Source organism: Parambassis ranga, chromosome 16, assembly GCF_900634625.1.
Source record: "Parambassis ranga chromosome 16, fParRan2.1, whole genome shotgun sequence".
NCBI lineage: Eukaryota > Metazoa > Chordata > Actinopteri > Ambassidae > Parambassis > Parambassis ranga.
The window spans coordinates 7,500,798-7,572,886 of record NC_041036.1 but is presented as its reverse complement, the minus strand read 5'-3'; the positions used below and the strand labels follow the sequence as shown (position 1 = coordinate 7,572,886).

General features: G+C 40.3%; 2 protein-coding genes across 3 annotated transcripts; both read right to left on the bottom strand.

Moving 5' to 3' along the window:
- Positions 1 to 13,373: 13,373 nt before the first annotated feature.
- On the bottom strand, positions 13,374 to 36,991 carry LOC114448645 (uncharacterized). The gene is given in 69 exon segments (XM_028425737.1): positions 13,374 to 13,774; positions 13,882 to 14,164; positions 14,255 to 14,415; positions 14,523 to 14,805; positions 14,897 to 15,016; positions 15,019 to 15,056; positions 15,165 to 15,447; positions 15,538 to 15,698; positions 15,806 to 16,088; positions 16,179 to 16,339; positions 16,447 to 16,729; positions 16,820 to 16,980; positions 17,088 to 17,370; positions 17,461 to 17,621; positions 17,729 to 18,011; positions 18,102 to 18,262; positions 18,370 to 18,903; positions 19,011 to 19,293; positions 19,384 to 19,544; positions 19,652 to 19,934; positions 20,025 to 20,185; positions 20,293 to 20,575; positions 20,666 to 20,826; positions 20,934 to 21,467; positions 21,575 to 21,857; positions 21,948 to 22,108; positions 22,216 to 22,498; positions 22,589 to 22,749; positions 22,857 to 23,139; positions 23,230 to 23,390; positions 23,498 to 24,031; positions 24,139 to 24,421; positions 24,512 to 24,672; positions 24,780 to 25,062; positions 25,153 to 25,313; positions 25,421 to 25,703; positions 25,794 to 25,954; positions 26,062 to 26,595; positions 26,703 to 26,985; positions 27,076 to 27,236; positions 27,344 to 27,626; positions 27,717 to 27,877; positions 27,985 to 28,267; positions 28,358 to 28,518; positions 28,626 to 28,867; positions 28,869 to 29,160; positions 29,268 to 29,550; positions 29,641 to 29,801; positions 29,909 to 30,191; positions 30,282 to 30,442; positions 30,553 to 30,835; positions 30,926 to 31,086; positions 31,194 to 31,727; positions 31,835 to 32,117; positions 32,208 to 32,368; positions 32,479 to 32,761; positions 32,852 to 33,012; positions 33,123 to 33,405; positions 33,496 to 33,656; positions 33,764 to 34,297; positions 34,405 to 34,687; positions 34,778 to 34,938; positions 35,046 to 35,328; positions 35,419 to 35,579; positions 35,687 to 35,969; positions 36,060 to 36,220; positions 36,328 to 36,610; positions 36,701 to 36,861; positions 36,969 to 36,991. Coding segments are annotated over 68 exon segments (16,752 nt in total). The 5' UTR covers positions 36,831 to 36,861; positions 36,969 to 36,991; the 3' UTR covers positions 13,374 to 13,602.
- Positions 36,992 to 37,024: 33 nt separating this feature from the next.
- On the bottom strand, positions 37,025 to 42,471 carry LOC114448643 (fucolectin-like). Of its 2 annotated transcripts, none has more exons than XM_028425733.1 (4): positions 42,457 to 42,471; positions 39,132 to 39,196; positions 38,157 to 38,439; positions 37,025 to 37,495 (listed from the first exon to the last, which is right to left on the bottom strand). In XM_028425733.1, the coding sequence occupies exons 2-4, from the start codon at positions 39,193 to 39,195 to the stop codon at positions 37,222 to 37,224; spliced, it is 621 nt and encodes a 206-aa protein (XP_028281534.1). In that variant the 5' UTR covers position 39,196; positions 42,457 to 42,471; the 3' UTR covers positions 37,025 to 37,221. The 2 variants fall into 2 exon arrangements, with proteins under 2 accessions (XP_028281534.1, XP_028281532.1); XM_028425731.1 differs by lacking the exon at positions 42,457 to 42,471 and adding an exon at positions 39,881 to 39,902.
- Between the last annotated feature and the right edge of the window lie 29,618 nt (positions 42,472 to 72,089).

Sequence of the window (72,089 nt, the reverse complement as noted above, 5' to 3'; positions counted from 1 at the left end):
GGATATACCTTATGAATACCACATAAATGAATTTGTTGATACTTAACAGTAACTGGACAGATCCACACTACATTATCTCATACTTAGACAATGTATGGCCTGATATATTGCTCAGCACAAGGTAGGATCCATTTTGCCTGACAGACAATGGAGCCAGTGAAAGACATAAAATCCTATCAGACTCCACCATTCACCTTTAATTAGAAATATAATGAAAAATGTGCATGTGCATAATATTGAAGGCAGGAAGTATGAATGGGATTGCAATTGATGTTGGATAACGTGGTGTGAGCAGTGCATAACGCATCTCAATAAAATCAAGGCATGGCATTTTTTATGTACAGTATGTTAATGGTTTGTGTGTGTGTTACATATAAATAGAAGATGAATCTGATTGTTTATGGATGGAGAAGTCTTATTTGTGAATTATGTACAAAAATGTATGAGTAGCTGGTGTTGATTAATTGAATCACAGTTCAATATGTGACAGATGTATTCCAAGGATGCAATGTGACTCCACTATTGTTGCATACTCAAAGTAAGGTTAAATAATGGAGATTATGTACATTTTCAGTATTTGTAACACACTTCTTAACATCCAGCTGCAGTTTGATGTGGTACTAATCAATATAAACATCATAAAATGTTCCAACTCTTAAATGCTTGTGCATTTTACATACAAGGAATAAGTGATCATACACAAAATTGATCATGATTCTAGGGTCACCCCTTTATGAGAAAGTCTTTCCTGCAGTAAAACATGGATAATCTGACCAAGCCACATTTTTATTCAGATTATATGCAACATATAGACTTTTTTATAACTAAATTATGGCAAGTAAGGTGAAATGCAAACGTCCTGCAAAAGAAATGTTACCACACTTCCTCTCATGAACCCATAATCTCACAGTGGTGTTTATACATGCCAGCGGGTCAGTAGATTGATTCTGTCCTTCTCTGTGAAAACATAATTTTCCTGTCTATGAGATGAAAAGGTCAAGCTCAACAAAGTGAACATCAGCTGAAGGGGATTTTTCAATCTTATGGCAAAATGTCTCAATTTTCAAAAGCCAGACCTTGAACTTGCATGGTGACAAACAGTTCCAGGCTTCAACCCATCACCTTAATTCAACCCCTGCTTTTGAAAATCGCCAATTTATCAGATGTCTGTCTTATCAGATATAACTTCCTCTTGGCAGTTGTGGAAAATTGAAGACTTATTCTGGATTGGACGTTCAGTAGATTGCTGGAGGTGAATAACAGCTTAATGAAACTTTTCTCTGTGATATCGGAAATATCAGATTTTCAGACAAAGTGAATGGACAGAAACACTTCTTATCTGCTGCCTTTTAATCTGAGGGCAGTTGACTATGAACAAACATTTCAAAACACACTAATTAAATGCAACCATTCTGACAGCTGTTTTGATACAAACAAAACAGATAATGATAAAGATATCTATAAGCACTACTCTACTGTGTTCAAGCTGTAAAAAGTTGTAACTAACAAAGTCACTGTGATGCCCAAGTGATGAGTGTGATACATGAAATTTCTGAGGCTAAATCTAGAAGAAGGATGTAAAATAATCATGTCATAATATTTCATCCAAAATACCTGAGATATCAACACCCATTCTGACCTCCAGCACAATCTCCTATGGTCCATACGACACATAAAACTATTTTTTTCACTTTGCAGTTTGAGGACAAGTCAAAGTCAAACCTATAGCTCATTCCATGTGTGGGTGTCTCGATTCATTTTCTCTTGACTTCCAATTTAGAGAGGTAAAAAAAAGTAAACCCCATGGCAGTGACCTCTGCTGTAGGGCCATGAATAATGGGGACTATTAGTTGCAAGGTAGTGCACTCTGAGAAAAGTAGTCATTTCAGCCGCAGGGCTGTTTAATTTAGACATGGGATAGAATGAGACATTTTGCAAAATGTTTTGCATATACAATCTAAAATATATATCTACTTGTATGTGGAGCATGCTTCAGGTCACAAACATGCTATATCCCACTTGCTCTCCGTCCCACTGGTGCATGATGGATTTCATTGGCTCCTTTTTTTCATTAAAATGCTCTCCTGCCAAAGATGTACACAAAAATAACATGAAATAGTAGTGGCACAGTTTGTACAGGTTTCTGTGTCAACGATTGTGTTTGCTTTCTCACCTTACACTTTCTTTTAGAACAAAAAGCAAAAAAAAAAAGATGTTAATTTAAGGTCACTGTGGAGTTAAAAATAGTTAAAATATGTAGCAATCATTTTCAGATTGTCAAAGAAATGCTAACACTTGGGGGTAAGGTTTGAAGAACAACATGCATTAAGTTAGAGATCAAAATGAAGAAAACAAAAGAAAAGGAATCTGTGAAGCTTCAAAGACGCTTTCAGTCGAATTGGTCCTTGGATAATGATCCATTTAGCTAGTCTGGGAGATTGGTTGCCAAAGGCATGAGGGGGAAATTACTCACCCGTCTCCAGCAGAGAAATGTTTGTTTCCAAGCCCTTCCCTCAAATTATTTAAATCAAAACACAAATTAAGTGCAATTAGCAGAGAGCTAAAATGCTCCAAACCAACAAATACGGAATCATTAGGAGTCACCTCAACCAAATCTCCTTCTTTATTTCAGCCTTTCTGTCACTGTCTCTCTTCATCAATGGGCCCTCACTCAGGGTAAACTTCACACTTCATTAATTAATTCATCACCTAAAAGCTATGTATTGATTTTCAGTAATGGCTTTACAAAACTGTTGGACACCTAGCTGCAGGGATAATTAAAAAGAATGAGTATTGGCAATAAATCATCTTTAAAAGGGTTAAAAGTCTCACAGGTCATCCACAAGGCAACTTTACAATACCAACAAACAGGCTATAATACCTCCCAGTCATTAAGGACACCAAAGGACAGCTTTTACGATTGTTTTTTAACCATAGTAACATCAACCATAGTGAGCTTAATGGGTGTGATGAAACACAGAGAAGCTGAATTATCAGAGTTCAGACTCAGAAGTGATATATTGTTAAAGGCTAATCATTAAGTCACAGTAAAATCCAAGCAGATAAAGGGCATTAAGGACACATCATTTCCAAGAATGGAATTTACACATGCATTTATATTATGTGGCTATTCTGTGGTAAACCCCTATTAAAATGTATTGTTGTTTCAGTACTGCCATGTTACAAAACCAGTTTTTCACTGGCTAGGATTGGATCAGAGGTACAGTACAGTACAGAAAACAATCAAAACTGTTATAAGACATATGAATCAGGATAATTGACATTGTGCTGGAGGGCTGCTGCTCATTCCCTAAAGTCTTGTCCTCATGCATGCTGGGAGAACATGAGCTAATGCCAGCTTTGAGGCCACACACCTCGAGCTAACTGAGCTTGTTAGCTGTTGCTCAGCAGAGACCTAAAACTCCTACCCTCAATGTTTGGGTGGAATGCGTGTGAAGATACACCTTCACAGGTCACGGAATTAGACACACACTGGCATTTGGGTCATCTACATTATCCAAACAACATTTTGGGCACTGCAGATATATCAGGATCACTTTGCATAAACCCTAAAGGGGGAGTTGAGGTTTTTTTATGCATTCATTAGTCTGCTTATTTATGATCTTTTTCAGTATTTCATAATTGAAAATCATGTTGGCTTGAACTACAACAAGGTGAATTTGTCATTGAGAAGATGTAAATGTATTCAGCCAGCACCTTATATCATAGTAATCACAGCCTACCTCCACTGGGGCAAAGCCTGTGATTTAAGACACGAGACTCTGTTTTATAACACTCTTTAAATTTCTTGTTCTTGCTCACTCAGCTTCCCACCCCTTTCTCCTGCTCCCTGTTAGCTCTTCCTTCTCTGTTCTCTGTCTTGCTTTATCTCTTCTCTCTCTCTCTCTTTTATACACACACACATACACACACACACACACACACACTTTCATAGCAAAGGAGAACATAAATCTGGCTAGTGTGCCAGACTGGGCCATGGACACCATAATTACAGAACATCAAATGAAAGAATTAGTGTCCCCTTTCTCATTACCATGCAGGACCTGCAAGTCCTCTGCAATTTCTTAGCTTACCTATGATTTATACCTACTCATACATACTCTCTTTTTCTACACCCATTTATATGTGTTGATATTGTATACTGACATTGGTTGAGACATACGAATGTGCGCCTGCATGTGCAATCTAAAAACTATCTAGTCTTAAGAAAAGCACATACATAATAAAAAAGTGAAATAAGTAAAAAAAAGTGAAATTACATGTGTTGCTCATAAAATTACTCTTGGATACCTATTTTCAGAAGCCAGAATAAGAATACTGTTGGTTAATCTTCCCTCTGTCCTTGGTACCAAAATATGACACACACACAACTGCTACTTGATGAATTGTCCTTGTCACACCATTGTAAATCCTTTGTGCTACTTGAAATACTCCAAGCAGAGATTCAGAGTGTACAGTAGAGATGCCATGACAGACACGTGATCCATCCAAATGCCCCCAGATCTCAAAGTCCCTATGCTGAATTGCCCCAATCACAGACTCACTATGCGGACTCAGCGACTAGTGTGCTATCCTACACCTGTGACAGTAATAAAACGGCTTTCTTCTTTCTACTTTTCCTCTCTCCTACCTTTTCCTGTCAATTACTGTTCCACAGATAGATGGAAAACTGCACATCTCAGCAGTCCTAGAGCCATCTCTGCTTGAGCGCATCCCAAGGTTTTGATTGTGAAATTATATGAAAAGCTTCAGGTAGTAGCGATTGAGGATAGTTCCCTGTGGGATGTGAGGGCATACAAATGGCTGCCTTTAAGTCCTAAGTGAACATAACAAGGCCCTAGAGATAGAGAGACTGGAGTTGGAAAACAGACAGAAAAGTGTCTGCTTATGACAGTGTCTGCGTTGAGGAGAAAAACAAGACTGAAAATGGATTTTTGCCAGCACTGTTTTTTTTGTTGTTTTTTATTTCAAATGATGAAAAGAAACATTTATTTTACAGAAGAAGAATTGATCTCATTCAAATGAAGCTTTAAGGGGGTAAGACATTAAGACATAAAAGGATAGAGTCAGGTTTGGTGAATAACTCTTAACATCCAAAACAGCACATTAATATTCTTCTAAGTTTCTTCTAAGTTGTGTCTCCATGTTATCCGTCAGAATGGCGGAAATGTATTGCACTCACAAAATACTCTTCCATTTCAACATGCCTGTGCAGAGGACTAACCTTAACTAGAAATTCATTAACATGAAAAAGCAGTTCTTTTTCTCTCTTTACATTTCACTTGATTTGTTTATTTAAACCCAATTGATATTGACTCCAAATCAAGCAGTTGGAGCTCTGCCTATAACACAGTTTCCTTTTTACCTGTCAGTCATTTACAGCTTTATGAATCAGACCTGTATAGTTATTGTCTATCTGCACCGAAGTTCACTTATAATTGAAAATCCATGAGGAACATGTCATGACGCATAGCATTCCCTTTAATAGCAATAACATTTTCAGTAGAAGGCTTCTTATTTATGTTAATGGTTTGAAATGAAATGTTAGTGATGTGCCCTACAAGGTCAATTATTGCTTCAAACTAATTTAGCAATTAGAACAATTGCTAAATTTAGCCATTAGACCACCTTGTGTACAGCTCTCACCTGGCAGCTGGGGATAGGTTATGTACCGTAAGACTTCTTGGATAAGAGCTGTGGACTATCAGTAAAGGCTCCAGGAACTTTACTGGTGCTGACAACGTGTTTAGGTTTTTGTTGTTCCATATGATCAAACTAATTGCATGTGACAAGTTACATAGTGAGTTTTACCCCTGAATTAGAGCTGGGAAATAAATCGATTTCATTGATTATTTCGAATTTGCTCTTTAGGAAGATTTGTTTTTCATGAAAACTGATTTAAACTTCCACCGCTGACGCACCCCCCTGTGCTCCTGTAGTTCAAAGCCCTCAGCCCTCCCCCACATGTACCCGACAGAGACGACTTCAACAACATGTTGGCTGTAAGAGTAGAGCTTGTTTGGAAGTGGTTCGGTTTTGCGACATCACAGCCAGAAGTAAGTGTGCTCTTCAAAAATGTGCCTATCATCTATCCTCATGGTGCTCTAAAGATCTTTTATTAAGCAGGTGTCGCACTCTCTCCTGATACCCTGCATCACTGCCTGTTTGTGTGTGTGTAGTAGCCTGAATAATTAAAGGAGTGTGTATCAACAAATGTCAACAACCGGACAGACAGCTGAATGCTGCAGGCTAAGAGACGGAGGACTGTAGCCTAATGCTGGACTGAGAGACTGGCTGTGTTTTTACAATGTCCCTCAGTCATTAGCTATGTCGTTAGCTACTGTCTGCAAACATAAGTCCATCCATCAACGATGGGCTGATTAACATTACAGTAGGAAAACTTTGCTTGCTGTCAAGCAAGTGCTTTCAGCACCTCAAACAGAGACTTAAAACAGCCTACATTGAGAGAATCATATACAAAATGTGTTTTTTGTGAAAACATTGGAGATTTTATTTTTAAGCCATATTGCCCAGCCCTACCCTGAATCCCATGTTGCATGTTTACAGCTGCACCACAACAGCTGCAGTTGATCGCTGCCACTCTAGTCAGTGTGTATGGACCAAGCGGCCACCTTCGGGGGTCAAACTTGAAGCCCATGCGGAAGTGTCAAAACTTGTAATTCACGCTGCAACCGCTGGGGGCTGGCTCCAAAAGCAAGTCATTTCCCATAGACTCCCATGTTAAAATGGCCAACTTCACAGCAGAAATGAACATGTTTACAGCCTGGTACAATTAATCCCTCTTGCCACTCAACAAGTTAGTGATTTCCACTGCTCTGCAGCTGATGCAGACCGGCCTCCTGAGAGGAGGTATTGCAGGTATGGCCATATTTTATGCTGATGATAGCAAGAAGCTGTTAGGAGGACTTACATTTTGTACCACAGAATGTAGTTGATTTATACCGATAAAATCTATTTGAAAGTTTGCTCTGACATTGTGATGTGTGATCATGCTAGTGGTACAGCTGTCATGCCTCACTGGCTATAAGACCATGCAGTCAGCATTCCAGCTGTCTGCCTGCTAGAAGGACTAGCACACTCCAGTCTAGTCCATTTGAAGCGAGAAACTCATTTAACCATTAAGCAAGATACACATAAAACACTTAGTGTATAGGCAGTGGTTAGTCAGTGATTAAAAGTGTAAATCTATTAATTCACAAAAATGCAGTGCAGCCAAAATGCAGCACAAATGCATCTCGTGGGACCCTGGCTTTAGAAATGACTAATGAAGTTTTTGTTAGCATTAGTCAGAGCCAAAATAGTTAATTTTCTATATATCCAGTGTTTGCATGAAGCTAAGGCAGCTGGTGCTGGTCGCATATGCCATGTTACTCTGAAAAATTGTATTTTTTGACAAAAGTTATTTTTTATTCAGGGAACTAATCTAAAATGCTCCTCTGCATTTTTTTTATAAATGTAGTTTTATTTTGAATAGCCTTTTTTTCCTTGATGCAGAAATGTCAAAACCTTACTGTTACACTGTAGCTGTAGGCATTGAAGATGACTGCAACTTTCACCTTCTACATCACAAACCTCATCCATCAAATACAATGGGACAACCCATTAACCCATTGATTATTCAAATACAGAATCCCACCTGGTGGATCCCTCGCCTTTAATGGCATAAGGGGTCAATGAACAAGAGCTGCACAGAAATTAACTAAAATGTGTGAGTATCACTTCAGCTTTTTCTCACAAAGAGGGTGACGGATGACTGTTTTTCTGCCTGACTGCCATCGTGGGTTAAGACAAGGGGCTTTATGATGCATGGACATCCTTCGTTACTAATTAACCTTCATACCACACTAATTAATTAGATTCCAGCAAGGTCAAGCTTTCTAAATGGGACAATTAAGTGCCTTCCTACTACAGTAATGCACAATAAAGAGCTAACAAAGAAACTGGATAAATGTCTGTGCATTGTATAATGCTTTGAGCATTTTACTTATCAAATAAGACAAAGTTGGCATGATCTTAACAACGTTAAGCAGCATGCAATGAAGAGATGCTCATACAAATTATAAACAAAAATGAGTTTGTTATAACAGTAAAATTCCATTGACAAACAATGAATGAGGCCTAGAAGAGGAAGAAATTAAAAAATACAAAAACAGTGTGAAAAAAGGCTGTGTAAAGCAACAAAATATTCAAATGAAGCAGAGTAATAAGATGCTGATGTGAGCATACTGTGGGTCCAACAACACATTAGAGATTTCACTAATGATACTGGTAGCTGCAAAGCAATAAACAGAACACATTTTTATTTTCTTCGAAAGGACAAACAGATCCCCATTACAAAAAGATGTTGCAAATGAGAAAAAAGGCACAATCAGGAAATTAAGTCTGCATGAACACATACACACACACACTTTCACTAGCAGGTGTAATGGACCAGTTGGCCAGGACAGCTTGCTTATGTTTAGGCAAAAACTTGTCAAATAATGACAAATTTAACTACATACAGTCACTTCCACAATCCTTTACATACATGTAGGCATAGGCTTAAGCATGTGCACACAGTGCATACACACACATGTGAACACCCAGAAACAGACAGTGAGGTAGGTATCATTTAAAAGATTACTCCCCCTGTACGCTCGAGACCGTATCTGACTAACAGTGTGGAACCAGCCAAATGTGGCAGCCAACTGGTGCCCATCCTCAGGCTATCCCTGGACTTGGACCGAGTACAACAAATTTGATCATTGCAGTGTGTGTGTGTGTGTGTGTGTACTTCTCTATGTGTGTATATTGGGGAAGGGCGGCAAAAACAGGCTGAAAGCATTGGTTTGTGAGGTATAAAAATCATATATAACAAAACTGCATGTGCATGTAGGCAGATGACATGGCACCTGCTTTCCTTGTGTGTTTAAAATGCTGGTGCAGCAATTCTATCTTAGGGTTAGTGCTGATTCGGCATAATAGTTGACTGACTAAACAAGTTGTACACACAATAAAAAACAGGTACTGATAGGAACAATAGAAATGTAAAAATATTTAGTGCATATATGTTGTATGTATGTTGATAGTTTACTTAAAAACTTTAAATAAAAGTGTGTGTGCGTGTGTGTGTATTACAGGCATCTAACTGTGTGTTTGACAGAGATTAATCAGCGGTAAACCCACCTTGGGACCACCATGGGGCTGTAGACCCTATATTTTCTTAAACCCCACATAAATAAAACCACAGGGTGTCATTTGTTTGTAAAGACTGCTGGCATTATAGAATGTAAGCCCTGGCACATTGACAGAAACAAAAATGAGAATATCTGAATTTTAAACGAAGAAAGGCGGACACAAAGGTCACTTTAAGAAGCAGATGGTCTTTTATTTATTTCTAGGGAGTCGGACGACAAAGCTGATGAGGATTTTTTTGTGTGGTGCCCTGGGACAAATGAACCACTCTAATGGGTACAAGGTTAAAATTCCTGCTTAGATCACACTGCATGTTTCAATATGATGCCCTTCTCAATGTCATCTCATTTTGGGGATTAGACTTTCTGCCTTTCTGATTAAACTAGTATCTATTCTCTATTTGTTTAGTTGAGAGACTGAAAGACAAGACCATCAAAGTCATCTTTCAGCAATTCCATAGTTGTTGTGCATGAGTCTGTATAGTTTACTGAGTATTGTATTTTGGCAAATATGTGAATCATATTATTTTGCTGCAACTTGTGCAGCAATATGTGTTGTCCACTGGAATACAGTGATACTTTTTATGAAACAAATTAAACACATTGCATCATATTGTATGAAGCCTGTCTTGTTCAACATTGTTTAAGCCCACATTTTTTCTATAATATATAGGTCACTTTATCAGTTTGTCATATACTGTATAACCTGATGAAGACCTGGGGAGAGGGAGTATGTGTGGGTGTTAGGAGGAGAGCTGAAGGGGTAATTAGAGAACACACTTATATTATATTCATTCATCCACCAGGGAAGTCCAGCTTCACAATGCTAAGGCACACAGAGACAAAATGCCACATCTCCAGGTGTAATTTATTAAGGGGTGATAGTAGATAATATGGATGCCCCAGCTCACATAGGAAACAATGTGTTATCCAGTTACTATTACAGAGGTAGTGCTGCAAAGGGCTTAGATTAATGATGTACCTGTTTGGTCTATATGGAGTACAATGGCTTGCATGTATTAGAACTTATTAAGATGCCAGAGATGAAGAAATGGACAGGATGTTTTATAGAGATAGAAATTAGGAGAGGACTAAGGAGAAAAAAAATGTGAAAGAAATAACTAAAAAAAAGAAGAACATTTAATGGGAAGGGTGGTGACAGAGATAGAAAGTGAGATAACTAATAACCTAATCTGAAATGTACATACAGTATGTATAGCACTGGGTGTATGGTATGTATAGTATTGGGAGCATTGTGTGGGTTTTGAGAAGTGTTGGCCATAAAGAAGCAAATTGGCAGTGGACACATTTATCTCCACTTATGAAAATAATCATTACAACATCGTTATTAAACCCAATATTTCCTTGTTATAATGGGCTAACTAGCTGTCTATCATAGAAATTTGCATCATATTCATCTTAGTTAGGATACAGTGACAAATGTATTTTAGTGACAACTCTTTAAAATATATCCACAAACATGATTTTTTTAGCCACAATTTTTCCAAAATAATTCCCCAAAACCAATAAACCGATATGAAAAATATTCAAAATCAAGTGCAAATAGATTGAAGTTGTGTTTACTCCACCATAAAGGAAAGGACTGTTTTTCACACTATTAAAACATGACTGATGTGGAAGAGTGACAATGATCCAGCCCCTATGACAGCCTGCTATCATTACAGTATCAAATGACCCCTTGGGCTATATTACTACCACCCAGTGTCACCAATTACTAAACAAAGATAAGTTGTAATATCACAAACGTGCATTTATACTGTCTGTTGTCAAATGTTAATGTTGCATGGAGGTCATTTGGGTGCACTTTAAGTCTGTGTTGGGGCATTTGATGGACGGACAGACAGCAAATTGCACACTGAATGAATGGTGGAGAGGTGCTGAAGCAAGACTAGAAGGTCCATTATTATAAGTCATAAAACAGGAATAAGCGAATGTGGTTCCTTTTGAGCCAAGACTGCAGCTATAATATTTCAAGTTGAAGTCCTGTGGCCAAATGTATCTTCTCTTCTACTCAACATCTCGCTCTACAGAAGAACTATAGTATGTGTAATAATGTTTATACACAATTTAGGTTGCGCCTACATTTTGAGGAACAGAATATAAATACGTAACATAGTATTTTTCAAAAACAAGCCCATTATTTTATGTATTGTCATTGATATAAATGTATATTAATGTTATTGGTCACTCTGTTGTTTGTATTACAACTCCAGAAGGAGGACTTGTTATTTCACTTCATCTATGAAGAAGATACAGAGCTAGAGGGGGGTTTACATATATTGTATCAGGCAAATTAAATGTGTAGGTATGAAATAGTGTACTTAAACTACTGTTTTGGACTGCTGCAGGTGAACCTCCCAAATAATTTGCTCTGGAAATCTGCAAATAAGATTTCTAGTAATTTCCAATAATTTCATTGTAGCAGAATTTTACTGTACTATACTATACTATATACTAATAAATAATGTGTATTTGATTGAATTGGGCAGTCTGCCCAACAACTCAAACAGAATTCAATAGAAGAAGAAACCCAAGAATCCCAGACCGCTCTATGGCCTCCCTTGTGGACCTGAAATGACAAATATAGAGCCAGGCTAATCATAAGAGGACTACACTCACTATTACACACAGCACAGCCCCGTTGGGATGATCGGGCAAAAAAGAATGGATAATTTGCTGATCGGGACATTCTTTTTCTCCCTCTCTCCGTCTGAACCTGTGTGTACATTTGTGTGTGTGCATGAAGTGAGTGCAGTGTACATGTGCAGCAGTGGAAAGAAAGAGAAAAAAGAATAAATGACTGTAATAAATGAAGATGAACATACTTGGGCCTCTGCCATCCTCCAGTGTTTTTCTCAATTTTTCTGTCCCCTATCGTCAAACATGTATTGATTCCCATGCATATTTATAATCTACACTGAGCCCATTGGTCTCCAGTGTTTTCAGAGGTGATAAGCCTGCTCACAATCAACAACATTGAACACACAATCCTTCCTCTAAGCTCTGATGATACAAAGCATTCACTTCCAATGCTAGTTTGTTTAGGCACTGTGTACATTGGGAGTGGTGGGAGGTTGCAGTTAAACATTACTAATTGTTTTTTTTTCTTTATGTATTTATTGCATCTTCCAGTCTTGTTTTCTACCTGCACACATCAAGTGTGATTCAAGCTCTATCATGGCACAGCATCCTTCAGACATCAAACATGATTAATTCTCCACTAATTCTATGATTAACTGCAATTTTACACAATTATGTTCCACCTTTCTATTCTACTTTAACACTTACTCATTCATTTCTCTTCTACCTGACACTGCTAACAACGATGACTTCATCATTTACTCCGTATCAATCGGCATGTGTGTATAGAGCTCTCAAAGGGGAAGCACAGAATAAAGACCAGAAACAGGTCCCCTAAGTGGCTCTTCATCTGCCTGCTGTCAGACTTGACCTTGTTCTGATAGCTTTGTGCCTGTGTGGGTGTGAATGTATGTATCCTCCACAGTGCATTTTGTGTGTAGGGCTTAGGTGCTTGTGTACATCAAGCTTGAAAGCAAGACAATTATAGTTTGTATCATTCTTTTTTTCTATTAGTTGCATAAATCCCAAAATGTTAAATTAGTAAATTAAGTTAAGTCACAAATATACTAATAAAAGTCCATTAAAGAGGAGGTAAAAATGATGGCAGCACTGTTGACAGTGTTGATTTTATATTTGCTCAGTAGGTGTTTGTCATATGTTAATCTCAGGATGGCTTCCAAATGGTTGGACGTCTAGCAGTGATAGAACCAGATAGATAGAACCAGATAGAACCTCATACTACTGGAATTGTTTATGTTAAATTGGTTTTCCAATCAACACAACCCTACATAGTTTGACTTGCAGGCAAAGCCTTTATGTTTATATATATATATATGTATATATATATATCTCAAACGTGTTCTTCATGACTATTTTTACTGTCTAATGCTCTAAATCAAATGTCATACACGTGTCAGGCCTCTCTGGTCTGCTGTCATGGGCAGAGTAGAACCTTGCAACAAAATTTGAATGATGACAAACAAAAGCACTAAATATGCTAATAGCATAGAAAACCTTTTAATGTCAGGTTAAGAATATATAGGACATATCAAAGAAAATTATGATTTTGTTTACCATGTGATGCTGTTGCAATTAAGATAAAATTCTGAAATTATTCCACATAACCATGTGCGTAACTCACAAATCATATAAATCTTAAAAAGCTATGCACAAATATCGGTTGCATATCTTTGGAAGTGTAGTTAAAGAAAATTGTATAATTGTAAGGCAATACAATATAATTGCAGAGTAGCAGAATAATAAAGTTAAGTCAGATTTCAGTAAGTTAACAGAGGTACGTAGTGGACTGATCAGATTTGGATCCAAAAACTTCGACCTCGCAAAGTGTCAGGTATTCTTTTCTTCCTGGGATGACAATGTTGACATAACGTCCTTCCATTCCTTTACATTCAAAGGTTTTTGTCATTCCAGCTGGGATACTTGTGATTACAGCACAACTGAAGAAGACAAGATATCACAATAAAACTCTCAAAAAAGCAGACATTATATGTTTTCACCCTTGTACAAATTCTGCAAAGAACCCATAGACAGAAAGCACTGTTACCTGGGATTAGCATTGCCGTTGTCATTGAGGGAATTTCCAATGCGTATCTCGGCTCCATTGAGTCTTTCAGGACAACAGTCTTGTCTGTTGGTGATGGTGACTGTGTTTATCTTATATGTCTGGAGGAGGTCCAGTCTCCACCATGGATTTTGATCATCATTTGTGTGTGTGCATGATTCCTGTGGCCAGTTGCTAGCACGATTTCCATCAATGGCCCTTTCAGGGAGACCGTTCCAACCCACTGAAGACTGAGTCACTTTTCCACCTCTAGCGATGTTGACATCTGGACAGTTACAAAAAATGTGAACACAATTTTGACACCCAAGACTATAATAATTTCAGTCTTGATTTGACGCAGCCCGTTTGACTATACCTGGTCCAGTTTTACCTACAAGTTGACCATTGACCTCGACCTCACAAAGTGTCAGGTATTCTTTTCTTCCTGGGATGACAATGTTGACATAACGTCCTTCCATTCCTTTACATTCAAAGGTTTTTGTCATTCCAGCTGGGATACTTGTGATTACAGCACAACTGAAGAAGACAAGATATCCCAATAAAACTCTCAAAAAAGCAGACATTATATGTTTTCACCCTTGTACAAATTCTGCAAAGAACCCATAGACAGAAAGCACTGTTACCTGGGATTAGCATTGCCGTTGTCATTGAGGGAATTTCCAATGCGTATCTCGGCTCCATTGAGTCTTTCAGGACAACAGTCTTGTCTGTTGGTGATGGTGACTGTGTTTATCTGATATGTCTGGAGGAGGTCCAGTCTCCACCATGGATTTTGATCATCATTTGTGTGTGTGCATGATTCCTGTGGCCAGTTGCTAGCACGATTTCCATCAATGGCCCTTTCAGGGAGACCGTTCCAACCCACTGAAGACTGAGTCACTTTTCCACCTCTAGCGATGTTGACATCTGGACAGTTACAAAAAATGTGAACACAATTTTGACACCCAAGACTATAATAATTTCAGTCTTGATTTGACGCAGCCCAGTTTGACTATACCTGGTCCAGTTTTACCTACAAGTTGACCATTGACCTCGACCTCACAAAGTGTCAGGTACTCTTTTCTTCCTGGGATGACAATGTTGACATAACGTCCTTCCATTCCTTTACATTCAAAGGTTTTGTCATTCCAGCTGGGATACTTGTGATTACAGCACAACTGAAGAAGACAAGATATCCCAATAAAACTCTCAAAAAAGCAGACATTATATGTTTTCACCCTTGTACAAATTCTGCAAAGAACCCATAGACAGAAAGCACTGTTTACCTGGGATTAGCATTGCCGTTGTCATTGAGGGAATTTCCAATGCGTATCTCGGCTCCATTGAGTCTTTCAGGACAACAGTCTTGTCTGTTGGTGATGGTGACTGTGTTTATCTTATATGTCTGGAGGAGGTCCAGTCTCCACCATGGATTTTGATCATCATTTGTGTGTGTGCATGATTCCTGTGGCCAGTTGCTAGCACGATTTCCATCAATGGCCCTTTCAGGGAGACCGTTCCAACCCACTGAAGACTGAGTCACTTTTCCACCTCTAGCGATGTTGACATCTGGACAGTTACAAAAAATGTGAACACAATTTTGACACCCAAGACTATAATAATTTCAGTCTTGATTTGACGCAGCCCGTTTGACTATACCTGGTCCAGTTTTACCTACAAGTTGACCATTGACCTCGACCTCACAAAGTGTCAGGTACTCTTTTCTTCCTGGGATGACAATGTTGACATAACGTCCTTCCATTCCTTTACATTCAAAGGTTTTTGTCATTCCAGCTGGGATACTTGTGATTACAGCACAACTGAAGAAGACAAGATATCCCAATAAAACTCTCAAAAAAGCAGACATTATATGTTTTCACCTTTGTACAAATTCTGCAAAGAACCCATAGACAGAAAGCACTGTTACCTGGGATTAGCATTGCCGTTGTCATTGAGGGAATTTCCAATGCGTATCTCGGCTCCATTGAGTCTTTCAGGACAACAGTCTTGTCTGTTGGTGATGGTGACTGTGTTTATCTGATATGTCTGGAGGAGGTCCAGTCTCCACCATGGATTTTGATCATCATTTGTGTGTGTGCATGATTCCTGTGGCCAGTTGCTAGCACGATTTCCATCAATGGCCCTTTCAGGGAGACCGTTCCAACCCACTGAAGACTGAGTCACTTTTCCACCTCTAGCGATGTTGACATCTGGACAGTTACAAAAAATGTGAACACAATTTTGACACCCAAGACTATAATAATTTCAGTCTTGATTTGACGCAGCCCGTTTGACTATACCTGGTCCAGTTTTACCTACAAGTTGACCATTGACCTCGACCTCACAAAGTGTCAGGTACTCTTTTCTTCCTGGGATGACAATGTTGACATAACGTCCTTCCATTCCTTTACATTCAAAGGTTTTTGTCATTCCAGCTGGGATACTTGTGATTACAGCACAACTGAAGAAGACAAGATATCCCAATAAAACTCTCAAAAAAGCAGACATTATATGTTTTCACCTTTGTACAAATTCTGCAAAGAACCCATAGACAGAAAGCACTGTTACCTGGGATTAGCATTGCCGTTGTCATTGAGGGAATTTCCAATGCGTATCTCGGCTCCATTGAGTCTTTCAGGACAACAGTCTTGTCTGTTGGTGATGGTGACTGTGTTTATCTGATATGTCTGGAGGAGGTCCAGTCTCCACCATGGATTTTGATCATCATTTGTGTGTGTGCATGATTCCTGTGGCCAGTTGCTAGCACGATTTCCATCAATGGCCCTTTCAGGGAGACCGTTCCAACCCACTGAAGACTGAGTCACTTTTCCACCTCTAGCGATGTTGACATCTGGACAGTTACAAAAAATGTGAACACAATTTTGACACCCAAGACTATAATAATTTCAGTCTTGATTTGACGCAGCCCGTTTGACTATACCTGGTCCAGTTTTACCTACAAGTTGACCATTGACCTCGACCTCACAAAGTGTCAGGTACTCTTTTCTTCCTGGGATGACAATGTTGACATAACGTCCTTCCATTCCTTTACATTCAAAGGTTTTTGTCATTCCAGCTGGGATACTTGTGATTACAGCACAACTGAAGAAGACAAGATATCCCAATAAAACTCTCAAAAAAGCAGACATTATATGTTTTCACCTTTGTACAAATTCTGCAAAGAACCCATAGACAGAAAGCACTGTTACCTGGGATTAGCATTGCCGTTGTCATTGAGGGAATTTCCAATGCGTATCTCGGCTCCATTGAGTCTTTCAGGACAACAGTCTTGTCTGTTGGTGATGGTGACTGTGTTTATCTTATATGTCTGGAGGAGGTCCAGTCTCCACCATGGATTTTGATCATCATTTGTGTGTGTGCATGATTCCTGTGGCCAGTTGCTAGCACGATTTCCATCAATGGCCCTTTCAGGGAGACCGTTCCAACCCACTGAAGACTGAGTCACTTTTCCACCTCTAGCGATGTTGACATCTGGACAGTTACAAAAAATGTGAACACAATTTTGACACCCAAGACTATAATAATTTCAGTCTTGATTTGACGCAGCCCGTTTGACTATACCTGGTCCAGTTTTACCTACAAGTTGACCATTGACCTCGACCTCACAAAGTGTCAGGTACTCTTTTCTTCCTGGGATGACAATGTTGACATAACGTCCTTCCATTCCTTTACATTCAAAGGTTTTTGTCATTCCAGCTGGGATACTTGTGATTACAGCACAACTGAAGAAGACAAGATATCCCAATAAAACTCTCAAAAAAGCAGACATTATATGTTTTCACCTTTGTACAAATTCTGCAAAGAACCCATAGACAGAAAGCACTGTTACCTGGGATTAGCATTGCCGTTGTCATTGAGGGAATTTCCAATGCGTATCTCGGCTCCATTGAGTCTTTCAGGACAACAGTCTTGTCTGTTGGTGATGGTGACTGTGTTTATCTGATATGTCTGGAGGAGGTCCAGTCTCCACCATGGATTTTGATCATCATTTGTGTGTGTGCATGATTCCTGTGGCCAGTTGCTAGCACGATTTCCATCAATGGCCCTTTCAGGGAGACCGTTCCAACCCACTGAAGACTGAGTCACTTTTCCACCTCTAGCGATGTTGACATCTGGACAGTTACAAAAAATGTGAACACAATTTTGACACCCAAGACTATAATAATTTCAGTCTTGATTTGACGCAGCCCGTTTGACTATACCTGGTCCAGTTTTACCTACAAGTTGACCATTGACCTCGACCTCACAAAGTGTCAGGTACTCTTTTCTTCCTGGGATGACAATGTTGACATAACGTCCTTCCATTCCTTTACATTCAAAGGTTTTTGTCATTCCAGCTGGGATACTTGTGATTACAGCACAACTGAAGAAGACAAGATATCCCAATAAAACTCTCAAAAAAGCAGACATTATATGTTTTCACCCTTGTACAAATTCTGCAAAGAACCCATAGACAGAAAGCACTGTTACCTGGGATTAGCATTGCCGTTGTCATTGAGGGAATTTCCAATGCGTATCTCGGCTCCATTGAGTCTTTCAGGACAACAGTCTTGTCTGTTGGTGATGGTGACTGTGTTTATCTTATATGTCTGGAGGAGGTCCAGTCTCCACCATGGATTTTGATCATCATTTGTGTGTGTGCATGATTCCTGTGGCCAGTTGCTAGCACGATTTCCATCAATGGCCCTTTCAGGGAGACCGTTCCAACCCACTGAAGACTGAGTCACTTTTCCACCTCTAGCGATGTTGACATCTGGACAGTTACAAAAAATGTGAACACAATTTTGACACCCAAGACTATAATAATTTCAGTCTTGATTTGACGCAGCCCGTTTGACTATACCTGGTCCAGTTTTACCTACAAGTTGACCATTGACCTCGACCTCACAAAGTGTCAGGTACTCTTTTCTTCCTGGGATGACAATGTTGACATAACGTCCTTCCATTCCTTTACATTCAAAGGTTTTTGTCATTCCAGCTGGGATACTTGTGATTACAGCACAACTGAAGAAGACAAGATATCCCAATAAAACTCTCAAAAAAGCAGACATTATATGTTTTCACCTTTGTACAAATTCTGCAAAGAACCCATAGACAGAAAGCACTGTTACCTGGGATTAGCATTGCCGTTGTCATTGAGGGAATTTCCAATGCGTATCTCGGCTCCATTGAGTCTTTCAGGACAACAGTCTTGTCTGTTGGTGATGGTGACTGTGTTTATCTGATATGTCTGGAGGAGGTCCAGTCTCCACCATGGATTTTGATCATCATTTGTGTGTGTGCATGATTCCTGTGGCCAGTTGCTAGCACGATTTCCATCAATGGCCCTTTCAGGGAGACCGTTCCAACCCACTGAAGACTGAGTCACTTTTCCACCTCTAGCGATGTTGACATCTGGACAGTTACAAAAAATGTGAACACAATTTTGACACCCAAGACTATAATAATTTCAGTCTTGATTTGACGCAGCCCGTTTGACTATACCTGGTCCAGTTTTACCTACAAGTTGACCATTGACCTCGACCTCACAAAGTGTCAGGTACTCTTTTCTTCCTGGGATGACAATGTTGACATAACGTCCTTCCATTCCTTTACATTCAAAGGTTTTTGTCATTCCAGCTGGGATACTTGTGATTACAGCACAACTGAAGAAGACAAGATATCCCAATAAAACTCTCAAAAAAGCAGACATTATATGTTTTCACCTTTGTACAAATTCTGCAAAGAACCCATAGACAGAAAGCACTGTTACCTGGGATTAGCATTGCCGTTGTCATTGAGGGAATTTCCAATGCGTATCTCGGCTCCATTGAGTCTTTCAGGACAACAGTCTTGTCTGTTGGTGATGGTGACTGTGTTTATCTTATATGTCTGGAGGAGGTCCAGTCTCCACCATGGATTTTGATCATCATTTGTGTGTGTGCATGATTCCTGTGGCCAGTTGCTAGCACGATTTCCATCAATGGCCCTTTCAGGGAGACCGTTCCAACCCACTGAAGACTGAGTCACTTTTCCACCTCTAGCGATGTTGACATCTGGACAGTTACAAAAAATGTGAACACAATTTTGACACCCAAGACTATAATAATTTCAGTCTTGATTTGACGCAGCCCGTTTGACTATACCTGGTCCAGTTTTACCTACAAGTTGACCATTGACCTCGACCTCACAAAGTGTCAGGTACTCTTTTCTTCCTGGGATGACAATGTTGACATAACGTCCTTCCATTCCTTTACATTCAAAGGTTTTTGTCATTCCAGCTGGGATACTTGTGATTACAGCACAACTGAAGAAGACAAGATATCCCAATAAAACTCTCAAAAAAGCAGACATTATATGTTTTCACCTTTGTACAAATTCTGCAAAGAACCCATAGACAGAAAGCACTGTTACCTGGGATTAGCATTGCCGTTGTCATTGAGGGAATTTCCAATGCGTATCTCGGCTCCATTGAGTCTTTCAGGACAACAGTCTTGTCTGTTGGTGATGGTGACTGTGTTTATCTGATATGTCTGGAGGAGGTCCAGTCTCCACCATGGATTTTGATCATCATTTGTGTGTGTGCATGATTCCTGTGGCCAGTTGCTAGCACGATTTCCATCAATGGCCCTTTCAGGGAGACCGTTCCAACCCACTGAAGACTGAGTCACTTTTCCACCTCTAGCGATGTTGACATCTGGACAGTTACAAAAAATGTGAACACAATTTTGACACCCAAGACTATAATAATTTCAGTCTTGATTTGACGCAGCCCGTTTGACTATACCTGGTCCAGTTTTACCTACAAGTTGACCATTGACCTCGACCTCACAAAGTGTCAGGTACTCTTTTCTTCCTGGGATGACAATGTTGACATAACGTCCTTCCATTCCTTTACATTCAAAGGTTTTTGTCATTCCAGCTGGGATACTTGTGATTACAGCACAACTGAAGAAGACAAGATATCCCAATAAAACTCTCAAAAAAGCAGACATTATATGTTTTCACCTTTGTACAAATTCTGCAAAGAACCCATAGACAGAAAGCACTGTTACCTGGGATTAGCATTGCCGTTGTCATTGAGGGAATTTCCAATGCGTATCTCGGCTCCATTGAGTCTTTCAGGACAACAGTCTTGTCTGTTGGTGATGGTGACTGTGTTTATCTTATATGTCTGGAGGAGGTCCAGTCTCCACCATGGATTTTGATCATCATTTGTGTGTGTGCATGATTCCTGTGGCCAGTTGCTAGCACGATTTCCATCAATGGCCCTTTCAGGGAGACCGTTCCAACCCACTGAAGACTGAGTCACTTTTCCACCTCTAGCGATGTTGACATCTGGACAGTTACAAAAAATGTGAACACAATTTTGACACCCAAGACTATAATAATTTCAGTCTTGATTTGACGCAGCCCGTTTGACTATACCTGGTCCAGTTTTACCTACAAGTTGACCATTGACCTCGACCTCACAAAGTGTCAGGTACTCTTTTCTTCCTGGGATGACAATGTTGACATAACGTCCTTCCATTCCTTTACATTCAAAGGTTTTTGTCATTCCAGCTGGGATACTTGTGATTACAGCACAACTGAAGAAGACAAGATATCCCAATAAAACTCTCAAAAAAGCAGACATTATATGTTTTCACCTTTGTACAAATTCTGCAAAGAACCCATAGACAGAAAGCACTGTTACCTGGGATTAGCATTGCCGTTGTCATTGAGGGAATTTCCAATGCGTATCTCGGCTCCATTGAGTCTTTCAGGACAACAGTCTTGTCTGTTGGTGATGGTGACTGTGTTTATCTGATATGTCTGGAGGAGGTCCAGTCTCCACCATGGATTTTGATCATCATTTGTGTGTGTGCATGATTCCTGTGGCCAGTTGCTAGCACGATTTCCATCAATGGCCCTTTCAGGGAGACCGTTCCAACCCACTGAAGACTGAGTCACTTTTCCACCTCTAGCGATGTTGACATCTGGACAGTTACAAAAAATGTGAACACAATTTTGACACCCAAGACTATAATAATTTCAGTCTTGATTTGACGCAGCCCGTTTGACTATACCTGGTCCAGTTTTACCTACAAGTTGACCATTGACCTCGACCTCACAAAGTGTCAGGTACTCTTTTCTTCCTGGGATGACAATGTTGACATAACGTCCTTCCATTCCTTTACATTCAAAGGTTTTTGTCATTCCAGCTGGGATACTTGTGATTACAGCACAACTGAAGAAGACAAGATATCCCAATAAAACTCTCAAAAAAGCAGACATTATATGTTTTCACCTTTGTACAAATTCTGCAAAGAACCCATAGACAGAAAGCACTGTTACCTGGGATTAGCATTGCCGTTGTCATTGAGGGAATTTCCAATGCGTATCTCGGCTCCATTGAGTCTTTCAGGACAACAGTCTTGTCTGTTGGTGATGGTGACTGTGTTTATCTGATATGTCTGGAGGAGGTCCAGTCTCCACCATGGATTTTGATCATCATTTGTGTGTGTGCATGATTCCTGTGGCCAGTTGCTAGCACGATTTCCATCAATGGCCCTTTCAGGGAGACCGTTCCAACCCACTGAAGACTGAGTCACTTTTCCACCTCTAGCGATGTTGACATCTGGACAGTTACAAAAAATGTGAACACAATTTTGACACCCAAGACTATAATAATTTCAGTCTTGATTTGACGCAGCCCGTTTGACTATACCTGGTCCAGTTTTACCTACAAGTTGACCATTGACCTCGACCTCACAAAGTGTCAGGTACTCTTTTCTTCCTGGGATGACAATGTTGACATAACGTCCTTCCATTCCTTTACATTCAAAGGTTTTTGTCATTCCAGCTGGGATACTTGTGATTACAGCACAACTGAAGAAGACAAGATATCCCAATAAAACTCTCAAAAAAGCAGACATTATATGTTTTCACCCTTGTACAAATTCTGCAAAGAACCCATAGACAGAAAGCACTGTTACCTGGGATTAGCATTGCCGTTGTCATTGAGGGAATTTCCAATGCGTATCTCGGCTCCATTGAGTCTTTCAGGACAACAGTCTTGTCTGTTGGTGATGGTGACTGTGTTTATCTTATATGTCTGGAGGAGGTCCAGTCTCCACCATGGATTTTGATCATCATTTGTGTGTGTGCATGATTCCTGTGGCCAGTTGCTAGCACGATTTCCATCAATGGCCCTTTCAGGGAGACCGTTCCAACCCACTGAAGACTGAGTCACTTTTCCACCTCTAGCGATGTTGACATCTGGACAGTTACAAAAAATGTGAACACAATTTTGACACCCAAGACTATAATAATTTCAGTCTTGATTTGACGCAGCCCGTTTGACTATACCTGGTCCAGTTTTACCTACAAGTTGACCATTGACCTCGACCTCACAAAGTGTCAGGTACTCTTTTCTTCCTGGGATGACAATGTTGACATAACGTCCTTCCATTCCTTTACATTCAAAGGTTTTTGTCATTCCAGCTGGGATACTTGTGATTACAGCACAACTGAAGAAGACAAGATATCCCAATAAAACTCTCAAAAAAGCAGACATTATATGTTTTCATCCTTGTACAAATTCTGCAAAGAACCCATAGACAGAAAGCACTGTTACCTGGGATTAGCATTGCCGTTGTCATTGAGGGAATTTCCAATGCGTATCTCGGCTCCATTGAGTCTTTCAGGACAACAGTCTTGTCTGTTGGTGATGGTGACTGTGTTTATCTTATATGTCTGGAGGAGGTCCAGTCTCCACCATGGATTTTGATCATCATTTGTGTGTGTGCATGATTCCTGTGGCCAGTTGCTAGCACGATTTCCATCAATGGCCCTTTCAGGGAGACCGTTCCAACCCACTGAAGACTGAGTCACTTTTCCACCTCTAGCGATGTTGACATCTGGACAGTTACAAAAAATGTGAACACAATTTTGACACCCAAGACTATAATAATTTCAGTCTTGATTTGACGCAGCCCATTTGACTATACCTGGTCCAGTTTTACCTACAAGTTGACCATTGACCTCGACCTCACAAAGTGTCAGGTACTCTTTTCTTCCTGGGATGACAATGTTGACATAACGTCCTTCCATTCCTTTACATTCAAAGGTTTTTGTCATTCCAGCTGGGATACTTGTGATTACAGCACAACTGAAGAAGACAAGATATCCCAATAAAACTCTCAAAAAAGCAGACATTATATGTTTTCACCCTTGTACAAATTCTGCAAAGAACCCATAGACAGAAAGCACTGTTACCTGGGATTAGCATTGCCGTTGTCATTGAGGGAATTTCCAATGCGTATCTCGGCTCCATTGAGTCTTTCAGGACAACAGTCTTGTCTGTTGGTGATGGTGACTGTGTTTATCTGATATGTCTGGAGGAGGTCCAGTCTCCACCATGGATTTTGATCATCATTTGTGTGTGTGCATGATTCCTGTGGCCAGTTGCTAGCACGATTTCCATCAATGGCCCTTTCAGGGAGACCGTTCCAACCCACTGAAGACTGAGTCACTTTTCCACCTCTAGCGATGTTGACATCTGGACAGTTACAAAAAATGTGAACACAATTTTGACACCCAAGACTATAATAATTTCAGTCTTGATTTGACGCAGCCCGTTTGACTATACCTGGTCCAGTTTTACCTACAAGTTGACCATTGACCTCGACCTCACAAAGTGTCAGGTACTCTTTTCTTCCTGGGATGACAATGTTGACATAACGTCCTTCCATTCCTTTACATTCAAAGGTTTTTGTCATTCCAGCTGGGATACTTGTGATTACAGCACAACTGAAGAAGACAAGATATCCCAATAAAACTCTCAAAAAAGCAGACATTATATGTTTTCACCCTTGTACAAATTCTGCAAAGAACCCATAGACAGAAAGCACTGTTACCTGGGATTAGCATTGCCGTTGTCATTGAGGGAATTTCCAATGCGTATCTCGGCTCCATTGAGTCTTTCAGGACAACAGTCTTGTCTGTTGGTGATGGTGACTGTGTTTATCTGATATGTCTGGAGGAGGTCCAGTCTCCACCATGGATTTTGATCATCATTTGTGTGTGTGCATGATTCCTGTGGCCAGTTGCTAGCACGATTTCCATCAATGGCCCTTTCAGGGAGACCGTTCCAACCCACTGAAGACTGAGTCACTTTTCCACCTCTAGCGATGTTGACATCTGGACAGTTACAAAAAATGTGAACACAATTTTGACACCCAAGACTATAATAATTTCAGTCTTGATTTGACGCAGCCCGTTTGACTATACCTGGTCCAGTTTTACCTACAAGTTGACCATTGACCTCGACCTCACAAAGTGTCAGGTACTCTTTTCTTCCTGGGATGACAATGTTGACATAACGTCCTTCCATTCCTTTACATTCAAAGGTTTTTGTCATTCCAGCTGGGATACTTGTGATTACAGCACAACTGAAGAAGACAAGATATCCCAATAAAACTCTCAAAAAAGCAGACATTATATGTTTTCACCTTTGTACAAATTCTGCAAAGAACCCATAGACAGAAAGCACTGTTACCTGGGATTAGCATTGCCGTTGTCATTGAGGGAATTTCCAATGCGTATCTCGGCTCCATTGAGTCTTTCAGGACAACAGTCTTGTCTGTTGGTGATGGTGACTGTGTTTATCTGATATGTCTGGAGGAGGTCCAGTCTCCACCATGGATTTTGATCATCATTTGTGTGTGTGCATGATTCCTGTGGCCAGTTGCTAGCACGATTTCCATCAATGGCCCTTTCAGGGAGACCGTTCCAACCCACTGAAGACTGAGTCACTTTTCCACCTCTAGCGATGTTGACATCTGGACAGTTACAAAAAATGTGAACACAATTTTGACACCCAAGACTATAATAATTTCAGTCTTGATTTGACGCAGCCCGTTTGACTATACCTGGTCCAGTTTTACCTACAAGTTGACCATTGACCTCGACCTCACAAAGTGTCAGGTACTCTTTTCTTCCTGGGATGACAATGTTGACATAACGTCCTTCCATTCCTTTACATTCAAAGGTTTTTGTCATTCCAGCTGGGATACTTGTGATTACAGCACAACTGAAGAAGACAAGATATCCCAATAAAACTCTCAAAAAAGCAGACATTATATGTTTTCACCTTTGTACAAATTCTGCAAAGAACCCATAGACAGAAAGCACTGTTACCTGGGATTAGCATTGCCGTTGTCATTGAGGGAATTTCCAATGCGTATCTCGGCTCCATTGAGTCTTTCAGGACAACAGTCTTGTCTGTTGGTGATGGTGACTGTGTTTATCTGATATGTCTGGAGGAGGTCCAGTCTCCACCATGGATTTTGATCATCATTTGTGTGTGTGCATGATTCCTGTGGCCAGTTGCTAGCACGATTTCCATCAATGGCCCTTTCAGGGAGACCGTTCCAACCCACTGAAGACTGAGTCACTTTTCCACCTCTAGCGATGTTGACATCTGGACAGTTACAAAAAATGTGAACACAATTTTGACACCCAAGACTATAATAATTTCAGTCTTGATTTGACGCAGCCCGTTTGACTATACCTGGTCCAGTTTTACCTACAAGTTGACCATTGACCTCGACCTCACAAAGTGTCAGGTACTCTTTTCTTCCTGGGATGACAATGTTGACATAACGTCCTTCCATTCCTTTACATTCAAAGGTTTTTGTCATTCCAGCTGGGATACTTGTGATTACAGCACAACTGAAGAAGACAAGATATCCCAATAAAACTCTCAAAAAAGCAGACATTATATGTTTTCACCCTTGTACAAATTCTGCAAAGAACCCATAGACAGAAAGCACTGTTACCTGGGATTAGCATTGCCGTTGTCATTGAGGGAATTTCCAATGCGTATCTCGGCTCCATTGAGTCTTTCAGGACAACAGTCTTGTCTGTTGGTGATGGTGACTGTGTTTATCTGATATGTCTGGAGGAGGTCCAGTCTCCACCATGGATTTTGATCATCATTTGTGTGTGTGCATGATTCCTGTGGCCAGTTGCTAGCACGATTTCCATCAATGGCCCTTTCAGGGAGACCGTTCCAACCCACTGAAGACTGAGTCACTTTTCCACCTCTAGCGATGTTGACATCTGGACAGTTACAAAAAATGTGAACACAATTTTGACACCCAAGACTATAATAATTTCAGTCTTGATTTGACGCAGCCCATTTGACTATACCTGGTCCAGTTTTACCTACAAGTTGACCATTGACCTCGACCTCACAAAGTGTCAGGTACTCTTTTCTTCCTGGGATGACAATGTTGACATAACGTCCTTCCATTCCTTTACATTCAAAGGTTTTTGTCATTCCAGCTGGGATACTTGTGATTACAGCACAACTGAAGAAGACAAGATATCCCAATAAAACTCTCAAAAAAGCAGACATTATATGTTTTCACCCTTGTACAAATTCTGCAAAGAACCCATAGACAGAAAGCACTGTTACCTGGGATTAGCATTGCCGTTGTCATTGAGGGAATTTCCAATGCGTATCTCGGCTCCATTGAGTCTTTCAGGACAACAGTCTTGTCTGTTGGTGATGGTGACTGTGTTTATCTTATATGTCTGGAGGAGGTCCAGTCTCCACCATGGATTTTGATCATCATTTGTGTGTGTGCATGATTCCTGTGGCCAGTTGCTAGCACGATTTCCATCAATGGCCCTTTCAGGGAGACCGTTCCAACCCACTGAAGACTGAGTCACTTTTCCACCTCTAGCGATGTTGACATCTGGACAGTTACAAAAAATGTGAACACAATTTTGACACCCAAGACTATAATAATTTCAGTCTTGATTTGACGCAGCCCATTTGACTATACCTGGTCCAGTTTTACCTACAAGTTGACCATTGACCTCGACCTCACAAAGTGTCAGGTACTCTTTTCTTCCTGGGATGACAATGTTGACATAACGTCCTTCCATTCCTTTACATTCAAAGGTTTTTGTCATTCCAGCTGGGATACTTGTGATTACAGCACAACTGAAGAAGACAAGATATCCCAATAAAACTCTCAAAAAAGCAGACATTATATGTTTTCACCCTTGTACAAATTCTGCAAAGAACCCATAGACAGAAAGCACTGTTACCTGGGATTAGCATTGCCGTTGTCATTGAGGGAATTTCCAATGCGTATCTCGGCTCCATTGAGTCTTTCAGGACAACAGTCTTGTCTGTTGGTGATGGTGACTGTGTTTATCTGATATGTCTGGAGGAGGTCCAGTCTCCACCATGGATTTTGATCATCATTTGTGTGTGTGCATGATTCCTGTGGCCAGTTGCTAGCACGATTTCCATCAATGGCCCTTTCAGGGAGACCGTTCCAACCCACCGAAGACTGAGTCACTTTTCCACCTCTAGCGATGTTGACATCTGGACAGTTACAAAAAATGTGAACACAATTTTGACACCCAAGACTATAATAATTTCAGTCTTGATTTGACGCAGCCCGTTTGACTATACCTGGTCCAGTTTTACCTACAAGTTGACCATTGACCTCGACCTCACAAAGTGTCAGGTACTCTTTTCTTCCTGGGATGACAATGTTGACATAACGTCCTTCCATTCCTTTACATTCAAAGGTTTTTGTCATTCCAGCTGGGATACTTGTGATTACAGCACAACTGAAGAAGACAAGATATCCCAATAAAACTCTCAAAAAAGCAGACATTATATGTTTTCACCCTTGTACAAATTCTGCAAAGAACCCATAGACAGAAAGCACTGTTACCTGGGATTAGCATTGCCGTTGTCATTGAGGGAATTTCCAATGCGTATCTCGGCTCCATTGAGTCTTTCAGGACAACAGTCTTGTCTGTTGGTGATGGTGACTGTGTTTATCTGATATGTCTGGAGGAGGTCCAGTCTCCACCATGGATTTTGATCATCATTTGTGTGTGTGCATGATTCCTGTGGCCAGTTGCTAGCACGATTTCCATCAATGGCCCTTTCAGGGAGACCGTTCCAACCCACCTGAAGACTGAGTCACTTTTCCACCTCTAGCGATGTTGACATCTGGACAGTTACAAAAAATGTGAACACAATTTTGACACCCAAGACTATAATAATTTCAGTCTTGATTTGACGCAGCCCGTTTGACTATACCTGGTCCAGTTTTACCTACAAGTTGACCATTGACCTCGACCTCACAAAGTGTCAGGTACTCTTTTCTTCCTGGGATGACAATGTTGACATAACGTCCTTCCATTCCTTTACATTCAAAGGTTTTTGTCATTCCAGCTGGGATACTTGTGATTACAGCACAACTGAAGAAGACAAGATATCCCAATAAAACTCTCAAAAAAGCAGACATTATATGTTTTCACCTTTGTACAAATTCTGCAAAGAACCCATAGACAGAAAGCACTGTTACCTGGGATTAGCATTGCCGTTGTCATTGAGGGAATTTCCAATGCGTATCTCGGCTCCATTGAGTCTTTCAGGACAACAGTCTTGTCTGTTGGTGATGGTGACTGTGTTTATCTTATATGTCTGGAGGAGGTCCAGTCTCCACCATGGATTTTGATCATCATTTGTGTGTGTGCATGATTCCTGTGGCCAGTTGCTAGCACGATTTCCATCAATGGCCCTTTCAGGGAGACCGTTCCAACCCACTGAAGACTGAGTCACTTTTCCACCTCTAGCGATGTTGACATCTGGACAGTTACAAAAAATGTGAACACAATTTTGACACCCAAGACTATAATAATTTCAGTCTTGATTTGACGCAGCCCGTTTGACTATACCTGGTCCAGTTTTACCTACAAGTTGACCATTGACCTCGACCTCACAAAGTGTCAGGTACTCTTTTCTTCCTGGGATGACAATGTTGACATAACGTCCTTCCATTCCTTTACATTCAAAGGTTTTTGTCATTCCAGCTGGGATACTTGTGATTACAGCACAACTGAAGAAGACAAGATATCCCAATAAAACTCTCAAAAAAGCAGACATTATATGTTTTCACCCTTGTACAAATTCTGCAAAGAACCCATAGACAGAAAGCACTGTTACCTGGGATTAGCATTGCCGTTGTCATTGAGGGAATTTCCAATGCGTATCTCGGCTCCATTGAGTCTTTCAGGACAACAGTCTTGTCTGTTGGTGATGGTGACTGTGTTTATCTGATATGTCTGGAGGAGGTCCAGTCTCCACCATGGATTTTGATCATCATTTGTGTGTGTGCATGATTCCTGTGGCCAGTTGCTAGCACGATTTCCATCAATGGCCCTTTCAGGGAGACCGTTCCAACCCACTGAAGACTGAGTCACTTTTCCACCTCTAGCGATGTTGACATCTGGACAGTTACAAAAAATGTGAACACAATTTTGACACCCAAGACTATAATAATTTCAGTCTTGATTTGACGCAGCCCGTTTGACTATACCTGGTCCAGTTTTACCTACAAGTTGACCATTGACCTCGACCTCACAAAGTGTCAGGTACTCTTTTCTTCCTGGGATGACAATGTTGACATAACGTCCTTCCATTCCTTTACATTCAAAGGTTTTTGTCATTCCAGCTGGGATACTTGTGATTACAGCACAACTGAAGAAGACAAGATATCCCAATAAAACTCTCAAAAAAGCAGACATTATATGTTTTCACCCTTGTACAAATTCTGCAAAGAACCCATAGACAGAAAGCACTGTTGTTACCTGGGATTAGCATTGCCGTTGTCATTGAGGGAATTTCCAATGCGTATCTCGGCTCCATTGAGTCTTTCAGGACAACAGTCTTGTCTGTTGGTGATGGTGACTGTGTTTATCTTATATGTCTGGAGGAGGTCCAGTCTCCACCATGGATTTTGATCATCATTTGTGTGTGTGCATGATTCCTGTGGCCAGTTGCTAGCACGATTTCCATCAATGGCCCTTTCAGGGAGACCGTTCCAACCCACTGAAGACTGAGTCACTTTTCCACCTCTAGCGATGTTGACATCTGGACAGTTACAAAAAATGTGAACACAATTTTGACACCCAAGACTATAATAATTTCAGTCTTGATTTGACGCAGCCCGTTTGACTATACCTGGTCCAGTTTTACCTACAAGTTGACCATTGACCTCGACCTCACAAAGTGTCAGGTACTCTTTTCTTCCTGGGATGACAATGTTGACATAACGTCCTTCCATTCCTTTACATTCAAAGGTTTTTGTCATTCCAGCTGGGATACTTGTGATTACAGCACAACTGAAGAAGACAAGATATCCCAATAAAACTCTCAAAAAAGCAGACATTATATGTTTTCACCTTTGTACAAATTCTGCAAAGAACCCATAGACAGAAAGCACTGTTACCTGGGATTAGCATTGCCGTTGTCATTGAGGGAATTTCCAATGCGTATCTCGGCTCCATTGAGTCTTTCAGGACAACAGTCTTGTCTGTTGGTGATGGTGACTGTGTTTATCTGATATGTCTGGAGGAGGTCCAGTCTCCACCATGGATTTTGATCATCATTTGTGTGTGTGCATGATTCCTGTGGCCAGTTGCTAGCACGATTTCCATCAATGGCCCTTTCAGGGAGACCGTTCCAACCCACCGAAGACTGAGTCACTTTTCCACCTCTAGCGATGTTGACATCTGGACAGTTACAAAAAATGTGAACACAATTTTGACACCCAAGACTATAATAATTTCAGTCTTGATTTGACGCAGCCCGTTTGACTATACCTGGTCCAGTTTTACCTACAAGTTGACCATTGACCTCGACCTCACAAAGTGTCAGGTACTCTTTTCTTCCTGGGATGACAATGTTGACATAACGTCCTTCCATTCCTTTACATTCAAAGGTTTTTGTCATTCCAGCTGGGATACTTGTGATTACAGCACAACTGAAGAAGACAAGATATCCCAATAAAACTCTCAAAAAAGCAGACATTATATGTTTTCACCTTTGTACAAATTCTGCAAAGAACCCATAGACAGAAAGCACTGTTACCTGGGATTAGCATTGCCGTTGTCATTGAGGGAATTTCCAATGCGTATCTCGGCTCCATTGAGTCTTTCAGGACAACAGTCTTGTCTGTTGGTGATGGTGACTGTGTTTATCTTATATGTCTGGAGGAGGTCCAGTCTCCACCATGGATTTTGATCATCATTTGTGTGTGTGCATGATTCCTGTGGCCAGTTGCTAGCACGATTTCCATCAATGGCCCTTTCAGGGAGACCGTTCCAACCCACTGAAGACTGAGTCACTTTTCCACCTCTAGCGATGTTGACATCTGGACAGTTACAAAAAATGTGAACACAATTTTGACACCCAAGACTATAATAATTTCAGTCTTGATTTGACGCAGCCCGTTTGACTATACCTGGTCCAGTTTTACCTACAAGTTGACCATTGACCTCGACCTCACAAAGTGTCAGGTACTCTTTTCTTCCTGGGATGACAATGTTGACATAACGTCCTTCCATTCCTTTACATTCAAAGGTTTTTGTCATTCCAGCTGGGATACTTGTGATTACAGCACAACTGAAGAAGACAAGATATCCCAATAAAACTCTCAAAAAAGCAGACATTATATGTTTTCACCCTTGTACAAATTCTGCAAAGAACCCATAGACAGAAAGCACTGTTGTTACCTGGGATTAGCATTGCCGTTGTCATTGAGGGAATTTCCAATGCGTATCTCGGCTCCATTGAGTCTTTCAGGACAACAGTCTTGTCTGTTGGTGATGGTGACTGTGTTTATCTTATATGTCTGGAGGAGGTCCAGTCTCCACCATGGATTTTGATCATCATTTGTGTGTGTGCATGATTCCTGTGGCCAGTTGCTAGCACGATTTCCATCAATGGCCCTTTCAGGGAGACCGTTCCAACCCACTGAAGACTGAGTCACTTTTCCACCTCTAGCGATGTTGACATCTGGACAGTTACAAAAAATGTGAACACAATTTTGACACCCAAGACTATAATAATTTCAGTCTTGATTTGACGCAGCCCATTTGACTATACCTGGTCCAGTTTTACCTACAAGTTGACCATTGACCTCGACCTCACAAAGTGTCAGGTACTCTTTTCTTCCTGGGATGACAATGTTGACATAACGTCCTTCCATTCCTTTACATTCAAAGGTTTTTGTCATTCCAGCTGGGATACTTGTGATTACAGCACAACTGAAGAAGACAAGATATCCCAATAAAACTCTCAAAAAAGCAGACATTATATGTTTTCACCCTTGTACAAATTCTGCAAAGAACCCATAGACAGAAAGCACTGTTGTTACCTGGGATTAGCATTGCCGTTGTCATTGAGGGAATTTCCAATGCGTATCTCGGCTCCATTGAGTCTTTCAGGACAACAGTCTTGTCTGTTGGTGATGGTGACTGTGTTTATCTTATATGTCTGGAGGAGGTCCAGTCTCCACCATGGATTTTGATCATCATTTGTGTGTGTGCATGATTCCTGTGGCCAGTTGCTAGCACGATTTCCATCAATGGCCCTTTCAGGGAGACCGTTCCAACCCACTGAAGACTGAGTCACTTTTCCACCTCTAGCGATGTTGACATCTGGACAGTTACAAAAAATGTGAACACAATTTTGACACCCAAGACTATAATAATTTCAGTCTTGATTTGACGCAGCCCGTTTGACTATACCTGGTCCAGTTTTACCTACAAGTTGACCATTGACCTCGACCTCACAAAGTGTCAGGTACTCTTTTCTTCCTGGGATGACAATGTTGACATAACGTCCTTCCATTCCTTTACATTCAAAGGTTTTTGTCATTCCAGCTGGGATACTTGTGATTACAGCACAACTGAAGAAGACAAGATATCCCAATAAAACTCTCAAAAAAGCAGACATTATATGTTTTCACCTTTGTACAAATTCTGCAAAGAACCCATAGACAGAAAGCACTGTTACCTGGGATTAGCATTGCCGTTGTCATTGAGGGAATTTCCAATGCGTATCTCGGCTCCATTGAGTCTTTCAGGACAACAGTCTTGTCTGTTGGTGATGGTGACTGTGTTTATCTGATATGTCTGGAGGAGGTCCAGTCTCCACCATGGATTTTGATCATCATTTGTGTGTGTGCATGATTCCTGTGGCCAGTTGCTAGCACGATTTCCATCAATGGCCCTTTCAGGGAGACCGTTCCAACCCACTGAAGACTGAGTCACTTTTCCACCTCTAGCGATGTTGACATCTGGACAGTTACAAAAAATGTGAACACAATTTTGACACCCAAGACTATAATAATTTCAGTCTTGATTTGACGCAGCCCGTTTGACTATACCTGGTCCAGTTTTACCTACAAGTTGACCATTGACCTCGACCTCACAAAGTGTCAGGTACTCTTTTCTTCCTGGGATGACAATGTTGACATAACGTCCTTCCATTCCTTTACATTCAAAGGTTTTTGTCATTCCAGCTGGGATACTTGTGATTACAGCACAACTGAAGAAGACAAGATATCCCAATAAAACTCTCAAAAAAGCAGACATTATATGTTTTCACCTTTGTACAAATTCTGCAAAGAACCCATAGACAGAAAGCACTGTTACCTGGGATTAGCATTGCCGTTGTCATTGAGGGAATTTCCAATGCGTATCTCGGCTCCATTGAGTCTTTCAGGACAACAGTCTTGTCTGTTGGTGATGGTGACTGTGTTTATCTTATATGTCTGGAGGAGGTCCAGTCTCCACCATGGATTTTGATCATCATTTGTGTGTGTGCATGATTCCTGTGGCCAGTTGCTAGCACGATTTCCATCAATGGCCCTTTCAGGGAGACCGTTCCAACCCACTGAAGACTGAGTCACTTTTCCACCTCTAGCGATGTTGACATCTGGACAGTTACAAAAAATGTGAACACAATTTTGACACCCAAGACTATAATAATTTCAGTCTTGATTTGACGCAGCCCGTTTGACTATACCTGGTCCAGTTTTACCTACAAGTTGACCATTGACCTCGACCTCACAAAGTGTCAGGTACTCTTTTCTTCCTGGGATGACAATGTTGACATAACGTCCTTCCATTCCTTTACATTCAAAGGTTTTTGTCATTCCAGCTGGGATACTTGTGATTACAGCACAACTGAAGAAGACAAGATATCCCAATAAAACTCTCAAAAAAGCAGACATTATATGTTTTCACCTTTGTACAAATTCTGCAAAGAACCCATAGACAGAAAGCACTGTTACCTGGGATTAGCATTGCCGTTGTCATTGAGGGAATTTCCAATGCGTATCTCGGCTCCATTGAGTCTTTCAGGACAACAGTCTTGTCTGTTGGTGATGGTGACTGTGTTTATCTTATATGTCTGGAGGAGGTCCAGTCTCCACCATGGATTTTGATCATCATTTGTGTGTGTGCATGATTCCTGTGGCCAGTTGCTAGCACGATTTCCATCAATGGCCCTTTCAGGGAGACCGTTCCAACCCACTGAAGACTGAGTCACTTTTCCACCTCTAGCGATGTTGACATCTGGACAGTTACAAAAAATGTGAACACAATTTTGACACCCAAGACTATAATAATTTCAGTCTTGATTTGACGCAGCCCGTTTGACTATACCTGGTCCAGTTTTACCTACAAGTTGACCATTGACCTCGACCTCACAAAGTGTCAGGTACTCTTTTCTTCCTGGGATGACAATGTTGACATAACGTCCTTCCATTCCTTTACATTCAAAGGTTTTTGTCATTCCAGCTGGGATACTTGTGATTACAGCACAACTGAAGAAGACAAGATATCCCAATAAAACTCTCAAAAAAGCAGACATTATATGTTTTCACCTTTGTACAAATTCTGCAAAGAACCCATAGACAGAAAGCACTGTTACCTGGGATTAGCATTGCCGTTGTCATTGAGGGAATTTCCAATGCGTATCTCGGCTCCATTGAGTCTTTCAGGACAACAGTCTTGTCTGTTGGTGATGGTGACTGTGTTTATCTTATATGTCTGGAGGAGGTCCAGTCTCCACCATGGATTTTGATCATCATTTGTGTGTGTGCATGATTCCTGTGGCCAGTTGCTAGCACGATTTCCATCAATGGCCCTTTCAGGGAGACCGTTCCAACCCACTGAAGACTGAGTCACTTTTCCACCTCTAGCGATGTTGACATCTGGACAGTTACAAAAAATGTGAACACAATTTTGACACCCAAGACTATAATAATTTCAGTCTTGATTTGACGCAGCCCGTTTGACTATACCTGGTCCAGTTTTACCTACAAGTTGACCATTGACCTCGACCTCACAAAGTGTCAGGTACTCTTTTCTTCCTGGGATGACAATGTTGACATAACGTCCTTCCATTCCTTTACATTCAAAGGTTTTTGTCATTCCAGCTGGGATACTTGTGATTACAGCACAACTGAAGAAGACAAGATATCCCAATAAAACTCTCAAAAAAGCAGACATTATATGTTTTCACCTTTGTACAAATTCTGCAAAGAACCCATAGACAGAAAGCACTGTTACCTGGGATTAGCATTGCCGTTGTCATTGAGGGAATTTCCAATGCGTATCTCGGCTCCATTGAGTCTTTCAGGACAACAGTCTTGTCTGTTGGTGATGGTGACTGTGTTTATCTGATATGTCTGGAGGAGGTCCAGTCTCCACCATGGATTTTGATCATCATTTGTGTGTGTGCATGATTCCTGTGGCCAGTTGCTAGCACGATTTCCATCAATGGCCCTTTCAGGGAGACCGTTCCAACCCACTGAAGACTGAGTCACTTTTCCACCTCTAGCGATGTTGACATCTGGACAGTTACAAAAAATGTGAACACAATTTTGACACCCAAGACTATAATAATTTCAGTCTTGATTTGACGCAGCCCGTTTGACTATACCTGGTCCAGTTTTACCTACAAGTTGACCATTGACCTCGACCTCACAAAGTGTCAGGTACTCTTTTCTTCCTGGGATGACAATGTTGACATAACGTCCTTCCATTCCTTTACATTCAAAGGTTTTTGTCATTCCAGCTGGGATACTTGTGATTACAGCACAACTGAAGAAGACAAGATATCCCAATAAAACTCTCAAAAAAGCAGACATTATATGTTTTCACCTTTGTACAAATTCTGCAAAGAACCCATAGACAGAAAGCACTGTTACCTGGGATTAGCATTGCCGTTGTCATTGAGGGAAATTCCAATGCGTATCTCGGCTCCATTGAGTCTTTCAGGACAACAGTCTTGTCTGTTGGTGATGGTGACTGTGTTTATCTTATATGTCTGGAGGAGGTCCAGTCTCCACCATGGATTTTGATCATCATTTGTGTGTGTGCATGATTCCTGTGGCCAGTTGCTAGCACGATTTCCATCAATGGCCCTTTCAGGGAGACCGTTCCAACCCACTGAAGACTGAGTCACTTTTCCACCTCTAGCGATGTTGACATCTGGACAGTTACAAAAAATGTGAACACAATTTTTACGCACGACTCTAATACTAATTTCAGTTTTGATTTGAGGAAGGCCATACCCTGTCCACAGTTACCTACAAGTTGACCATTGACCTCGACCTCACAAAGTGTCAGGTATTCTTTTCTTCCTGGGATGACAATGTTGACATAACGTCCTTCCATTCCTTTACATTCAAAGGTTTTTGTCATTCCAGCTGGGATACTTGTGATTACAGCACAACTGAAGAAAACAGGATATCCTCATAAAACACTCACATAAGCACACTTTATATGTTGTATTCCAAATACATATTCTAAAAAGGACCCATAGGCAGAAAGTGTCATGAGCCTGTGTTTGACCCTTATCATGTTATTATATTGTTTATCTTGATATTTAGTTTTCAGTGTTTCTCCTCTTTTTCTGCTCCTCCCCAGTCCTTTCCTCTTTCCTTCTGTTCCTCCCTCCTCTTTCTCTGCTCCTCCTCAGTCCTTCCCTCTCTCCTTCTGTTCCTCCCTCCTCTTTCTCTGCTCCTCCTCAGTCCTTCCCTCTCTCCTTCTGTTCCTCCCTCCTCTTTCTCTGCTTCTCCTCAGTCCTCCCCTCTCTCCTTCTGTTCCTCTGCCCTGATTATTAGCTCCTCCCTGATTGTGTTCACCTGTGACTCACCCTCCTTATTTAAGCCTTGTGTTTTCCTTTGTCTTCGTCGGATCATTGTGTTTGTTGTCCCCATGTGCTGTACTCCGTTGTACCTCCATGCTCCGCTGGTTTACCCTTCATCTCCTGGTTAGTTTTGATTTATTTTGTACAGTTTTAGCTTGAAATAAAGCTCCCCTTTTGTTCTACTTTGATTGTTGTCTGCGTTTGGGTCCTAATAAACACATCACATGAGAGAAAGCACTGTTACCTGGGATTAGCATTGCCGTTGTCATTGAGGGAATTTCCAATGCGTATCTCGGCTCCATTGAGTCTTTCAGGACAACAGTCTTGTCTGTTGGTGATGGTGACTGTGTTTATCTTATACGTCTGGAGGAGGTCCAGTCTCCACCATGGATTTTGATCATCATTTGTGTGTGTGCATGATTCTTGTGGCCAGTTGCTAGCACGGTTTCCATCAATGGCCCTTTCAGGGAGACCGTTCCAACCCACTGAAGACTGAGTCACTTTTCCACCTCTAGCGATGTTGACATCTGGACAGTTACAAAAATGTGAGGAGAATTTATAGATTAGACAAAATCATTGCATGTCCTTTTTGGCACGTTAGACCACTCTGACTAGTGATTTTTTGAGTTGTCTAAAGTTGACTCTCGACTTCCACCTATATGTCAGGAAACAGTGTTTATTTAATAGCTAACCATAAGTTGTTATAAATGTATAAATGTACACAATTTCCATCGATTAACACTTTTTGTTTTGTTGTTCCATTACATACATCAGATAGACAAATATTGTATTTCATACTACTATGGTTTGAATATTGCAATGTTTCTGAAATTTTCTGGAAGTAGCACACAGGGTATGGAAGGTCCTTGTGTAGTGTAAAATGTCTCTAGTCTTATCTTGTAGTAGTAAATAAAAATATCTGTCACAGCTGCAGACCCCATAAGGCATTACACCCATTTGTTCAAATAATATTTCTTAATACTTCATAGTTTTGGCTTTGCTACAGAAAATATTTCCAATACAGAAACTGCTACCTGTGAAGTCTGGTCTTGAAAATGACTACATACTTATGTTAAAACCCCTCAACTGTGGCAATGTGACCAGGTGCACAGTTTTAAATGTTGATGCTGCTTGCAACTGGGTTTAATTTAGTCAAATTTGCCTTTGGGTGAGTCTTAGCAATTCAATTGTTCAAATTGACCAAGCTAAATGTTCTCACCAGAGGAGGCGTCTACGTGTCCTAGAACAGGTAACAACATAAACACCAGAGCTGAAGTCCTCATTCTGGAGAGAGAAAAAAACAAAACACTTTTTATTGAACACAGATTTTTTTTTTATTTCATTAAAAATATTTTTTTAATAAAATAAAATAAAAATGTCCTTGCAGAATCTAGATTGTCCTCCATAAGACAAGCATTGGGACTTTAGAACACAAAAAACCCTTCTGTTAAAAGGTTCAGATTATCAGGCAGTATCATGTTTCGTAAATTTATATTAAGTGTAAATTGACTTTTTTTTCCCCTACAGATATTAACATTTTAGTCATATACTTTTAAAATGGCCAGGATGTTGGAGGCTCAGCACAACTTGAATGGTCCTCCCTCACCCGGAAAAATAAACATATGTAGTAAAAACAGTACATGTCATATAATCTATTCATGTAAAAAGAGGAAAAGAGACATGACTCAAGGAAAAACTAAAAATCTATTACCATGGTCTCTCTGTGTGTGTATAAAACACTTGTTATGATATTATCTGTTTAGGATTTAATCTAAATTTTTTCTTGATTAATATGATATTATTATTAATAAATCATTTTTGCTGTTACCATTGAAATCATATTTTTACTCAAATACAAAATTATATTGCTAATAGGCAAGTGATACCTTCGATGTATTGCTCACAAATAAGAAAATGTCAGGAGAACAAATATAAGAATAATAAGGTAAATAATTTTGCCAGTCCTACCTGTAAGCTCAAGAGTGCCGTGGGGCAGTTTGCATTCAGAACATGGAGAGCAGTTCTTTTATAGGTGTGTGCAGAGCATTGACACAGCAGTTTGACACTTAGAAATCCATAGTCAAATATTAATTGTTGATTTTAGAACTCCAATATGCCCATGTGTACTTTACCAATGTACCTGTATCCTCCCTTTGTGTTGACAATGTGTATGCAAGTAATGGCATTGTGGTCAGATGATGATGTCTTATACTTATTGGCAGAAATCTGACATTTAATCAAGATTTGATATCTAAGCTATGTTTAATGTTGTGGGATTTTCTGTAGAATCTGTAGAAAGAGCAGTAAGAACAATGTCACAACAATATGACTTCCATGGGTTCAAATAGTAAGACCTCTAAGACCCCCCCTAAGACAAAGAGACATTGGAGTGTGAAGTGTCCCCTTTGAATGCACCAGAAAGTTTTGTGAGTGCTCTGGCCAGTCTTTATCTCTTAGTAGGACATAGCTGTGAGGAGGAAGAGTTGTAATTCTGGAGTCTGTGTTTCCTTATTAGTTCATTTACAGGTAACAATGCAATTCAATGATACTAGCTATCATTGATGTCCAAATTACCTGTGTGTATATGCTTGTGTTTTCTTAGCAGATTAGATTTTTAAGTCTCACATTCGAAAGCTCATCAATGTAAATCTTATTGTCAGTTAGATGGTGGTCTCTTTCTTGAAGAATGCTCATTTTTTAACACAGTGGAGCTTTAGAATTGACAGCTTTTTAATTTTTTTTTTCTCAAAACAAGCTTATCTCTTTGGCAGAAGGTAAAAATGCAGCCGGGGCATTATCACTACAAAGGTCTTCCTGATTGAACTTTTGCTAAGATCAATTTGTTGGTTTTGTAACTTTATATATGCCAGTATCTGTGCACTTTACCTCTCTGTTTATCAGTCTGCCAAGTTCCTGTTTCTGTGTTTGCCTTGTGTCACTTTGTGTTTTGGTAACAGTTGGATGTGCCAAATAATGTGCATGTTCATGTCTTTGTACAAAGCCGAATCAAACACTTCATTGGGACAAAGTTTAAGGAAGATCTTGTTGTTAAGAGCAAAATACCATACACATGTTAAACAAATGTAGAGAATAGATGAGTCTACATATAAATTCATGTTTTTGTAATTGCATGTGTTTTTTGTGTTCTTTTCACATTCTTAGTTGTACCAAGTTGTTTTACTTGGTAAACTCCCGAGCATACTATTACAGGAAAGTGTAGTGATGAAATTAATGAAAATGTAAGGTTCTCCTAAAAATAGGGGCTCAAAATGGATTGTGTTTAAAACAATTCTAATGTGAGCTGACCTGTCTTGACGATTCACAGATGTGAATACTGTGTGTTCATATTTGCATCAGTTTTATGATGTGTGTTTGTCGTTTTAGTATGTGTGTGGGTGTGTTCTGTGTCTGATTTTGTATATTATGCTCTTCATGTGTAGATTATATTGCACTTGATGACACATGGGAATAGGGCCTTGTTAGAGAGCAGTCAAATCAACCAGACACAATGCTTTGCACAGACTACCTGTCTGTAATGAAGGACACTCCAGAGCTCTGCTCTCTTAGGTATTTAACCTCTTGATACAAGGGGGACAATTATAAAACCGTATGTGATATGGTTCATGTACTCTTCCTATGGTCTTTGATTTGAACCTGAGCTATTAGTTAGATGATCTATATTACCCTAAAATTACCAGGTATATATACCCATCTTTTATTTTATATCATTAATAAGAGATTAATAAGACATTACATATGAGACAGAAGTAAGCAAGAGAGATAAGGAGGGGTGTGTAGAGGGATTGTCCATGAACAGACTCTAAACCGGCTCTCCAGGGAAGCACTCTTTGCTCAGTGGGTCGCTCTTGGGTCCCCTCTAATGACATATCCAGCACCAGATTACCCTTCCCGGCTAGAGTACTTGTTTGAATCTATTGACCTGGTGAGATGTCCCGGTGAGATGTTCCTAAAATTGGGTGTTGAACATGTGGAGGTTGATGGAGGCAGCCACTCAGATGCTCAAATAATACAATTTTGTCGCCCAGTCTGTTTTGACAGTGTGTCTCTTTCACTGTTCAGAGCCCTTGGCAGGACGTCGAAATGAGGACTCTTGTACGCTGGAAAAGGATTAAGTCAGGTAGAATTATTGTTGAGCAATGTAGTGGAGAGTTTAGGATTTAAGCAGATCTACAAAAACTCTAAAACGTAATAGGAAGACACATTGTTTTTCCAACAGTCAACATTGGTTTGTTTTCATCATAACCAGGAAAAGACTGGTCGACACAAGCAAAAGACAGCAGTGGACCTCATTATTATTTTATTATTTTAACACTCGTCTGTGTTTTAACAAGCCTAGGATCTTCATCCCTGTTTCCAAACAGTGTTGTATAAACTGCACTGCAAGACTCCATGGTTGGACTTTATTTTATTAGTAAATGTACTTAAACATCTACCTTAATCCATCTAGATTTTAGCACAGACTTGGTGCAGGCTTGAAGTTTTCATATTGCATGCAACAAGGTAAATAATTTTGCCAGTCCAACCTGTAAGCTCAAGAGTGCCGTGGGGCAGTTTGCATTCAGAACATGGAGAGCAGTTCTTTTATAGGTGTGTGCAGAGCATTGACACAGCAGTTTGATACTTAGAAATCCATAGTCAAATATTAATTGTTGATTTTAGAACTCCAATATGCCCATGTGTACTTTACCAATGTACCTGTATCCTCCCTTTGTGTTGACAATGTGTATGCAAGAAATGGCATTGTGGTCAGATGATGATGTCTTATACTTATTGGCAGAAATCTGACATTTAATCAAGATTTGATATCTCAGCTATGTTTAATGGTGTGGTAAGGTGTTTGTTACGATTTTCTGTAGAATCTGTGGAAATAGCAGTAAGAACAATGTCACAACAATATGACTTCCATAGGTTCAAATAGTAAGACCCCTAAGACCCCCCCAAGACCCCTTACCCTAAGACAAAGAGACATTAGAGTGTGAAGTGTCCCCTTTGAATGCACCAGAAAGTTTTGTGAGTGCTCTGGCCAGTCTTTATCTCTTAGTAGGACGTAGCTGTGAGGAGGAAGAGTTGTAATTCTGGAGTCTGTGTTTCCTTATTAGTTCATTTACAGGTAACAATGCAAATCAATGATACTAGCTATCATTGATGTCCAAATTACCTGTGTATATGCTTGTGGTGAGATGTTCCTAAAATTGGGTGTTGAACATGTGGAGGTTGATGGAGGCAGCCACTCAGATGCTCAAATAATACAATTTTGTCGCCCAGTCTGTTTTGACAGTGTGTCTCTTTCACTGTTCAGAGCCCTTGGCAGGACGTCGAAATGAGGACTCTTGTATGCTGTGAAAGGATTAAGTCGGGTAGAATTATTGCTGAGCAATGTAGTGGAGAGTTTAGGATTTAAGCAGATCTACAAAAACTCTAAAACTTAATAGGAAGACACGTTGTTTTTCCAACAGTCAACATTGGTTTGTTTTCATCATAACCAGGAAAAGACTGGTCCACACAAGCAAAAGACAGCAGTGGACCTCATTATTATTTTATTATTTTAACACTCATCTGTGTTTTAACAAGCCTAGGATCTTCATCCCTGTTTCCAAACAATTCAATTCAATTCAATTCAGTTTTATTTATATAGCGCATATTACAATCAGACATTGTCTCAAAGCGCTTCACAGGAACCCCCCTAAGAGCACTGTGGCAAGGAAAAACTCCCTTTAAGAGGAAGAAACCTTGAGCAGGACCCGTCGACTTAAGGGGGAACCAGTCCTGCTGCTAGTCAGAGAGGATGAGGGAGAGAGAGAGAGAGAGAGAGAGAGAGAGGATGAAGGAGAAAGAGAGAGAGGGAGAGAGGAGCAAACATGATACAAACATGATACAGTACAGAGCAAACATGACAGCAAGATGAAACAGTGATTATATTGCAATAGATATCTATATATATCGTCGGTCCATAAGTAGGAATAGTAATTTGATAGTAAAGATGAGCAGCAGGGGCTAGTGAAGTCGATGAGCACAGGAGAGACTGCAGGTCAGTATGCAGGTCTTGAGACCTGCAAAGAGAGAGAGCGAGAGCGAGGCACAGAACTACAAGGAAGACAGTTAACACAGATTATGAGACGATATTACCCAGTATGATCCAGACTAAGGAGAGTGGAGGAGAGGTCAGAGGGTGTTCAGAGGATCGTGTTTGTGCCCCCCGACAACGTAGAGCAAGAGAGACTTCACGGGCCGGACTGCAGGTCATCATCCAGGTCTTGAGACCAGTGTGAGCCAGACTAAGGAGAGAAAAGGAGAGGTTAGAGGGTGAGAGGGAAACTGCTCAGTGGATCATGTTTGTGCCCCCCGACAACGTAGGCCTAGAGCAGCATAGCTGTGCTACACACTAGGTCTAAGGCTAACTGTACGCCTTACTAAACAGAAAAGTTTTAAGTCTAGTCTTAAAGGTGGAGGCAGTGTCTGCCTCTCGGACCCAGATTGGTAACTGGTTCCATAATAGCGGTGCCTGATAGCTGAAAGCTCGTCCTCCCATTCTACTTCTATGAATCCTAGGAACTACTAGTAAACCTGCACTCAGAGATCTGAGTGTCCTATTAGGAACATATGGTACAATCAGGTCCTGCAGATACAATGGAGCAAGTCCATGAAGAGCCTTGTAGGTTAGAAGAAGGATCTTGAAGTGTATTCTTGAGTCCACTGGGAGCCAGTGAAGAGACGCTAGGACAGGAGAGATATGATCCCTTTGGCTGCTTCCTGTCAGAACTCTAGCTGCTGCGTTCTGGATCAGCTGCAGACTGTTGATGGAGTAATGTGGACATCCTGACAATAAAGAGTTGCAGTAGTCCAGTCTTGAAGTGACAAAAGCATGGATGAGCTTTTCAGCATCACTCTGAGAGAGGATGCTCCTGATCTTAGTAATATTACGCAGGTGAAAGAAAGCGGTCCTGGAGACCTGCTTAATATGAGAGACAAACGACATGTCTTGATCAAAGATAACTCCAAGGTTCCTCACAGTCGTACTGGAGGCCAGAGTAATTCCATCCAGGGAGAAAGTATTATCTGATAAACTAGTTCTGAGATGTTTCGGTCCAAAAACAATGACCTCAGTCTTGTCCGAGTTTAATAGTAAAAAGTTGGAGGACATCCAGTCCTTTATGTCCTTTAGACACGCCTGTAGTCTGACTAGCGGCTCCGTTTCTTCAGGCTTCATGGATAAATACAGCTGGGTATCATCAGCATAACAATGAAAGTTTATGCCGTGCTTCTGGATGATGTTTCCTAGAGGGAGCATGTAGAGGGTGAACAGGATCGGTCCGAGCACAGAACCCTGTGGAACACCGTGGTTAACCCTTGTACCTGTGGAAGACACATCGTTAGTGTGAACAAAATGAAATCTGTCAGATAAATATGATTTAAACCAGCGCAGTGCTGTTCCTGTAATCCTGATCTCGTGTTCCAATCTGTGTAGCAGGATGCGATGGTCTACGGTGTCGAAGGCAGCACTGAGATCCAGTAGAACGAGTACAGAGACGAGACCCCGGTCCGATGCCATGAGGAGGTCATTGGTGACTTTAAGCAGTGCCGTTTCTGTGCTGTGATGGGCTCTGAAACCAGACTGGAAAGCATCAAACAGACTGTTACTACACAGGTGGTCGTTTAGCTGACTTACAACAGCTCTTTCAAGTAGTTTGGAGATAAAGGTGAGGTTGGAGATCGGTCTGTAGTTTCCTAAGACGTCCGGGTCCAGTGAAACAGTGTTGTATAAACTGCACTGCAAGACTCCATGGTTGGACTTTATTTTATTAGTAAATGTACTTAAACATCTACCTTAATCCATCTAAATTTTAGAACAGACTTGGTGCAGGCTTGAAGTTTTCATATTGCATGTCCCAGCACACTGCATATGATTATGCCCCCTCATCTTTTCTGCAGTGTCTCTGTTTTGCTCTCTCTCTCTCTCTCTCTCTTCCATCCCTCTCTTCTGGCCCCTTGATCCTCTTACTCCTTCTTCAGTCTACAGTTTGCCACCCCACACCCCTCCTTCTCCCTCAATGCGTACTCCCTTCCCTCTTTTCCCCTCAGCTCACAGGAGGGTCAAGTGCACAGGCTTTTGTCTCAAAACATGTGGAGGGAATTAATTGGCTCCAGCATTTGGCTCTTTCCACTCGACTGCTTCTGCGTGGCTGTCACCTGGCTCCGCTCCCGTTTTTCTCTCTTTCTCCTCGTCTCCTGTTTTCAGTAATTCTCTCTGCTCCTTATGTTCCTTTTTTTCTTCTACTGTTCTATCTCTTTCTTCCTCTCTGCTGTCCCAGTGTCATGGCCCCCTTGTAAGATCAAGCCCTCTGCTGCAGCTGAAGGACTCTCACGTTGTGTCTAATGAGGAAGGATAATGTGGTGTGTTGAGGTTGATGGACATTTAAGAGAGGACAGAAAGACAATAAGAAAAGACAGATCACTTCATTACGTTGATAATGTTTAAAAATAATCATTGACTTAAAAACCTTTTCTGTTGGGGGAAAAAAAAATGAATTCAAGCTTTTTGTTCTCTCTGTGACTACGCACATGGATAACGACACATCACTTGCAGGCTGTCACCCTCCCTCCACTCATCCATTGACCCAAGCATCCTTACATTGTCACAACTGTCACATTTCCAAAATGAAATGGGGAAAAACTGTTTTGCAAGGAGCTAAAGATAGATTTAAAACCTCTCATCCTATCTCCTAATCCTTCTTTATCCCTACTCATCAATCCATCCAACCAACCATCCCTCTATCCATCCTCTGGCTAATCGTCCTCATACCATCTCACATCCCCACACCCCAAAATTCAAAGGCATTTGAAAAACTGCTAATTCATTTCCTCAGCCCACCCCCACGCCCCCTTTTTTTCCTACCCCAATTACACATACCCCCTCTCCCTCCCCTCTCCCCAACGCACCCCATCCTAAGAAAGAGGGATAAATCAGGCTGCATATTAATTGTATTCAAAGGGGGGGACCATGTGCCTGGCGTACTCCCTGTTTCCAAGGCAACCAGCTCAGGATCCATAAAGATTTCAGGGGCAAATGGGGCTGTGAGGGTGGGGGTCACCCCAAAAGAGGATAAGCATAATTACAGCAAGACAGACAGACAGGGAATGGTGAAGTCTGTAAGCAAGTGCATCATTCAGGAAAGTTTGTGTGTGTATATATACACTTTGTTTTAGCTTTAGCAACTATTAGCAGCAACCTTGTGTTGTTGTTTTTTTTGTTATTGTGACATAAAATCCTTGAACTACAAAGGTGGTTTACTTATTTTCTTATTTCGATGCATTTGCTTGGAAATAAAAGCACAAACCTCAAAGACCTAAAACAAATGAGACTATTTAGTTTAGTGGAATGAATAGTCAGCTGGTTTTCCACAGCATTAGGACTGCTGTGAACACCTAAGGATTGTTTTTATTTTTTCCATTTTATTGTTTTCATAATGTCGGATACAATAAAGGATTCATTGACATAGTCTACCATGTCTTGTTAAACCATGTCACTCCACATTTGTTTGAGTTTGTCTGCAGTGTACATGATACTCAGCAGACATGCAACCATTTAATTACATAGGTGTTTCCAAGCATTAGCAGTTTGAGTAAACAGCCCAGTGTTTTTGCATGCAAATGTTTCTTGCCCTGGTATAACAGTATTTCTGCTGTATTTCCTCAGACTGTGTTTTGGGGGTCCCCACTTTTGTATTCTGTATGTTGTCTGGCACAAGCTTGGAATGATTTATACAGTATGTCAATGCCACACTTGGAGTAATGAACTATGGCCACACCCCTTTTTGTTACAGGGAGAGAAAGCTGCAGGCAGACATTCATACATGCACACGCAGACACACATGCACAGACATACAGGCTTGATGTATTATGCATGAATTTGGTTTAATTGCAGGGATCTTATTTGCATAACCTCTCCTAGTTTGATCAAATTTGCTCATCTATATTGAAGCCCTCTGACCTTGGCTGTGGGCCAAGGTGTGGGCTGTGTTTTTTTGTGATGTGTCATACAAATACAAAATGTTTAAGTATACAAAAATGCCACAGCTGTTATATAGACATAGCCTACTGGTTCTGTAGGTATGTGTGCAGAATATATTTATATCATGGTGTATATTTGTGTATCATTTCTAATAGCTCCCATCATTAATGCTAATGTTGATGTATGTAATTAGCTCATTAGATTAAATCCTATTAAAAATAAGCATTAGCATTAATGCCATTTCTCATGGAACAGTATTTAATAGTGTAAATATGCAATTGTATTTTCCACAAGTTGTATAAGTTTGGGGGTATAAAATTGTCTAGTTTTCAAATATTTGTTACTTCTACTTAAAAAAAAGCTGTCTGCTCATGTTAATATCTAGATCATGGCAACAAGGGATCTTGTGATTCCACTTTGCATGTACCACCAGTGACGGCCATTTTTACTGGATTAGCCATCAGCCTGTTGCTTTGCCTCATCATTGACCCCTGCACTACAGAAGACATTGTATAATAGTGTCTCATAATAGTGTCAGTTTAGTACAGCAAGCACCACATGTTTTTCATTCATCATTAGGGTGTTTATGGCCAAAAACTGTGGATTGCACAAGTCAAATAGCAAATTCTTCACACGTGAATAAAGTTAATAAAGTTAGGTCTGTCCGCAGCAGACACGTTTTCAAAGATACACACACGGAGGTCCCGCCCTTCACCGTCTATGATTGGTTTAGACCACGATATGGGCCTGGACACTTTTGAGAGTCGTGGAGAATGTATCTCCCTCTAATAGCTGGTCGTACCAGTGCGACCTCTGATATTTTTTGGTTGCACCTTTGAGAAATTAGGTCGTGCGTGCGACCAAAATGAGGGACAAACACTTCAAAAATACATACATAAAAACTATTCATTTAATAATATCATTTGTGGTTTTGTACACTATGTAGCTTCAACCTTTACTAAGGTTAGAAAGGTTCACAGGTTTGTGTGAATTCTCTGAATGGACTGCACTCAAGATAATCTTGTACATTAGTAAACATTGCTTTGTTCGAGTGCCAAAAATTTTTCCCTGACTAATTGCTATTCAGCTCAGGGAGACATTTTACCATTAGAACCGTCTTCTGCTGAGCCAACATGTTTAATTGCAATAAGAAAATGCATTTTCTAGAGCAATTAGGACCTAAGACTATACTTGTAAATTATCAATACTTTCACATTCGTCACATTCCTTAAATCATTTCAAGAACCTTCTGTATCATCAAGTCTTCAAGGTTTGAGCTGCTGTCTCAGATCCTAATTCAAAACCAAGTTTGATGGATGGATGAGCAGATGGATTGGGGGGGGATCGATGGACCGATAAACGAATTGGCAGACAGATGGACGGATGAACAAATTGATAGTTGGATAAATGGATGGGTGAATGGATGGATGGATAGGCGTTTTTACTCATGGCTGTCTGTCTGCATTCCTGTCATGTCTAAGGCTGATTTTTCACCCAGCTGTGTGCGAGTGTGTGTACATGTGGGCATGTGTGCATGCATATGCCATAGCACTAAAAGCACCTGCTTAATATTTTCTAGGTCCACACTGTGCCACCAAAACAGCTCTGTCCTTAAGACCTCCCATTTTGGGTTCTGGTGCAGCTTTGTAGCATCACAGATTGGCTTTTATCAAAGTCAGTCACATACTTATGCCTAGCTTCTAGTACAGACCTGGGCAAAGTACGGCCTGTGGGCCAGACCCGGCCCACTTGCATCTTCACTGCAGCCTGCGGTCTGGCCCGCAAACGACCGTGCACCCAATATTAAACAAAGGTAGCAAACCTCAACCCTCCTTGTCTCTTTCTACGCTGCAGTACTGCGCCATCCCATCTGCTCTTTGGAGAGACACTGCTGTGCTGTCGCTGCGCGACTATGCTGAAATGCACGGTAAAGTGTGCAAAAACTCCACGGCTCTAGTACAACCAGCACACACTTAAAGTGGACATGGACACACACAGGGGACAGAGGAGTAAGCAGCAAATGACAGCAAAACAAAAATGTAACATAAGCATATTTATAAAGGTAGATACTGTGCCAGTGATCTCCAATTTATATTATTATTGATGAAAAAAATGTGGCCCTTTGCTTTTCTTATGGAAATCTATGTGGCCCTTGCAAAAAAATAATTGCCCACCCATGTTCTAGTACGTCAAGTTCAAGAACTGACTGTTTACTTGCTGCCTAATATATCCCCACCATTCACCTTTCAGTAGATTTAATATTGTCTTTAAGGAGATGATGCTTACTCAGAGCGGCTGCTTTTATTTCTGCTTGGACCATTTGCTATTGCAGACGTGATGCGTTTACACTACCCGCTGTAATGCCCAGAAGGTCCATTTTAAAAAATAATATGATTATGAAAACAACGGGATGCTGTACACATACTAATTTGTAAATGTGTACTGTAAAAGTGTGTTGACTAAAACAAAATCTATGTCATTTAAGGCACGAGATGTGTGTGTAAATGTGTTTAGATGTAAGAACACAAAGGAATACATGCTGTAGCTACTATTATTGCTGCATGTCAGTAGCAATCATAGCTGTCCCTTGAGCCCTAAAACCACATAAAACACAGAATGGCATCATTTCATTTGCTTGGATGCATCATTTCATAAACTGATAATTCATTTGTGCTGAATTACTGCTGTGTTTATTACAGGGCTGTTCATTATGTTCAAATAGGTGACATTATAACAAAATTAATTCCTGTAATAACTTGTAAATGTGTGGCAATCGTTTATTTTTTTATTATTATTATTCATTTATGTGTTTTAATAGTCGTTTTTCTATGTGATAGTTTCATTGATCTAACACTTTTTTTGTATTCATCTTCGCTCTATTCCCCTTTCTGAAGTTTAAGCTGCAAATAGCTAGAGGAAAAAACTGAGAATGAGTCATTAATTATGGGACAATGGTTTGGCGAGAGGCCATTGAGTGCAATCTATGAATTAGAAGCTGGCCAGCAGTGCCATTTGCATAATACTGGGGGACTAAATTGCGATTCTAGCGATCTATTGAGAAACACTTGTGGGCCAAAGCTAATGCATCCAAGTCAAAGGAAGCAAAGCCCACATTCATAATAAATTATCCCTCATCTATGCAATCACTTGAAGAAATGATTGCCCTCCTCTATCTCATTAGTGTTTCCTCTCTATTCCTCTCTTGTGTCTTTTTCCTTCTTTGCTGCATTCTCGCCCTGTCCCTGTTCATAACTGTATGTGATTCAAAGAGAAAAATACACACCATTATCCAAGTGCATTGTGTTGTCTAGTTCATCTTCCCTTAGCCCCACTGACATTTAGGTGAATCTGTGTCCCTGTGCATTTAGTGAAGCAGTGACAGGTAATGAATGGAATGACATCAATTACGAAGAGCTTTTTCTTAGAACATCCCACATTCACACTGTAGAAGTGGCTTTTAAGTATGATTGCAAGGTTTTGTATAGAAAAGGTGAAGAAATGCACTAAAGGATAAAAAAGAAACATGCATTCATTTTATGTGTTATACATCTCAGAAATAATTTAAAATTTGGTATTTCATTAGTAAAGTGTGGAGATTGATAACAATTAGGAGTTAATAAAATGGTAAAAAGTGTTTAGGGGAAGCTCTCTGTAAAACCCCATTGCCTGTCAACACAAAGCCACATTAGTTTTTTTAATCGGAAACATCTTACAACCCAAAGCCAGTTTAATGAGAGCAGGATAGGAGTCAGGGCAAGCTCAATAAATGCTGAGGGAGAAATGGAAACACCCAGACAAGAATAGTGTCTTTACTCCCTCTTCCGCTGGACCATCTGCAACCATGTCAGTGTAGCTGTAATTAAAGGTTACGACAGCCGAGGCCACCCAGCAGGGGGTCTGCAGCCCTCAACCCATGATGCACGTCAAAAGCACCTCTTCACCCTCCACTGTCCCCCTGCATTGCCCCTAATCTGGTTTGACGTCAACTGGGAAACAATGTAGAAGAGGGGCTTTTCCTTAGGAAACTATGTGCCAACAATGCTCCAATCCAATCACCAACAACGAGAGAGAGCTGGAGAGATGGGAAAGTTTTTTTTGTGTGTGTTGTTCTAATATATTGCAGATAAATTTAGTTTTGTGATAATTTTTTAGATAAATTAATTGAAATCTGTTGGCGGATAAAGGATGTGGTTGAGGGTAAAAACTATTTCTTTGATAGTGATATGGGATTGTTTTATTCCATCATTCCTATCAATGTATGGATTTATCTCCTGCTTCTAGGCTGGTTTAAGGATGAGAATAAGAAATGATAACTTGGATGAATTGTAGTGGTAAATCTTGGAAATTCTGGAAGCAGAATGTAATGGTCTCCGTAGATAGAGGCTCCTCAGCTAAGATCTGGCGGATGCTAGACATCTATTGGATATGACTTAGTGGTCCTGAATACATAACTATTCCCCCACCTCAACAAACACACAAATCACCCCCCATAGTTATCTGGGCTCACACTGGCAAGAAAAAATATTGTGCCCCTGCTGAGCTGCCACAACAACTGCTTGCATTGTTTCTTTCTATCTACTGTATCTATCATCACTAGGTTGTCGTACTGTAAACTGGAAGGTATTGCTAATAGCAGTTACTTATAGCAGTTTTAACCCCTTGTTTATTGGATACAGATCTGTTCGCTGAACACTTCTTGTTCTGAGGTCTTAAATCACACACAAATGAATTGCGTGAACAAAACAACATATACCTAAGAAACTTAAAATAAATAAAAATTCTGATTAAAGAAATTGTGGCACTGCCCTACTGTGTATTTCTGTGATTTATATTTGTGGTTATAGTGAGGAAAAAAGTTTAGAAAAAAATTCTGACTGAATAGAGCCACATGAAAATGTGCTATATAAATGTAATAGCATTGGACCACTGTGTACCTTTCTGCCAACTTACAATTAGTAACGATAGCTGAAAATGACTGCAACAGTTTCGCCATGTAAAATGTGTTCCATGCAATAATAATAATAATAACCAAATAGAAGTGATGTTTTGGACTAGGAGAAAGGCTGAGGAAGAAAAATTAAAAACGGTACACAGCTGAACCTCGTGCAGAGGTATGTTATTTCACTGTATGATGTTGTGATGAGTGGAGTGCTGTCTGTGCCAGATTCTCTTATTTGAGTGGCAACAAGTGCAGGTATTAGTACTCCACTTGGATGGCATCCAATCATACTCATATCCCACCTACACTTACACACACACACACACAGAGCGTCTGCCCTTGCAGGTGTTTGGCTTGCTAACAAGCGTCCTCTCATTATTCTTTTAGAGAGCCGATTAACCACAACAATCGCGATCACTAATCAGCTGATGAACAGCACAACATCATAATTCAGGAACTTGTCTTGATGGCATTTGAATATTAAATCTATAATTAGGTAACATGTATTACCCGCTTTGGGCCATAAAGCCCGTCTGATTCTTTGCATGTCTGATCTTCATGCATTCTGCATTCAATAATCACACTCATTTTTTAACATAGTTTTAGGAGTACGTTACACAGTAAGTTCATGTTTCGAACATGCTGACTGGCTGCAGACTCTCTAAATTGGCTGTAGTGTGAGCATGTATGGATGAAAGGATGAATAAATGGATGGGCAGATGAATGGATGAATAAATGGATGGATGGATGGATGGATGGCATTTTAGGATTAATTTGTGAGCATTATATGAGTGAGGGACGATGTTTCAGAGTTACTTAGCAAAACATGGATTTTGCATCACAGGATAAAAATAACACTGCATTAGTGCAGGCGTCTGTCCATGTAGGAACTTGGTGGTACCCTGGGATTTACCCTTGGCTTATTGCTATGAACTAAGTAGGCGAGAGGAAATCAATATCTGGTGATAGCTAGTCAATCTTGGACTCAATGCTGAAACTCTGGTCTGCTTAAAGGACGGATCTTCCCCACACGCATTCAATCTTAACAAGGAATCCGATGGAGCTCAAGAAGGAGAAAGCTCCATGTAAATTGGACAAAGTAGGAATAAATCGCCTGACAGCATCACTAAATAACTTTAAGTCCAGCTGTCCCTGTCTGGAAATTGGGTTTAAGTCGACTTGTACTGAAAGCATTTACATGTTGCTGAGCCTGTGGTGGTTTTACATGCCTGGACTCCAAATGAAAAGAAATCCTGACGTACTAAAAAACTAGCTGAAGTTCCTGGGTCTTAAAAGAAGCTCTTCAGCATGGAGCAGGAGTGTTGTCATACAGGGGGGAAAAAAGCAATTCCAGTCTTTCACGGTGCTTGAATAAATCAGATGATGCATTTCTGTGTGCATGCAGAAGTTGATTTATCAGGCAATATCAGTGGTTGTGGCAAAAATCCCCTATTAAGCTTAGGTATTTGTTTGCCCTTGCTCTGTTGCCCTGGAAAAGTATCTACTCCTTTTTTAGGTTTTCTACATAACCCTTTTTATGTTCTTTCTATGTGCAGCCTTTACAAAGAAGAAAATTATTAAAATAGATAACAATCTGAGATAAAAGATTTTTATATCCTTTAGGATAAATAAGTGTTTTCAGTGAGAGCTACAGCTCTACCTTTATTTATTATGCAAAAAACTTAAAACAGGATGCAAGAGACATTTTTTATATGGTAGTACCAACAAAAATTATGCTATAATATATCATTAGCTACTTAAATCATTACTGTCTTGGAGGTAGCAACACAGGAAATCAGTATTTGGAGTGACCTAACTGAAATGCGTTCATTTTGTAGGGTGCTAGGCAGGTAGGTTGTCCTTTTGAGGATTTAGTAGCTTCTGCCTCTTCAGCTAATCTCAGAATTACTCAATGATGTTGAGATCATTCCTCGAGGGGTATGGGCCTTCCAAGACCATTTGCTGCAGGAAGTCTCATTGTCACTGAAGATGATTTTTCAAAGCTCTGGCGGTGTGCTGAATCACTTTTAGACAAGTTGGATTACATTGTATTGTTGATAATGTCACAGCCTGGCTCTGAACAAATGTAAGACACCCATGTTTAATCATGTAATCAAATATTTATTTTAACCTAGCCAATGAAACTGCAAAGTATACCGAACCAAAGACACAAAGACACATGAAAGATTAGTGGTGTAGAGTGTGTATTGGTGGCAAGGACGATATGAACGAGTTGACACGAAAACAAACAAAAGAGAACTGAGGAATCTATCACGGCCTTATGACCAAAGAGGTGCTTGCAGAGAGAGAGAGGGAGAAACTCTGACAATCACCAAGCCTAGGTGTCCCCAGAGAGCAGATTGCCAAACCAACCTGCAACTGACCAGCTGACCACCATTAAACAACAGCAGGAGATGTCATGATTGGTAGATAAATCGATTGTAGCTTTAGATTGTTGTTGCATTGCAACTCTTGGGTTGCCCTGGATATCACCCACACTGCATTCACTGCAAGGCAACACTGGGTTGTGTCTACCTTGTTAGAAAAAATACATTGTACACATAACATACTATATGTACAGTCAGTGGACAGTCAACGTATTCCCAGTAGAAAGTGTAGTTGAAAAATCAGTGACCTTGAGAGAACAGTCTTGAGAACATTCAGCTTCATTCCACGTCTTCTACCGCTGTTTTGACAAGTGCAGCCCAATCAGACATGTTGGTTCAGGCTACATTTTCTCACTCTCTAGTGACCATGGGGGAGTCATAGGGTGTGTGTGTGTGTGTGTGTGAAAGAAAGATGCAGTATAGTGATTGAAATAGAGAAGAATGTGCGTGAAGGGAGGGGGAGTTGGGTTATCATCCTGCCTGAGTATTACTCTTATGGGTGGCATTAATTTACACTTATTTGTATGGGCTTGTTTGGGGGGCAATTTGTGGTGTGTCTCAGTGCCTGAATGAGTATCCCTGTGTTGCATGGGGCATCCATTCACAAGTGGTGATAGTGACATGATGACAGACAACCAGGGGCCTTAGGACCTGAGGTTATAAAGACCCCTGACACCTTCAGGTGTGTCACTGTGTGTGTGTGTATGTGTGTGTGTGTGTGTATTTCAGGAAGCGACACCAGCATTTGTATGTGTAGAGCATTCCTTTATGGTGTGTCTGCGTATGTGTGTAGAGTGTAGAGTCAGCAGGCTGCAATAGTAACTAGCACCAGAGGGAGACAGTGGGTTCCTTTTTTGTCTAGAGACTTTCTTGACTTTTTTTGACCTATAAAGAAAGAAAGAAGGAGAAAGAAAGAAAGAGTTCATATAGATGGGGTGAAGGAAGATTGGTAGTATCTGTATAGATGGGGAGAGAAAGCAGGAGAGGCTAGTTGAGCTGACAGATCACAGGAGTTTGGAGCAGGGCCCAGTTGTCCTCCGTGTATGGTGGGCTGGGGGGTAGGTGATGTCAACCCCTGACAGGTAATTTGGTCTGAGCCAGGCTCCCTGGGGCCAAAAATGCACAAACACTAACACAGCATGAGCATGCGTGCACACACACATACACACACACTCATCTACACATACAGTATCTCAAACCTGGCCCAAATCCCTATAGCTCCTCTATATTTGGGTGTGTTCTTCAAAAGGACATTAGGACCAAATGCATGCAAAAATGTCAAGTGCTCCACTGACATATCTAGAGGTTAAAATCTTACATACACGTATACACAAACATGCAGAGAGGTGAAAATGACACACTGGTTTTTCTAATATCACTAATTTTACAAATAATAATGATGATGAATAAAATGTCCAGTTCAAATTTCATACTAGTTAGTTTTTAATGTACAGTGTGTATTTACTTTTATCTTATATCTCAAAAAACATGTTATTAGCAAGGGGATCACCTACATCTCTAAAAATCATATTAATGAAATGATCAAAGCATTTTGCCACAGGGTAGTCTCAGTAGCAGCATTTGTAGAAATGAAGACTGATGCCTATAGTCCTTGAAATATTAAAGCAAAATAAAAAAAGATCCTGGTCCTGTGGAGCCCACTCTCTTTGTCTCTACATCAGTGGATAGACTCTTTAAAACCACTGTTGGTCAAGTTACACAGCCAGACCCTGTTAGCCAATTACTGCATCAGACTCAGCTCAACAACCGAGGGCCTCACCTTGTCTACCCCAGCTGTCCCTGCAGATCCCCAGTGTTTTCTGGACGTGAATGCAGGGTGAGGGCATGTCATCTGGCAGGCTAGGCTGGTCAGTTACTGCTGCTTTGGCTTTGAGCCATAGACTCTAAATAAGGAGATCCTTAATGACTTTCATTAATCCTCTATATATCATATAAATATACCGGATGACTGTTTTTGAAAGGACAGGAAGTAATGTCGAATTATATTAAGGATTAAAGTCATGTATAACTAAGGGCGTAACCACTTTGAGTGACGGGTGTGCAGTCTCAGGTCTAGAATATGTTATTAGCTGCCATTATGTACTGTTGTACATACTGGATGCTTGACTGGGTTGGCAAAGTTGTAGTCTTGCTCACAAGTAATACCAATTCTTACATAAAAGAGCTTTAAAGCTGACATTTCAGACCTACTGGATGTTGGTGAGTGAAAATCTCCTGATAGGATGGCCAACCCCTCTCCTCAGATCATCTCTAACTCCTAGCTAGCCCATGTATATCCCCTGGTGTGTTCTGGGTGTGAAAACATGTCAACATACCAGTCAGCCTGGTCAGTGCTGCTGCGGTCTCGCTGGACTCGCTAACTGCCTAGTTTATATATGTCTGTTTGTTTCTTGGATGAATTCAGTCTGGCTTTACTTTGGCCTGTCTGTCTGCTGGCCAATTATCTTCCCTAAGCCAGGACCCCTGAACTCTCTCCCTCTAGGACAGGCACATATAGATCCCATGTGTGCTGTAGCCATGCCATTGAAGGTTGGCCTGAACAGTACTGCTTCAATGAGGCAAAGGATGTCTGTCTGTAGGTTTTTGGCAGGGTTAGACTGTTTACAACATTTATATTAACTGACGGGGGCAAAAGAAAACACACTTGTATGCAGTTAGATCTACACTGAACTTGATCTGCTGGATATGGATCATAAATACTACTCCAAATGCTATTTTAGAGGAAAGTCATTGTACTGTTCAAAATATTTGGATTTAAATGATCCAAAAATGTGGATCCACTTTTATGTCTTAGCTTGTCTGGATTAGGATAAGTCTTATTAGCTTCAAAACAGCAAAATTATGAAATTTATTCACATCGGCCCACCAGCCTATTGTCCCACTGGGCGAAGGCCCAGGTGGCTTTTATCAAAAGATGACACCATACACACTGCATGTGGACAGCCCTCCAGGAGTTTTTGCATAAGCAGCTCTCTCTGGTTTGTTCTGTGTTTCCGCTACAGTATATTTAGTACTTTGTGTTCTAGAAAAATGGCAAAGTAACAGCATCAAGGCTTTAAAAGCTGTTGCAAAAAACTGAAACAGATTTTAAACCATCTGGATTTGGACCATGTTTGAAATAAACCCACAAAGAACATGTCTGCCATAACAAGAATGGATGTAATTTCAAAATTAGTTGGTTATAGGACAAAAAAATAAACCAAATATGGTTAAATGAATAGTTCTAATTTTAAATGCTGATTTGCATAGCTAATAAACAATAGAATTGTACTAGCAGTAGCCAATTAGCCTATTGTAAAGTGAGCGAACTGAACACAGCTAAACTGTCTTCACTGCAAGAGAAACTGTCCATTTATTCCTGTACAAGTTTAATATATTGGTTCTGGGTCATCCATCAGAAATTTATAGCTTTGATGGTTTAGACATTTTACCTCCATATGGATGATGGATGGACATCATTATTTAATGAGAAGATTAGGAACCTTGGTGTCAGTATTGGACACTACAGCTCGAGGGTAGAAGTCTTGGAAGTCCTGACCATTGTCCTTGATTTTGACACCGCCACAGAACTTGGCCCAGGGCGTGTTGTTGATTGTTGTGCACACCCCATGCTACTGCTCCCTTGCTGGCGCAGCACTCACTATGCCCAACTGGGAGCTCGCTGGAGCAGGACAGGCATGAGCAGTTGGACTGTCACCTCAGCCTCCAAGCTGGCAACTTACCTAACTGGAGAGGGGCAATTTGGATCTTTAGTCAGCCAGTACATGCTGGTATCAGAGTGGAAGTTAGGGAAAAGGAACTTTGTAAAGATCTGTTTCACAACTTGAGGCTGTAAAAAAAAAAAAGGTTGTCCAGCTATGAGATCTCCACGGACAATAGCTCTGCTGAGACAAGAGCACACAGCTCATGGTCATTATTCCTCAAATTGTGAAACATCTGCAGACAGTCATGAGTTCACAGACATACACACATTATGCAAATACTTGCATATACAAACACAGGCATACTGCACAGACATTTGCAGACTAATGTGTTTGGGTTCAACGTTAAACCTCTTGGGGGCAGAGAATGTCAAGAGAGTTAAGAGAAGGTGAAGTAGTGGGCACATATTTGTATGTAATTGCATAGATTTCATGCATGCTATGTGCTTTGGTTACAGTAGTCTAGTATGATTGACTAACACCTACCATTATTCATGACAGGCACTGTAAAGATGTCTTTTTAGCAGGCCTTTACTGTACAAGCAGTAGCTTTCAAAGAGTTTCCTACTGACATTTGAATCTCTTTAAAAGATGAGAGGTTGAAAGGAAGTGAGCATTTTAACGTATCTGCTGTGTCAAAAAAAGAAGACAAAACAGGCAATAGATCAGAAAGGGGAGACAATCTTCATATTCACAGGGTGTTTTTATGAATATCGACTGCTCATACAGCATCCAATTTGAATTACTGAGCACCCAAAGAGACTCAAAAACAGGGCTACAGCTAAAAATTCAGACTAAATTAACAGCTATAATAAGTTCAAAAGATGCATATGAGGCGTATCATCAATGATGTAAGCTTGGGTGATTGGGTGTTTATCAACATCTAAGTCGGGGTTGATCGAACCCAGCAGCATTTTGACCTCTTGATAATTATAAACTAAGCTAAAGGGACAGAATTTTTTATGACTCAACTCAAAGGGGTCCCACAGACAACCATTTTCTTCTAAACCTGTAGTATATACTGTAGCATAAACAGAAAGGGAAGCATGGGAAATGTTGCTTTCATATATGAATTCCCCTTAGGTTGACAGAATAACATTTTCTGTAGATATTTTTACATATTACAGTAGGGAATTTGTGGATGTAGGTGTTTGAGTAGTGTCATCACAAAGAAAAGGCAAGCATTATTACATTACCTCATTATTCAACCCACACATTATTCTCCCTCTCTCTCTCTCTCTCTGTGTCTGTTACCCTCCCTCCACACCTTCACACACACATCCTCTATCCTCCAATTCCCCAGGTGGCAGCCAAGACGCTCCAACTAAAAACCTTCAAGGGAGAAAGAGAGATGCTGAGAGAGAGAGAGAGAGAGAGAGAGAGAGAGAGAGAGAGAGAGAGCCAGTTTATACAAAAACAGAATAAAAAAAATCTGGCACCAGAGTACATTGTTTTCGCTCTTTGCCATGTTTCCTATTTTCGCTTTCCTTCACTCCCCTGCTCCCCCTCCTCCACTGCTCCCTCCGTCTGCCTTGCTTTTTAGTCTGCTGTGCTCCAGGCGGATCAAAATTCAACTCACTGATGTGTGACTAACGTTAGGACACACAATACGCAGCCACAAACTCTTTGATCATAATTCCATTTAACAGTGAAAATGTACGCAGCAAATAAAGAATGAAATAGAAAGAGGAAAGGAGGGAGGAGGAAGGAGGGGGGAGGAAAAATAGGGAAATTATTGTGCTTGTTACTCTGTCTTCATGCCCCATCAAGCGGGAGATGGTCGGCTAAATGTCAAGAAAATGAAAGACACGTACTATACACAATTAAGGATTAGTTATTAAAAATATGCCCATAGCAAAGATGGATGTTTTTATTCTTCTTTATTTATTTCTATATTTTTGTTTCATTTACATCACGCAACACAATGTGTGGAATTAAATGGTGGTACCATGGCTCTGCAGTTGTACACATATATATATATATATATATATATATAAACACTATTTTGAGCTATTTTGGATCGCTAGCTTGTCTGTCTGATAAAATGCCAAGAAGGAGACCAGAAGTTGCTGTGTGACATTATAAAAGCAGAGATAAAGGGCTAAACTGTTTTTTTTTAATTCTCTATAAAGCGAAAGTTGATGAGGAGACAAGAATGTTTGATAAATGATGAATTCTCTGAGTCTGTATTTATGATTCCAAAATTAATGACCTTGCATTTTCTTAACCAGCTTAGTGAGGAAAGTAATGTGTCTGTTCACAAGTGTATCGGCTCCCACAGCAGCATTGCAAGAGATGTGAACAGTGTGGATTTCCATACAATCCAAAGATAAAGGCAGCCTGGAGGTGCAGTATCTCTTGAATGTCTGGCTGATGGCCTGAGTGTTCAGTTTCTGTCTGGAGGATTCCCTCTAGAGAGGACCTCACCCCCCATGTTCACTTATTCCAGTACAACCATTGTGTGCACAGTAACATGCTGTGTATGAGTGTAGTTTGTGTTGTCTGCCTCCCCATGAGTAGATATGTGCTACTGTGCTGCCAATATCGGTGCCAATATGATGATTCCAGGGAAATATGAAAGCAGTCTTCTTCATCATACTTGACACTATAGGAGGCTGAAGACCCCATCACATACTCCAGTTACCTGGTGTGAAACTTTAGTGGGTAGTTTGAAGTGTCAATCGAGTTTTTCCAGCCAGCAGAAGAAAACAAAAAGTGGATACAGCTTGTCTTTTAGGGATCCTAGAGGCATGAGAACAGAGTGAGTGGGACAAACTCTTGATGCTGCCTGTGCCTCTGTGGTTGGTGGGTGAGTGAACTACAGTGTAAATCACTGTAAGCTTGTCACAGTTTGTCAGTTTGTTATAGCCCCAAGGGATGCCTGTGATGTGTGGTAAACCATTAGCTTCTTTGGAATAAATGCTCCAGAATTCACCTTTGATTTAAGATTAAAATTAAGATTAAGATTAATTTTATTAATCCCTGTGGGGAAATTGAGTTGTAGTAGCAGAATTTTAAAAGGATAAATACAATAAACACAGCAAAAACTCTTATATACACATACACGCACATGACAGCAACAAAGAAAAAATATGTACATACACACATAAAGCAGATCAATTAAATGCTCTGCTTCCGTGCTATGTGGCTTCCTTTGTTAAATTTTCTTTTTCTATATAAAATAGAAATATATTTTTGTTTTGTTTTTCCCTAAATAAGTTAATCATGTGCCTGTTATGGGTGCTGTAGTGTTGGGTAATGTCAAAAGCTTCCAACTGGCCAGCGTCAGTCCATCACCCAGGCATTGTATGTTTGTAGTGGTGTTTGTACTGGTGGTGTGTGAATGTGGTTTTTCAGTGGATAGTGGCCACCAGAGATGACTTAATTGTCATTAATCAGCTGTGCTGTTTTTGAATGAAATCACAGCCAAAAGAACATGAATAATGCAACCTTTAAATGTCAGTTTCATGGTGCTTTACATAAGTGTTTAGCTGAATTCTGTTGGAGAGTGCAGAGCATTAAATTAGTTGCATAGAAGTGTAAAAACAAAATCATCCACTGATACAGAAAGGTAAAACAGAACGGTAAAAGAAATGTCTTCCAAACACTGCAGAGAACATGGAGAGCTGAAAGTAACATTGGAAGCAGAATGAACAGTGTTATTTACTCTACATGCCCAGGATATTATTTTCTATTGATAGATAGGGAAAGAGGATGTGGCGATAACTCTCTATGTCCTGAATAAACATTTACATAAAAATACTTTTTCCTGACAAGCAGGGTAGAGGTTACATTACACACATTCTAAGATGTGTGTATCCTGAATGTGTGAGTGTGTGTATGTGTGTGTGGTGTCAATGCTGGCTCTCTCTGCATGTGGTCTCAGGCACATGTGAATACCCAAAACAGTGAATGCTTTCTGTCAGTGATCACAACCAGCACGGTGAGAGAAGGTAAAACATCACCATAATATTGTTCAAAGGGTTTCACAAAAGCCTACAAGTGGTGCTGCTGCAGGAGTTAACAAATAGTTTGAGAAGCACTGGGTTCAGGTGAATAATGAATTACGGAGGTGATGCACGCTCCCTAACAGGCATGCAGTACAGCAGGCCCTCCTGCTGTGAGGAGATTTATGACTGTATACATTATGGCAGGATCTTCTGCTGGTACATATGGTGTGTTTGTGAATGAGAGCAATGGAAGAGGAGAGGATGGGGAGACAAAAAGATGGATATGCAAAAAGAGGACTGTATAATGTGAGCGGTACCGCTCAGAGACCAATTACTACAATTACAACAATGCTTTTCTTCACATCATACAATGGCACCACAGCACCACTAACAATTATGATATATATGACAATATGACAACACAGTTGCAGTCGTCTTCTAAATAGGCCTAGAGTTACCTGGCACTGATAGATTATGTAATGACATCTCTTTTAAAATAATGCACTAATTTCAAGCACTTTATATATTTTTATTTTCTGGCTCTTACACTGCTGTGTCCTTTACGGCGTCTCTTGCAATGCAGCTTTCCTGTGATGGACTCTAATACCTGAGCACAAGGTTAGAAGGTTTTACAATGTTCCACCCAAATGGAACAAAGCATCAATGACAACTTAAGTAACCACAAAGGATTAAATTACATGAAGTTCATCCCTTGTGGATAGACGGCTGTCTTTGTTTTACTAAGACTAAGAGACTAAAGGGATGAAGACAATTCATCATGTCATTGTAGGTAGCTGGCAAAGTGACAGGCTGCTCTGTATTGTGTGCACATGTGTGTTGATTTTTGAAAAGTAGGCAGGAATTGGTAGTTGATTTGTGGTATTCCACTTCAAGGAGAATTGTCCCTTAATCACCCATTTCAGTCACTGTGGTATACAAGCCACCCGGCTTCAACTCCTCTACTGTCAGTATCCACTGTACTCAGTAATAAAAGTACTTCATTTTAAACAGCTGACTTCTGGCCTACTATATGAATGTTGTCAATAACTTTATTTGCAATTTTAAATGAAAAAAGTAGCCAGATTTTGAAAGAAGAGAAACACACGATGCTTATATCTTCCAGCAGTAATTGCATGTTGCGTGCTTTGTAGCTCACCTATACTTGGCTATTTTTCCATCCTGATCTCAGTTAGGTTAATTGAATTAAAATGGCTAATCATTGCACACATTTCTAGCATCTTAGAATTATGAAAGCTCATTTAGAAACTAGACATGGCTAGGTTATAGGACCTGGGGCACATGGTACTTATTGGAGCACAAATTAGTAACATGGTGAGGCAAATGAAATCTGAAATGACCATGCATATGCAAATTAAGACTGCATCTGGGCATACATGTACACATAGAAGCGAGTGGTTTGTATAGCTAGGAGATGTTTAATAAGAATTCCTCATTCTACAATTTAACTTCAGGGTAAGAGGTAGCCCACTGTGAAGTCATTACGTTAAACTGGAAATCCAGTACTGAAGTCTAATTATGTGACATTACATACTATGATGTGCGTTATTTTGAACACATAATAATGATGCACAATACCTTAAAATATGATATTTATGTAAAATAAAGCAAATTTGTTGATGATTTGTTGACATTTTAAGTCACTACATTGTTTTCTGCTAACACCGATGGAGCCTAAAGAGGGATAAATGTAAACATGTGAGACACTGTCATGTGCCTCTAATACATATCTAACCAACAAGAAATGTTCTTTCACAATAAGCCGAGTTATTGTTCCCCCAAAAAATGTATAAGGCCATAGGTACACAGATCTGGCTGTGTTGCTATGAAGACTAGATGAAGCCTTTCTGCTACAATAGAGAGTGAATGCACTGGTAATTGTCACAGCATTTCGTTGAATAGAATCCCACCTGGTGTCCCAGTATTAGGGCCATATTAGTTAGAGTTATGATTAGTGTGGAGCCGGAAGCAAATATATTTTTGTTTTTTATTTTTTCCTTCTGAAAATATTGCTGACACACCTCCTACCACCAGAGGACTCAGGACACCAGCTGCCATAGCCTTGGTCCCACATACACAATACAGACTGCAAGCCTGCATTTGTGTGTAGTACACATATCATATCAAAACATGAGGGGGAGCCTGTAGCTCAGGAGCTGTCATTATTACATTTGGCTAAACAGATGAATGCAACAGATGCATTTTATTAATATTAACAGAGGCGTGCCATCGTCAAAGAGCTGCCTCTCTACATGTTAAAACTGTATGACAGCCTAAAAATATCCAGTATACACTTCATTAACTTTTACTCAAAAGACAGTAAGGTCAGGTGCTTTTCCAAATCAAGTATAAAGAGAATGTGTAAGCTGTTGGTAGCAAGTAACCTGAGAGAATAAACATGCATACATTTACTTTGATTTGAGTGCATTGCCTCAGTGGGGAAGAGCAAGAAAATCCTGCATTTTAAGATTGGCACTGTTTAGTATTTATGTTCACCCTGTGATTCCTGAAAGAGGTTTGAAGTGCTAAAAAAGAAGAAAAAGATTTATGACAATGAAAAGGAAAAGGTGGTGGTGGTTGAAAACCTCAGGTAGTGCTGGCTGCAGGGAGGCAGCAGTAGATGGGCCCATAGAGGGCTTGCTGAAATAATTTCCTGATAGCTGAAGGTTATCCAGATTATCTGTAAGACATGGAAGGTTCCACAGGAAATGGTACCAGGCATATAGAGCAACATTGTTGTGTCTGCATGGGTTTCCTTCAGGGGCTTCAGTGTCCTCCCATAATCCACAAAGTAGCAGGTGAGGTAAACTGAAGGCTGTAAAATAGCGTACAGGTGTGTATGTGCATAAATGTGTTTTCTGCCTTCTACTCAGTGTTGAGATAACCACCAGGCTCCCCTTGACCCTGAAAAGGAATAGGTGAATATGGAAAATTTATGAATCAATGAATAATATAATAACTGGATAAAACATATGTGGGTATTAAAAATCAAATACATATTTTGCACCTCTATAAAAATCGGATTTCACCCTTTGCTTTAGTGAGAATTGAATTTTTACATATTTTATCTCTTGGAGACCAGAGAAGATGTGTCCAGAAACTTTAAAGTTTGCAGTCTAGTGCTTTTTTTACAGCAGACATAACATACAAGTGGACCTCTGCCAACAGATCCGTAGCTGTCAAACTGCGTTACTGGAGAATGATGTACAGAACCAGTTAAACGTACCTGCAGTGTAATGTTGGTCCTCCGGGGGCTGTGGACAGAGGGTTGACAAAACATTTGATGCATCCCATTGAATGACCAAGCTGCACTTTGTAGTAAACAATGCTGTTCTTGATATTATTTGTTCTCTTTCTTAGTTTATGAAATAAGGCAAACCATAGCACAGCTGCTGTCCTTTGTGTGCATGTGTGTCTCTGTGTGCCTCTAGGTTACACATCAAGAGGTTGCCTTAAGCTTTTCCTGACATCTCACAGCATCCTCTCTTGCCTGTCATCTTCTCTGTATTTCCTGTCTTCCTCTCTTTTTGCAGTTGTGTGCCCCCCCCCCCCCCCCGCCTCTCTCAGGCTTTGTAGTATATACATACTACTTACTTTATATAACCTAGAGAGTCCTTGTGTTTCTTGCTTTGCTCACAGTTTCTTTTTTTCTCTCTTGTCACAATAGTGTGAGGTTGTTAAGCGGTAACCAAAATCACCTTTCATTTTCTTAAACAGTGCTAATTTGGAATTACCTGAAACAGGAGGTTCACAGGTTTAAATCACTAAGTGCTACACAGCAGTAAAAGTAAACAACTATAAAATGTTATTCAAACTATTTTGCATAATCACATATAGAGCTGTATAATTGTGTAACAAGGGCTTTTAAACATAAACACTCTCTAAATTGGGCCACTCACTCATTCAGGCGCACCATACTTATACCATGCTTTCTGTGCATATAGGGAGAGGCCACAAAATAAAATCCAGATTGTACTGCTTTCTGTATTTTTTCTGTCATGTGGATCTTCAATCCAAACATGCATTAGATGCTAATTTATAAAAAAATGTAAAAAAAAATATGCAAAAACATAAAGCATCCTCAGCAACGCCAGCAAAATAGTTAATGACTGAATATTGAATCAAAATGTAAATAGTAGGATTAAAGGAATAAAAAAAACTTAATCATAAAAGAATATTCCACACTGATACCAGGTCCTGGTAGTTGGTGGTTCCCTCTCTCCAGATGGCCCACTCTGATCATTTATTGATGACAGGAGAACAGAGGAAGGCCTTCCCAGCTGCTGCTGCCTGGCACCCCACTCTGTGTGCACGCACTCACACATAAACACAGGCTCACACATTTGAAGACTGACTCTCACACACATGCATCCATCAGAATAGACTCCAACACTATCACACATACAAACATAGACAAAAAAAGTTCCCTTTGTCTTGTTTTTGCGGTGTCACACATTTTTCTGCATTGCTCTCTTCTGCTGTCAACCATGATTCTGTGTTGCACTTTTGCACCCTCCCTCCCCCCACCTCCCTCTTCCTGCCACCAGCTCTCCTTCTTTCACCTCCTGCTGTGGTGTTACTGACTCTGTCACACAGGAACAGACAGAAGGAGAGGCAGAGGGTGGGAGTGGGAGAGAATGTGATAGCTTAGGAGCAGTGTGTAAAATTGTAGAGTTTGCAAATGTTATAACAATGAATGTACAGCAGTTTGTATAAAAGAACTCTTTGAATATAAAGGAAATGTACAAAACAATGACTGATTTTGATCAGTCACTAAACAGATATATTTGTGTATACATTTATTATGTCAGACATATACATTTTTTAACCATGTGCAACTTTGTGGGCTGATGACTTTCAATCTACAGCCTCCTACTGCTGTTCAGTGGAATAGTGTGAAACAGGATGTGTACCACATTTCCCATATTCTCACATATGTGGATGTGACTTCTTGTGCTAGTCGGTGGTAATGGTCAAAAACACCACAGGGTGCAACTTCAGTCCTTATGTTAGAGTGGTCTGGACTTCTTGGTTGAAAAAAAAGGTGCTTAACACAGTGCAAACAATTCACACAAAACACACCATGAATAAACAAGTGGTCGAGGTCTGGCAACTGCCCCTAATGCCTACAGGGTGGGTCTGATCTTCTGTGTTTGCATAAGTGTAGTCTGTTGAGATATGGAGTGCTTTATGTTAATTTACAGATGACCTATCATCCTATTCCCTCTATATGTTTTTAAATTCAGTGTTCTTTGTCCTCCCTTTTTAATGTCATCCTCACACCAAAGTCGCGGCTTTCCAAAAGTTTTCAGGCACAAGTGAAAAACAAAGTCAGAACAATATGAAAAGAGTCAAATTCTCTGTGGCAAGGCAGTTTTCAAAGCGTAGTTATTTTAGTTTTAAGTTGAGTGAAGGACACTGGGCTTGAATGTACACTTCTGCTGTGCGGTTCCAGAGAGATTTCACTGTAGTCCTCTTACATCCAAACTCAGGGAGAAACCTTACTGACATGATATCCTTGAAGGAAGAACATAAAGACATTGAGCAGCATTTTTATATATGTCCAGGTTTTGTTACACAAAGCCCAGCATAAACACATGTGTCCTTCCTGTGACTGTGTCATAAATAGCCTGAACTGAGCACGTTGCGACTTTGAAGTTACACATGGGAGACTTCTGTGATATACAGCTGGCTTCAGCTGGGGTACCCCAAGAGATGCATGAAAACACACACTCACAATACACACACACAAACCAATATATTTTGTCATACATCAAACACACACACACAGACACACAACAGCAACCACACTATTACCCCAGAGGTGCTGTTTGGTGGTAACACACATTGTTACACGCTAGCAGGGTCATTCTATCTCTGGAGCCCAGAAAGACAGTGAGCAAGGAAGATGTGTGCATTAACGAAAGAAACTTGAACCACTAATAGGAATTAACAGCTTTATTTGAATTAGCACAGTAACTTAATGTAAGGCTTCTCTACTCTTAAGCATATATGTAAGAAGTGAGCACTGAGTGGTAATAATGATGCAGCTCATTGATCAAGTGCATGCAAATGCACCTCTAGGTGGCAGCGTCATCATGTGGGAAACTGAAAGGCTGTGGTGGTGCAAAATTACAACAGCATGTGTAGCAGTCATTCAGTCATAGCATAAAAATACATGTTAGAGCAATGGTTCTTAAAATAGCTCATTAGAAAACAAAAGTTTTGGCGACAGAGAGTCTCATTAAGTGATTAATTAAAACAGAATACAAATCAATAAAATACAAATAATAACAAATAAAACAGACACAGCATGAGCACCTTAAAACACAAATACCAGATACAAATCGCTGCAGTGAAAAGAACAGTGAAACTGTGACAACAAGGTGCAACTCCTTCCTCAGATAACTGAGCATGGACTCAGGAAACATCTGCATGTCTGTGAAAAAGGTTACTGAGGTGGAGGACAGGATGACAGCCACACAGTTTGTGCGTGTGTGTGTGTGTTTTCACCGCGCACATATGCATATTAGGGACCGAGGACAGGTTGACAGCCATAGAACCCTGCTGTGGTTTAATCCCTCCACAGGTCACCATAGGGGTCATTTGCAGGGGCACATGTGTGTGCTTGTGAGTGTATGTGAAAGAGAGGGATTGTCTGCATATGTACATATGTAGCATACAAGTACACACTCGTGTGCACATTTTAAACACAGGTATTTCCATCTACACACCACAGCGCTGGGGAGAGTTGAGCTACACAGAGGCCCCAGTGTATGTACAAAGCCAACTGTACATTCCTTTCTGTCCTGTTGGACTTTCAATTGCACTCAGCAACACATGGATGACTAAAACACCCCCAAAAAAAGCACCGGTGTCTGTTATGTGAGAGGAATACGACTTTTGCTTACCTGTGTCTGACTTGTTTATTATTTATTTATTTAAATAGAGTAAAACAGAATAGAAAATGAATGTGTTTGAGATGCCAGAAAAAGTATTGGGTGGGTGAGTCTGGACACAGTTATTCAGTACCACTGTATGACTTATAGCAGGCTGCTGACCCTGCGATGTCTTGCTGAGACCTGCAGGCTTGGAGCTGAATCATAAAGAGTTCTCCTGCTGCACTTAAGACTTCTGGCTTGAGGTTATGAAACACTGCAGCTGAGTGTCTGAAGATCTGTTGAAGATGTCTGATATTTTTAAAGACAGCTGTGTTTTTTATTTTATTTATGTCAGGGATTTTCCCAGTGAAAGTTTAATTACACTGAAGGAAACACATTGGAGAATTGTGTTCGAACAGATCGGCTGGCAGAGTTGATCTTTGTGTGGTTTTAAAAGGTACCTTTTCAAACGTAGTCACATTGTTTTGGAGATGCTGTGCAGAACCTCAAACCATTGTCGTGAAAACGTACAAACAAAAGACGTTCTGAGTTCCACTCAGCTGTGAGTATTTAGATTTAATAAAGCAACAGAGGCCTTAATGAGCGAATGAGGGAAGATAGGAAACAGTGCCATTAACTTCTTTGGCAGAAGTGTTTAATCAAGTGCATGTTTTCCATGGAGACTATTCATTTGTTATGCATAGAAACTGAACACATGACATACAAATATATATGTAATGTCTGTCATTTACTTGATGATCAAAAGATCAGAAGTCCTTCCTACTTATTGTAGCATTAAAGGATTAAAAATGCTGACTTATACAGTATCTGCAGTCCAAGTAGCTAAAAGGACTTTATGAGACTCATCTGTGAGTATTTAACATTAACGAAGCAGCAGGTCTAATGAGACTGAGCTCCAAACACATGGTGGACTTCTACTATTTGTCTGAAAGGGCTTTGGTTTATATATAAATAGAAAAAGGTGAATTGCTAATGACATGCAGGCTTACCCGGTCATGTTATTATACACATGGGGCTTTAAGAACATCCCATTAAACTGACATGCCAAATGCACAACTTTTGCCACTTATCTTTCCTATCTTATCTCCTATCTAAAAATACACCATATGAACAAGGCAAAGGTGTCATTAGAATGATATTGTAGGGAACAGATCAGCTCATTATGTTTAGGCAATCTTGTGAAATCACTTTCACCCACCTGGTGCTCTCCTACTTTAAACACTGGCAGAGAATCTGACAGTCCCTCTGCTAGAGTCCCTGCTTGAGCATGCTATGATGTCACGTTCTGACATGATGTTATGACTTCTGAGGTCATGTTTCATAATCAGAAAAGAAAATCAGCAGAAACACCTACCTCTCTCTGTACTTTTTTGGCAGGTTCATCTTGGTGTCTTACCACCAGACAAGTCTCTGCAGGGAAGCCAGATTCACTCCTAAATAAAGATAAAAAATCAGAGTATAAATGGATTTTGATCCCTTATAAATGGGAGGAAAATGATTAATGATTTGCAAGTTTCTGCTGCAAAGGTACATCTGCTAATCTCAGATAAATAAACTATTCTGTTTTACAAAACATTTCATTAATCAGACTTGAGAACACTGACACACTTACAGTATTGAGGCTGTTGTCTCTTATTCTAAAAAAAACATGTTACAGTAAATGAGATATGCTGCTACATAACAGTGATATATGGGTCATTAGGGTCACCCTTGCTGAGGAACGGAAATCTGGACTCAGTATCTTTAAGAAGAGTAAGTGTCTACACAACAACAAAACATGAGTTGTCAAGCAAGATAATATATGTGCCAAAAAACATTCACTATACTATATGAAATGCACTTAAGGTGGCTTAAACAACCTAATTCTGGGATATTTTGAAGAAGCACATGTGTTTCTGCCCACTCTCTTCTTCTCCACACACACACACACTGCTACAGTGGCTGCAGTGTACAGTAAGATATTCACCAGCCTTGCAGTGATCAGTCAACAGGTGGAGCTATACCACACAAGATAGAGCTCAGACAGTTCACCCGCATGACCCACTGTGAGGTCTTGACTGCAGTCTGCGAATGTGGGTTCAAAGTCTGGAGAATCTCTCTCAGGACAGGTGGCCATGATGTCAGCGTATGTGTTACATGCCACGCTTATTTATTACCGTGCTTTTCCTACACGTGTTTATAGTCGCAGTTGAGAATAGCACAGAGGGTTTAGTGCAAGGCTTTGAGAGA

What these genes read in the sequence shown, in the direction of transcription:
- LOC114448643 (XM_028425733.1), bottom strand. Translation starts at nt 39,195, where the DNA reads ATGAGGACTTCAGCTCTGGTGTTTATGTTGTTACCTGTTCTAGGACAC. An exon ending in ACACGTAGACGCCTCCTCTG is followed by an intron (nt 38,440 to 39,131) that starts GTGAGAACATTT and finishes GTAACTGTCCAG; the next exon opens with ATGTCAACATCGCTAGAGGT. An exon ending in AACGGCAATGCTAATCCCAG is followed by an intron (nt 37,496 to 38,156) that starts GTAACAGTGCTT and finishes TGTTTTCTTCAG; the next exon opens with TTGTGCTGTAATCACAAGTA.